General features: G+C 45.1%; 2 protein-coding genes across 3 annotated transcripts in view; one reads left to right on the forward strand and one right to left on the reverse strand.

Moving 5' to 3' along the window:
- The window catches only part of LOC140207795 (immunoglobulin alpha-2 heavy chain-like), a 13,526-nt gene extending 7,389 nt beyond the window's left edge, over positions 1-6,137 (forward strand). Inside the window, exons 4-6 of the mRNA XM_072276361.1 lie at positions 1,135-1,254; positions 1,356-1,414; positions 5,727-6,137. Of these exons, the coding sequence (XP_072132462.1) occupies positions 1,135-1,254; positions 1,356-1,414; positions 5,727-5,759 (212 nt within the window). The 3' untranslated portion in view covers positions 5,760-6,137. The remainder of the gene's footprint in view (positions 1-1,134; positions 1,255-1,355; positions 1,415-5,726) is intronic.
- Positions 6,138-31,709: 25,572 nt separating this feature from the next.
- Positions 31,710-37,226, reverse strand: LOC140207802 (immunoglobulin kappa light chain-like). Of its 2 annotated transcripts, XM_072276374.1 has the most exons (6): positions 37,021-37,226; positions 36,043-36,372; positions 35,639-35,959; positions 34,155-34,244; positions 32,268-32,317; positions 31,710-32,022 (listed from the first exon to the last, which is right to left on the reverse strand). In XM_072276374.1, exons 1-6 carry the CDS (start codon positions 37,166-37,168, stop codon positions 31,960-31,962), a joined length of 1,002 nt encoding a protein of 333 aa, XP_072132475.1. In that variant the 5' UTR covers positions 37,169-37,226; the 3' UTR covers positions 31,710-31,959. The 2 variants fall into 2 exon arrangements, with proteins under 2 accessions (XP_072132475.1, XP_072132469.1); XM_072276368.1 differs by lacking the exons at positions 31,710-32,022; positions 32,268-32,317 and having other exon boundaries at positions 33,848-34,244.
- Between the last annotated feature and the right edge of the window lie 34,863 nt (positions 37,227-72,089).

Here is a 72,089-nt window from a genome sequence, read left to right on the forward strand (position 1 = left end):
CTTGAAAGAAGTGTTGTAGTAAGGTCCGTTAAAGTTATCGGTATCAACCTGGAGTAGTCTGGAGCAGAGGTGGACGAACATGTAAATGCTCCCGGGAGCTCAAGTACCAGTATGGGTTAGTTGGGCCGGATGGCCAGTCCTGTGACGACCAGGGAGCCATTTAGATAGATCTAAGGTCACAATTTTCAGAAGGAATAAGAGATTAGAGCATAAGACCACAAGCTCATCGAGTCTTCTCCTCTATTCCATCGTCGTCTTTTCACTATTCCCCTCAGCCCTGTTCTCCTCCCTTTCCCCGACACCTCTGACGCCCTTGCAAATCGAGATACCATCAACCTCCGCCTTTTAGGACCGAGATTAGGAAAAACTTCTTCACACAGAGAGTGGTGAATCTGTGGAATTCTCTGCCACAGGAAACAGTTGAGGCCAGTTCATTGGCTATATTTAAGAGGGAGTTAGATATGGCCCTTGTGGCTACGGGGGTCAGGGGGTATGGAAGGAAGGCTGGGGCGGGGTTCTGAGTTGGATGATCAGCCATGTTCATAATAAATGGCGGTGCAGGCTCGAAGGGCCGAATGGCCTACTCCTGCACCTATTTTCTATGTTTCTAAGTATACCAGTTGTAAGCTCATCTAGCTGCATCATGGGCAACAGTGGCCTCATATCCAGGACACCATCAAAAGGTCATGCTGCAAAATGGGGCATCTATCAGTATGGACCCCATCACCCAGGACATGCCCTTTCTGCATTTCTGTTCTCAGGATGGAACTATAAGTGTTTGAAAACACACACTCAAAGTTTTAGGATCAGTTTCTTCTCCTCCACCATCAGACATCTGAATGGTCAATTAACCCATGAACGCTACCTCACCATTTCCCTCTCATTTTGCACTACTTACTTAATTTGCAGACAGGCAGACACATACATATACTTCTTATTGTAATTTATAGTTTGATTATTGCAATTTACTGCCACAGCAAAACAGCAAGTCTCAGGACAAATGCCTGGTTCTGATTTTAATTATTCCTTGATTTTATGTTCAATCTGTTGAGTATTTAGGACCCATAGGCAACAAATGCGATTGGAACTAATAGTAAATTACTTTCAATTGAAAATTGTTTCTACATCCTTCAGACAGCCTGCAGGTCGAACTCTGTCATATGCTTACAATTGGCCTGGCGGCGACACTCGTGTTCCTTGCTGTAGGGGCGTCCATTGTGGCCATTAGGAAGTGTCGGAAGGAACGCGAACCAGGTAATGTGCTGGCCTTAACATTATCATGACCTGAACTTCTCGCCAAAAGGTGAATAATCCCTTTGAAGAAAAGCTCACTTCTAAACATCTCTTTCAATCAGTAAAAGGAGAAACGGCAAGCAAAATCACCAACACCCGACGAAAGGATCGAGAACGTGATGTAAGTACACTCAATTTCAAGTACACCTGTAAAACCTGCTCATTAATGCGATATCCTGGCGTTTTCAGGCATACCAGTCTCCAGAGCTTACAAAGATTGGTGCAAAAAAATGCAAACAAACAAGCAAACAGGCAAAATCCAGAGAGTGGCAGTGATGTGGTCATAACCAAATTGTTAATGAGAGAGGTTAGAGGAGAATGGACAGACTTGTTCAAGCTGACAGGAAGGTGAAAGTAACTTAAATAATCACATGTTATGATTTTGGTGTCAGAAGACCATCTCTGAGAGGATAAAGCGTCCAAACTTGAAGTGAATGGGCTGCAACAGCAGAATACCACAGCGAGTTCCACTTCTGTACCCAGTAATGCCATTTACTAGCAGGTAATTGCTTTGCGCTTAGAATAGTACAACACGGGGACACGTCCTTCAGTCTACGATGTGCTATTGAGCTAATTGAGTTAGTAATCAAATACCCAACTACACTAATCACTCCCGCTTGAAGAATGTCCATATTCTTCAATTTCTAGCAAATCTATGTGCCTATCGGAAAGCCTCTAGAACGGCTCTATCGCATTTGCCTCCACCAACACCTTCGGCAGCGAATTCCGGGCTTCTACCATTCTCTGTGTTAAAAAGGGACCCGCACATCTCCTTTGAATTTACCCCAGTTCAACTTAAGCACATGCCACGTTTCAACAATGTGGAAAAACGATACTGGCTGCCTTTCCTATCTGTGCCTCTCATAGTATGTAAATCGCTGTCAAATAGCCCCTCAGTCACCGATTTTCCAGAATAAACAACTCAAGTTTGCTTACGTTCAAGTTTAAGTTCAGTTTATTGTCATGTATATCGCCAAGCGGAACAACGGTCCTCCGGACCAAGTTGCACAACGCAGTACATATAACTTACACACCACACATTAAGTAATATAATCATAATAACCACAAATAAATTAACAAATAATACGATGCATACGGCAGAAGTCAAAGGTAAACAGTACAACGCTATTGGCACTTCATACGTGCTGAGACGTGGGTGGTGGCAGGGAGCTTCGTGGTCTTATGGCCTATAGGAGGAAGTTGTTTCCCACCCTAAAAGTTCTTGTTTTAATGCTCCGGTACCACCTGTCTGATGGTAGGGGATAAGAAAGATTGTTGGAGGAAGGGGAGGGATTATTGACAATGCGAAGAATTCGTACGTAAGGCAAAACTCTCCTTATATCAGATGCTCTACTTTCCAGATAGCATCCCAGAATACTTCTCTGCATTTTTTCCAAAGCCTCAACATCTTTCCTATAATGGAACTGACCAAAATTGAATGCAATACTTCAGATGCAGTCTAACTGCGGGATCTATTAGGCTCCAACATTACTTCCAGAGTCTGGAACACATTTCCTTGACAGATCAAGGAAAGAATGCCATGTGCCTTCTGACCACGCCAACAAGCTCTGTCGTTACATTCAGAGAGATACGGACTCAACTCCAATATCCATCTGTACGTCACGAGTGTTAAGGAGCTTGTCATTAATAGTGTACTATCCCTTTATAATGCAATAATTATCATTTGATGGGATCAAACACCCTCTTATTTGTCCGTATCTGCAACTGGTCTGTATCCTTTGACCGCCTTCTACACTGTCCACAACTTTGGTATCATCTGCAAACTTACTACCCCACCCATTTACATTTTCATCAAGGTAATTTATATACATCTCATCTAGCGGAGGTCCCAGTACAGATCCCTGCGAGGCACACCCCTCCAGCTAGAATAAGTCCCTCGACTGGTACCCTCTGTCTTCTATGGGCAAGCCTGTTCTGAATCTAAAGGGCCAATTCACCATAAAACTCACGCATTTTAATCTTCGATTGAGACTCCTATATGAGACCTTGTCAAACGCCTTTTTTAATCCACGTGGACAACATCCATAGCTCTGCCTGCAAGAAATCACCATCGTCACTTCGTCAAAAGTCTTAATCAAGTTAGGAAGAATCGACGTGCCCCGCACAAAGACAGGTTTTCCAGACACTCATAAATGCGATCGTTAAGAATTATTTCCAGTAACTTCCCTACTGCTGATGCGAGACTCACCGGTCTATGCTTTTCAAGATTATCCCTATTTCCTTTCAACGTTAGCTACGTACTAATTCTCCGAGACCTCTCCTGTGGCTGGAGAGGACGCTAAGATATTGGTCAAGCCTCCAGCAATCTCATCTTTTGCCCCTCTTAATAACCCGGCGTATATCGTAACAAGATACCCACTTAATGTTCTTTAAAAGGCACAGGAATACCTCATTCTTTATTTCATAATGCACAAGCAAATTCGTAGCCTCCACACTGATCTCGGCACTTGTCATATCTTTCTCCTTGATATTAAGCACCGAACCACATCCTTCACATCCATTCACGTTACCTCATTTATCATTCAGTTGTTGAACCCGCTCCTAGCTATCATATTGCTCTTGATGTGTGAATAGAACCACCCGCCCCCCCCCACCCGCGGAATTCTCTTTAATCCGTCTTGCCAATAACTTTTCATGGTCTTCACTGAATTTAATGGTATTTATAATATTCTCATCTACGACTATCTTAAAACCTCTGGAGTTTTGATAACTGTTCCCTCAATGTTCTCCCAGTGAAAAGTCAGTCGCTTGCCCAGGCTCATTATCAACCTCCAGTTCAATGTTGCCCCATCTTCTTGTTGGAACATCTGCACATTGATACAGAAACTATTTTGGATTCACCAAGCAAATGTTGCACACTATAATTCCCTCGCTTTAAAGAGATCCCACTTGATTAGATTAGATTATTAGATTATGAGGACACGCAGTCCTCTTTTATTTTTATTTAGTAATGCACGCATTAAGAAATGATACCATATTCCTCCGGTGTGATATCACAGAAACACAGGACAGACCAAGACTGAAAAACTAGCAAAAAAACGCATAATTATAAGATATAGTTACAACAGTGCAACAATACCATAACTTGATGAAGAACAGCCAATGACACAGTAAAAAAGTTCAAAGTCTCTCGAAGACCCCACATCTCACGCAGACGGGAGAAGGATGAAAACTCTCGCTGCCATACCCGACCACAGTCCGTCTCCGAGTCGTCCGAAAACCTCGAGCTCTGATCAACCCTCCGACATGAGTACCGAGCACCATCTCTATCCGAAAGCTTCGAACTCAGCCTCGGTCGCCGGCAGCAGGCAATCCCGGGGATTTTGGGGCCTTCCATCCGGAGATTCTCGATCGCAGAGTAACAACGGCAGCGAAACCAGGCATTTCAGAAATTTCTCCGTATTTGGGAAGTTGAAGTTCCCCACAACAACCCGGTTGTTTTAAGAGCTTTGTGTAGGATTCATTGTCCGAAAACAAATTACAGGTACGACAATAGGCAGAACCTAACAACAAACAATAGACGTCCATGTGACCCGCAGCTGGCCCCTCCCGGTGGGCGGGAGGACTTTAACCGAGGAGCACTCAGGTTGCCAGACCCACAGCAGCGAACGTAGCCACTGTTGGCGTAATTCCGCAACAGCGGAGTGCAGAGAACTTGGGAAGTCGTGGAGTTGCGGATGAAAAGAAAGAATACAACAGGGAATGGAATTAGACAGGAAATTTCAGGAGATTTCAGTTGCAGGGAAACAGGTTAAAGAAAAGAGGATTACAGATCTGCGAGGAGATAGAGGTTGGAGTGTGCTGCATTGATAAAGGAGTTTAGGATTTGGACGAATTAGGCAGATAGCGAAAGTTTTAGAAGGTTACACAGATAAGGGTTTCGAGGCTGGAGGGGTCACACAGAGGGGTATACGGTCTGGAGGGGTTATGCAAATAGACTGCCGTGCAGGTGCCTAAACAGTTACACAGAGAGCATTGCAGAGACTGAAGGGAGTTACATAGATAGGGAAGGGCATTGGTGCTGGTGGCGTCAGATGGGGAGGGAGCCAAGGACGATGTAAGGCCGAAAGATACCGTATTTAAGGAACAACCAGACTTCCACGGGCTGCAGGATATTATGGATATGTTAGGTCCAAGGCTGGACAAGATTACACAGAGCAGGGACCGAAGAATAATATGGAAATCGGAAGGACATAACAGGGGCAGGTTCAGCGACCAAAAGAGAGGCCTGCGTTTTGTTGTTGGCTGAAATCAGGCATATTAAAGGTGAATGAAACACTTTTTTCCATGATATCACATCCCTTTGATCTGGAATTAACGCGTGATTTAGTTGCCCCATACACGCAACCTGGCGAAAAATGGTGCAGGGTGGGGATTGATGCGGTAACCAATCTCATGCCATTCCCTTACAGATCTACGCTCAGCTGGCGATTGATGCTAACTGATCTAGAAAGGCAGATTGAATATTATGCTCCATGAACAACGACAGATTTAGACCTTGTTTCGTATGTGCGGAGCAAGAAAGTAACGGAGTAGTAAAGAGTCGTGTGAGTAATGGCACAAGCTGAGCAACTTGCAGAGCGAGAGCGACAAACCGGACTCGCCGAGACGAAAACCCGCAAACTCGAAAGAAAGCCGGCACCCAGGTGGCCCAATTGATTAACGGCGCCATCGATCGGCCGCATGAGCACTTGTCATATTCCAAGATCTCTCCATCCAAATCCTAACTCTGAGCTCCCTCAGTTTCAGACCAATAAGTAATAATGAACAACGGTTAATATGTAGTCCCATCCCTGATTATGTACAGCTTGCTGCAATTAAAACTAACCCTTGTCATAACTACTGCTTCAATGAATTATAATTTGGCACGAAATGTTAATTTTTTTCTTGGTCATCTAACGTCCAAATTGTAGTAAGCCGGTTGTATGCAATTGTCCAAAAGTTGATTGCATAATCACCGCTGGATCCATGGATCCTGAATTCTCTCTCCAGATTATGAAACGTTCCCAGTGATGGTACAGAAAGACATTCTCACTGACAGGAGGTCAAGAAGATTATCAAGTTAAATACGTGGCTCAGGGATTGAGAAGTAGGTTTGAATTCATGAGCAATCGGCACCAGTATTGGGGACGGAGAGAGCTGTACCAATGGGACAGACACCACCTGTTCCGTGATAGGATCTGGATCCGAGTGAATCGCATAACTAGGGCTATATATACGCCTTTTACCTAAATAACAGGGGGTGGGTTCAACAGATTGGAGAAGTAAATGAGAAAAGTGCGGAAAATATTGAAACAAAGCAAATAAAAGGGAAAGTTTTGGAGTGAAGGGAACAGAAATGCAAAAGTGTAAATGATTAGAAGATTTTAAAAGCACAATGAGTATAACTGCACATGACTTGGATGTCCACAGTATTCGAAACAAGATCAGTAAGCTTGTGGCCCAAATCAGTAGAAAGGGGTACTATTCAGTGGCCTACATAGAAATGTGGATGCAGGGTGGAGAGGATTAGGAATCAAATATCCAAGGATATCAGGCAAGACGGAAGGGCAGGCAGGAAGGTAAGTGCTCTTAATTAAAGATTAGATCATGGCGATAGTGAGAGAGGATATACGATCTAAGTAGTAGAATGCTGAAATCATCTGGGTAGAGTTTTAGAATAGTAAAGTGTCACGTACTCCGTGACTGGTTAAAGAACCAGCATGGATAGAAAACACTTTGGAGTCCGATATTGCTATTAACTAATAGTATTTATTACTAACTACACTATACAGTAATATAAATGCAGATAAATCAAGCAGGTTAGCAATGATTGTATATAAGTAATTGCGGAAATATATGAAAACCAAGCTTCTTCAAGTCCGAGGGTAAATAGATACAGTCTTACGATGATCAGTAAACCTCAGTTCAGTTCGTGGTATTGAGTTGAGTAGTGATCGAGAGAGAGAGAGATTTGAATCTTCAGGTGAGCTGACGCCGTCGATCTCCCGTTGTCCTCTCAAATCCTTTAAAAGTCACCGACTGTGACCACAAGAAAGGGGACGTTTCTTCTTTGGTGGAGCTATAAACCCAGGCGATGGTTTACACACACAAACCACTCCCCACCGGTCACTTCCTTTGCACACTGCAAGAGCCACTGATCGATCCGCCTGATCGGTCCTCCAAAAATCCACTTTTTCTGTGGGCACAACAAAGCTCATCCCGTGTCCAAAACCATATGTCTCAGGTCTATCATCTGACCTTCTATTTGTCTCCCCGTACTGAGTACCAACTGTCATTCAAACAGCTCCTCCCTTCCCTGTCTGTGTAAGAATGTATAAGCAGGTGATGTCCTTGGAGGAAGTATAAACAACCTGTGAGCGGTCTCGTCTTTCCCTCTTTCTTTTAAACAAGGTGGTTGTGTAAAATAAACCTCTTGCTCTTTCTCTTCAAAAGCCGACTTCATAGAGGTAATCGAGCACAGTTTATAGGGGTAATTGAGGACCCCGTCACAAAAGGGGGAAGATCACTGGAGGATACTGTCTATTGGCCACCGCAAAATAACATTACAGTTGCACGGACAATAAACAGTGAAATATTTGAGGCATGTAAGAATGGATCTGAAGCACCTGGAAAGACGCTGCATGCTTCAGCAAAGGCAGGTCTTGTTTGTTAAACTTACTGGAGTTTCTAAGGTTATACAAGCGCAATGGATAATGGGGAACACCTGGACGCTATTTATTTGAATTTCCAGAAGGCATTCAATAACCGACAACATAAAAAAACTTATCCATAAGATAAAGATGCATAGAGTTGGGAGTAATGTATTAGCAAGGATAGAGGATCTGTTAACCAATAGAAAGCAGAGATTTGGGATACATGAGTGTTTCTTTGATTGGCAATTAGTGGTGAGTGGTGTGCTGCAGGGGTCGGTGCTGAGCCCGTAACTGTTCACGGTATTCATTAAAGATCTGGAAGAGGGGACTAGGAGTAGTGTTTCTAAGTTTGCTGATGACACCAAAAACAAGTTATGCAGAGCAAAGGGAAAGTCTGCAGAGAAATATAGATAGGTTAAGTGAGTGGGCAAGGGTGTGACAGTTGGAGTACAATATTGGTAAATGCAAGGTTATATACTTTGGAAGGAAAAAATATAGATCAAATTATTATTTGAACGGTTAAAAGATTGCTGTCATGGTCCAGTCCGTAAAATCCGCATTCTTGTGCATGGTCTGGTCCATCGATCCGTATTCCAGGTTTTCCGGATTCCCCTCGTCCTGTTGTGTGCCTTGATTGAGGCACATGATTCTCATTTTGAGCTGACTACATAATCCGCACCTCGGTTCAACTTCAGTTGCTGGACTGTTCCCATCCCTTCCCCTTCCTTCTGAAACCTCCGCCTGAAGCCTCGCATGCTACCTTCGCCTGAAGCCTCGCCCCAGCCCCACGTTCTGTTCCCAAGGAGGTGCCCCGACTCTGTGTTCCAAGTTCCTGTTCCCCCTCGACCAAGGCTCTGCGTTCCTGTTCTCACTCGACCAAGGCTCTGCGTTCCTGTTCTCCCTCGACCAAGACTCTGTGTTCTGCGTTCCTGTCTCCCAAGACCAAGGTTCTGTGTTCTACGTCCATCTCTCACAAGACCAACGCTCTGTGTTCTGTGTTCGTGTCTCCCAAGCCCAAGGCTCTGTCTTCTGCGTTCCTGTCTTCCAAGACTATGTCTGAGCTTCGGGTCCTCATGCAGTTCCGGTCCTGCTTCCTGCCGCCACGACCAGTCCTGTTGCCTTGCCACGTCTTGTCCTCGCCTGGATCCGGAGACCGAGCCCGATTCAAGACCCAGGTTCCAAGTTCCTAGTTCTGCGTCCAGGTCTTTCTTTCCAAGTCTAGTCCTAGCCCACGCCCTGTATCGTAGCTTCGTCCAGGGACTGTGTTTTGTCCAGCGTCGTTTCTTCCCCACTTCCTTTGCTTGCTTGGCACAGCTGATCTTAGTACTTCGGTATCTGTGTCTTGCATTTGAGTCCGCTCCCAGCGCCCCCTTTATAAAAATTGCAGCGTGGTGCTGTGCAGAAGGACTTGGGAGTGTTTGTGCATGAATCGCAAAAGGCTGCTTTGCAGGTGGATCAAATTACCAAGAAGGCAAATGGGCTGTAGGTCATTGCTAAAGCTACTGGATTTAAGAACAGGGAGGCTATGCTGCAACTGTATAGGGTACTGGTGAGGCCGCATTTGGAGTACTGCGTGTAGTTCTGGTCTCCTTACTTGAGGAAGGATATATAGGTTCTGGAGGCCGTGCAGAAGAGGTTCACCAGGTTGATTCCAGAAATGAGGGGGTTAGACTATGAGAACAGATTGAATAGCGTAGGAATGTACACACTGGAATTCAGAATTATGAGAGGAAATCTCATAGAAATATATAAATGTTATGGGGTGGTGGTGGGGGGCGGGTGGGGGACGCTGGGAGCGGACCCAAATGCAAGACACAGACACTGAAGTACCAGGAACAGGTCAAGGTTTATCAAGAAAGCAAGGGGAGTCAGGGAGAACCGACTCGGGAAAGATACACAAGCCCCGGACGAGACAAGGGCACCGGGCCTGGGCCAGGTCTCCGAGCCAAAGACTGGATAGCGACTCAGAACCTGCGTCTTGAGTCGGGCTCGGACCCCGGATCGAGGCGAGGACAATATGTGGCTACAGGACTGAACAAGAAACTCCTGGACTGGGCGAGCGACTCCTGGACTAGACGAGAGACGCTTGGACTGGACGACGGAACTCCAGAACAGTCCGAGGAATCTTCAGTGCAGGACGAGGTATTCCTGGGCGGCGAGGTACTCCTGCGCTAGGCGAGGTACTCCTGGGCAGGGCGAGGTACTACTGGGCTGGGCGAGGTACTCCTGGGCAGGGCGTGGTGCTCCTGGGCTGGGTGAGGTACACCTGGGGTGGGCGATGTATTTCTGGACTGGGCGAGGTACTGCTGGGCAGGGCGAGGTACTCCTGGGCTGGGTGATTTACCCCTGAGCTGGGCGAGGTACTCCTGGGCTGGGCTAGGTACTGCTGGGCTGGGTTATTTACCCCTGGGCTGGGCTAGGTACTGCTGGGCTGGGTTATTTACCCCTGGGCTGGGCTAGGTACTGCTGGGCTGGGCGACGTACTCCAGCACAGGACGTGGCTCTTGGACTAGGTTTGGCTCGGTTCTTCGAATCGGCTTGATTAGGCTCTTGGGTACGTAGCCGGGACCCTCCTAGGTTGCAGGGCCGGAATGCTATCTAGGAAGCAACGCCGGGACACTTTCTTGGACGCAGGACCGGGATGCTTTTAGGTCGCAGGGTCGGGATGCTTTCTAGGTCGCAGGGCCGGGATGCTTTCTAGGTCGCAGGGTCGGGACACTTTCTTGGACGCAGGGCCGGGTTGACTGCCGAGAATCCTTGCTGAGGTGACTGCGGAGGAAACCGCCGAGGAAACTGTCAGGGATTCGGATGGGGAGGGGAAGTGATCAATCCAGCATGGAATCCTTGGTTTGAGAGGTATTTATCTGCAAGCTGCGAAACTCGATTAAGGATCCCAACGGAACCGGGGGAAAACAGGGAAAACCCGGAATACGGATCGATGGACCGGACCGTGAACCTGAATGCGGACTTCACGGACCGGACTATGACAGAAACCATTCCCCCCGCTCCACCCCACCCCCCAGCCCATGGGAGCCTCTTGGTGAGCCAAGAGGCTTTCCCAGACTATGGACGACTCGGACGAGTGGGGTGGGGGGCATTCAACAGGAGGAAACCCAGGATGGCGAGAGTTAAACGACAGTGTGTGTGTCGCTGGGTCCATATTTGAATGGACTATTCTGTCATAAGGGTGGTGGTGGGGGGGAGGCGCTGGGAACAGACCCAAATGCAAGACACAGACACTGTAGTACAAGGAACGGAACAAGGATTATCAAGAAAGCAATGGGGGTAAGGAGTCAGGAAGAAACGGCGCTGGACCCGGACACAGGCCCTGGACGAGACAAGGGCGCCAGGCCTGGATAGGACTGAGGCGATAAAAGCGGAAGCGGGACAAGTAACTTGGAGCTAAGAGCCTGGGCTAGGACTTCAAGCCACAGTCTGTACAGGGACCCGGAAACTGGGTCTTGACTCGGGCTCGGACTCCGGATCTAGACGAAGACAAGACGTGGCTAGAGTACAGGACTGGAAGAGGCTACAAGACTGGACGTGGAACTCCTGCACAGGATGAGGCATACGGTTAGGACGAGAACACAAAGCCTTGACTTGGACAGGACGAGATTCTTGGACTAGACGAGCTTCTAGGACTTGGCTTGGACTAGACCAGGTAATTGGACGTGTCTTGGACTAGGCGAGGGACTCCTGGACTGGATGAGGGATTCTTGGACTGGACGAGAGACTCCTGAACTGGATGAGGGAACTCCAGCAGCGGATGAGGGAACTCCAACCCAGGACGGGGGAACTCCAGCACAGGACGAGGAATCTCCAGCACAGGACAAGGAATTTCCAGAAAAGGAGGAGGAATCTCCGGCACCAGGCAGGGAGAGGTACTTCTGGGCTGGGCGAGGTAACCTTGGGCAGGGCGAGGTACTCCTGGGCAGGGCGAGGAACTCCTGAGCAAGGCGAGGAACTCCAGCACAGGACGTGGATCTTGGAATCAGCTTGATTCGGCTCTTCTGTATGGAGCCGGGACCACCTTGGAGCGCAGGGCCGGGAGCCTCCTAGGACGCAGGGCCGGGACCCTCCTAGGATGCAGGGCGGGGATGCCCTCTAGGACGCACGCAGGACCGGGCCCTCTCTTGGACGCAGGGCCGGGATGACTGCCGAGGATACTTGCCGAGGTGACGGTCGAGGTGAATGCCAAGGCAATTACCGAGAAACCACCGAGGGAACCGTCGATGAAACTGTCAGTGATTCAGATGGAGAGGGGAAGAGAACAGTTCAGCAGGGAATCCTAGGTTTGAGAGATATTTATGTGCAAACCCCAAAACTAGAATCAAGTGCATCGATTAAGGAGCCCAACGGAACCGGGGAAAACACAGAAATCCGGAGTACGGATTGATGGACTTGACAGGGAACTGGAATGCGGACTTCCCGGACCGGACCCTGGAAACAAAATTATGAATTGGATAGATAAGATAGAGGCAGGAAAGTTGTTTACTCTATTAAGTTGGACTAGAACCAGAGGACATTGCCTCAAGATTCGGGGGAGAAAATCCAGGACAGATATGAACAGGAACTGCTTTTCTCAGAGTGGTGAATCTGTGGAATTCACTGTCTAATGAAGCAGTGAAGGCTACCTCAGTAAATATATTTAAGACAAGGTTGGATAGATTTTTGCATAGGAGGGGAATTGAGGGTTATAGTGAAAAAGGCAGGTCGGTGGAGATGAGTCCATGGTCAGATCTATCATGATCGTATTGAATGGCGCAGTAAGATCGACAGGCCAGATGGTCTACTCCTGCTCCTAATCCTTTTTTTTTAATGTTCTTTAATATGACACCTAAATTCCTGAAGGCTCTATGCAGAAGATCGTCACACGTCCTATCCATGTCATTGGTACCAGTATGGATCACGACCCCTGGCTGTTCACCACCCAACTCAGGAACACCCAGGTCTCGATCCGAGATATCTCGGGCCCTAGCAGTCGGAGGCAACATACCATCCAGCATTCACACTAGCCTCTCGTTTACACTTATAGATATGCAAGTTATGGTGCCCTCTTTTACATTATTGGCGAGCTAACCTCATATCCTTAATATTCCAGATTGACGAACATTGAGCCAAAGACAATAAGTAGGCGTCGCACACGATTCAAGCTAAGAACCTTTCGGCGGAAGTGAGTGAGTTACCTCTCACTTTCGCACAAAATGCTTTTATTGTGCGATTTCAGTGGGGAGGGCAGACGGTGGCGTTGACAAGTGCTCTGTAGTTGTACTGGTCCATGTCTGTCTCAAGAGGGAGGTGAAGAGCTAGATGCGATTTCCGGTTGCGATATTGGGAGCTAGAGGCACCGGATGTCAGCAGCGAACAAAGAACTTTCCAATTATAAATGTGAAGAGGTAGTTAACAGACTGTACTGAATACAGATTATGGAATCTGAATAGCATGCAACAAAATTCTTGCAGAACTAACTCGGCTTGCTTTTTTTTCCCTGCAGGACAATTGGACCAGAAACTTTTTCATACTGTGCAAGAGCGAGGACTTTGCAGTAAGCCTTCTGCAACAATCATTTAGATTGCGGCTGGTTTTGGAGGCGGACATGATATGGGAAGACACGTAGGGCTGAAAGAAATTACAGATAAAGGGAGGGCCGAGATGGAGACGATTTACGTGATAGGAGTCTCTAGAAACGGTGTCAGGAGCGAGGCTGGTCAGATTTCAGGGACGGACCATATTGAAACTAAACGATTTTGTAACAAGTAATTCAAGGGGAAATTTTAGAGCAATGCGCTGAAATATTAAACCGAGAGGTTCTACTGTCGGACAAGAACGAGAACCGGAGAAAGGCGAACAAATTTTGAATAACGGCGCTCGCTTCAGTGTTTGCATTACTTCCTTCTCCTTGCTAATATCATTAAGAAGACAATGGGGGGGGGGGGTAAGCCAGCACTCGTCTGGCGGAGAGGGCGAGTGGAAGTATTCATTCGGTGGCGTTAGAGTCCATGATATAATTAGTTGAAGTAGACGCATCCATCTGAAACCATAACTTACCTCAGATGGCGTGTGATTTGCCGATGCTTCCAACATTTTCTGTTTTATTTTTGATTTTCCAAAAATTGCATTTTAAATATTTTTTTAATCTATAGTTCCATTGTTGCATTGAGGTTACGGATTGAGCATGCGATGCAGGGATTATTTCGCAATTGAGACCAATTGAGACAAACCAGGTAGAACTATCAATTCAACTTGGCGAACCAACCCTGGAAAACGTGGACCACTTTCCGTATCTTGGAAATCACCTCTCCTGCAATGTCGACCTTAATGACGTTAACCAACATCGTATTAAATGCGCTGGAACAGCTTTTCGACGTCTCTGAACAAGACTCTTTCATGATCGTGACATCCAAACCGACAGCAAAATTTTAGTGTACAAAGCAATGGTAATCCCAACGCTCCTGTATGCATAAGAAGCCTGAACAACATACCGACGACATCTAAAGGCACTTGGAATGTTCCATCAACGCTGTTAAAGAAACATCTTAAATATCAGCTGGGAAGATTGAAGAACCAACGTCAGTGTGCTAAGTGAAGCAAAAACAACAAACATTGAAGCCTTCGTCATCGAGAACAAACTAAGATGGAGCAGTCATGTTGTTCGGAAGAAAGACGGACGTCTGCCGAAACAAATCTTCTACTCCCAGCTTAAAGAAGGCAAACATAAAAGAGACGGACAACAGAAGAGATTCAAAGACATCTTAAAAGCCAACATGAAGAAATGTAACAACGACATCAACAATTGGGAAACCAATGCCAAGGATAGAAAACTCTGGCAAGCCATCATTCGAGAAGGAACAGCAACTTTCGAAGCCAACAGATGTGCAGAATTAGAAGAAAAAAGAAGAAAATGGAAAGAGAGGCAGCAACAACCAAAGCCCGATCTGCCATCTGGAACTACCTGTCCGGAACGCCCACGAACTCTCAAATACAAGATTGGATTCTTAAGCCACGTGACAGCCCGTAAGTCGATCAACAGAACGAAGACCGTCATCCTCGACCTCGAGGGATAGTCACGACGTCGACGATGTTGCATATTACAAATCAGACGTTGTCCTCAATCGGGCCCCACACCTCTGATCTAAAGCACTTTTCTGAGGAAGAATAATTGAGAGATTCGACAGTAGTAAAGTCATAAGAAACCTGTTTCCTAATCGCATGTATCTCTAGGATGGTGTGGAGGAATTAATGAATAGGTATAGTTCAATGCACGGCCCAATATGCTAGTTTCAAACTTAATCGAAGGATTCTTTACTTTATCTACAGTTAAAAGCTAGAGCGTCGCGCAGACGCTACAGACACGTCACAAATGCTTTCTGATGATGAAAGGTTGTTAATAAAACATATTGGAAGACAAGTTTCAGCGTTTGACCATTTTACGAAATTTGATCTTCCAATGACCGTTTGATTTTATATCTTGTCACACCATACAACAGCATAACTGGATTATCGGAGAAATAATTGACTCCTTGGTTGTGGATAACATTAGACCTCCATTTTGAATCTCGTCTCTATAGACTCCATTGGCATTGTTTCAGACAGAACAAAAAAAAAAGGACAATTTAAATTGATTTATAAACTGTCAATTTAAACGATGAAATTTTGTTTGTCATCGAGAGGCAAAGGAAACAAATTCTCTTGGAAGCGACATAGATGTATAAGGTTGTGAATGAAGAACTATCAGCGCGTGAGATTGCCGCAGATATACTATTGGTGAAATTGAGAAGAAAGGAAGTGTTAAATTCCTGAGACTACGTAATTAAAGGTTTCAAAGGAGTCAGATATACATTTAATGTCAGAGAAATGTATACAATATACATCGTAAAATTATTTTTCTTCTAGGGTAGTTATGGATGTCGTAGACGTACTGATGTTGTCACCATCTTCAAAGTCCTAGACATTCCCTTAGATTCAAAGACTATAAATATATTCCCATCATTGAAAGAAGGGGAGCAAGAGAAATTACCATACAATGTCTAGTTAGCAGAACATTATGGCAAAGACGTGGAAACAGGAAAAAGATAATGACTGGATTTGATTGAGTTATGGATTTGTCAGAGTGAAATATATTTGGCAAATCTACATTTTGATTTTGTAATTCACAGAAGAGGTGAAGGCGAAACAGTTAACGTATTTACTTTATGAAAACAGTTGATAAGATGTCACACAGTATTATTAAAGTTAATATGATATATCTGGCATTAATTGAAGGTTGATTAGCGGAAATAGATCATTTTAACATAATGCCATAAGCGAATTTCCAAGTAACAAAGAAAACGAAATGTAGCGCGGAAAAGTGCAAGAACACGCACATAAGTCAACAAGCAGTAAAGGAATTTTAAATGAACAAGGACTGAAATATATTGGTTTCAAGGGGGACAATGAGTTATTGGTACACAAATCGCTGAAAGTTAATGTGCAGGTAGAAGGAACAATTAGGCGGCAAACAACCTGCCGGCTTTTAGTATCAGGAATAGATTACAAAGTTAAAGTTAGGAAGAAGGCAATGTCTGTGGTCCTTAGAAGAATTGGATGTAAACTCACATGACCTGCAAATTGCATTCTTGGCTGACAGGGTTGATGCAGGGTTATTGATTCTCTTGGATGAAGGTACCTAGGATGGCGGCGACACTTTCAAAATAGGGTTGCCCTTTTAGAATTGAGATGAGAGGTAATTGTTCAACCAGAATTTAATCTCCAGAATGTTCTACACGGATGGCATTCAAATCTTGGCATCTGCTCAAATGTAAACCGAGCTGGATCGATTTTTTGATAATAAATGGAAAGCTAGGTCTTGGATTAGTGTCGGAAAATTGCACCAAGGTACCAAGCCAACCAGGTCCATATTTAATGGGAATAAGGGTGTAGAACATAGTGTTCCTGTTAGAAAGGAAATGCTCTGCAGGGTGAGAAAGAAAAAGTACAGGGGCCACAGGGTTGAGAGAAACAAATGAATGTCACTTGACACCACCTGTTTCTAGCCTTCGGTTCAAGCAGCCTGGTCCTCACAACACTTTCCACGCGCGCTCATCTATCACATTGCGCCCTTTGCAGCTTGACGCAATCATTGACCTTGAAAGCGTAAACAGGAAACCTGTAGCGTGAATTGGCACGGCGCGGTACTTTCCACAGATGTATCTTTAAATGCTAGACAGAATGATGGCATCCGACCTGTCTTTCGCTTCCCTTCCATGCTCTCCGATATCTGCGCAATCACTGGATAAACATTTAGCAGTGACTGCGACATTGAGCATTTCAACGGTCTGTGTCCTGATCGATCTCCTTCCTGGCTAGTCTTCACTGCTTCGAATTTGATTGGGAAGCAATTCTTGCGTCAGATCATTGAAGTGATTCCTTTAGGACAGGGGTTCCCAATTTTTTTTTTATGCAATGGACCCCTACCATTAACCAACGGGTCCGTAGACCCCATGTTGGAAACCCTCTGCCTTAGGAGCAGATTTGTTGATGTGGAATTGTTCCGGGATAAGCAAAGTGCACCTTTGTAGCAGCATTATCAGAGCTTCGCGTCAGATCTCAAAATGACTCTCGCGATGCATATAAAGTATCCCATATTGACTTCTGCAACGAAGACAGAGGATTTACTCATCCTCCGTAGCTCAGAGATATCCATCAATGAGGATCACTGAAATATTATTGGAGATTATTGCATTTTCGCCCCCATCCAAAGACTTTATCTGTCTAATGTTTAATTCCATTCTTTACTTTTTTCTTTCTCTTTCTTTTTCTCTCTATCCTCCATGCTCGATTTTAATCCTTTGGATGTAGGCCCCAATGGTAATTAGGAATCCTAATAATTTGATGAACGGACAAGACATTTTACGCAGATTCCGGTCTATATATATATAACACAAATAATTTGGTACAGTTTTACGCAGAGAACACCCTGACGAATTTCTTTCTTTCGTAGTTGTTAGCCCTTAAGAGCTCCGAAAGAAACCATTTTCTTCTGTGTCCTGCATATTTCCTTACGCCGCAGGCATTCTCTTCCCTTGCGTTTGTTCTCACCGTACTTTTGATGGATACTTACTTCACAAAGTGTACGAGGCCTCCACATCAAAACACAATGGTATCTAATGTTTCGCCAGAAAAGGAGGAAGGAAAACGATAAGCCGATGGGCTGTTAGGTGCTGAGAAGACAGACGAAACATTGAATAGTAGTCAAGGAAAAAAATGCTGCTGGTCGAGTATTCCTCTGAATAGAGACGGAACGTATGACACTGCAGCACAGTACAGACTCCTCGACCTACGATGTTGCGCCGGCAATTTAACCTATTCTAACCCTTCCCGCTTACAGAGCCTTCCATTTTTTCAATCATCCATGAGCCTATTTAAGAATATCTTTACGGTCCCTAAAGTGTCTGCCTCTGTCACCAACTCTGGCAGCGCGTTCTACACACCCTTCACTCTGTGTAAAAATACCTACCTCTGACATATCTTTGAAGTTTTTCGCAATGACCTTGAATGACCCCTAGATATGTTGCAAGTGTTTCATTCCAGTGCATGTTGGAGTCTTTCGAATTAATCTGTGTTTGGTATCTGTCTGTGGAGAGCGCGGTGGGTAAAGAAGGGCACCATAAACTTCTCCGTGCCTGACACGGGGATGGTTTCATTGTATTTTTCAGTGCGGTGGTCTTTTGTCCTCCACAACATTAATCTGCCTGTATATAGTATTAATCTAGTTATCACTGCCTGACACTACCTCACGGTTTGCCCTCTTTCCGTACCAGAAACTGTTAATCTATAAAATAAATTTATTTTAAATATGTTTATAATCGTGATTTACAGCATTTACAGTTGCACGACACGTATTACTGATCTAGAAACTGATCCTGATTCTAATTATCCACCCATCCTTCCTTTTCTCCCCCTTCCTCTCTCTTTTTATACGTAGACGGATCTTTAACTCTTTCATAAATATTTATAAATCAACTTCTGGATCTGGTGACACTATGATCTGCTCCCAAACTCCTACCGTGCGCACCCCCTTTGTAAATATACCGTCAGAGTCGGAAATTCTGAGATAGAGATGTTCGAACATATAAAAACGAACGATTTTTTTCTTTTGTAGATGCCCCATCCACGCATGTTTACCTTTTACCGTATCACGTCGGCTTTCCTGCGGCGATTATCTTTCTCCTCACGGATATATTCGCCGTGGGAACCGGCAGTCGGGTTCCAAATTCGTTCTAACTGCCCATGATTGTTTTTATTGTCGTTGTTGTCTGGTTCTAACGCTATCGTTCACTTAAATCTCTTTCCATCTCAGTCAACAACAGCGGCCGGATGAACTTTACAGAAGTGAGACCACGCGCGGCAGGAAATGAAGTAGGAACAAATTCTTTTTGGTTTGATTTATTTCGAAAATAAAGAACAGCACAGTACAACAGAGAAACAGACACTCCCCACCATAATGTTCTGCTGAGCTAATGGAATGAACGCTGATAAATCTACGAAAGTAATTCATTCAGGCTGTACAAGTGTACATTCCTCATCCGTGTGACTGTCTAAGTTTAGTTTAAGAAGCTTTAAAACATTCTAAATGAGACGGCGCAAATCTTTCGTTTGCACCTCGACATTATGCGACAGCTGCTAATTAAAGTAATGGAGCACGCAACAGGCTTTCGGCCCAGCTCGTACATGCTGTCTGTGATGCATTATTGGGCTAGTCTCCATTGCCTACTTTTTCCCAATTTCCTTCTAAACCTTTCTTATCCATGTACCTATCCAAATGTTTTCTGAATGTTGTAACTGTATCCGCCTCTTCCTCATTTTCTGGTAAGTCTATATAAGTCTTTTTCTATATAGAATACTGACCGTCATGTATTGAGTAAATGACCCTCAATTCATCCTCAACTCTTTCCTCTTTCACTTTGACCCCGTGGTCTCGCTTACTTTCCCTTACCTTGGGATAAGTCATGCCATTCCAACTTGTCAGTCACGGTTTTATAAACATCCGCAGAGTGGCCCCCGAACCTCCATCGTTTTCGGGAAAGCATTTCCAGTATTCTCGGTCTCTTCTTTTAACTTCAACCCGTCAGTCCCCAGTTATATTCTGATGAATCTCTTATTCACTCCCTCCACTGAAGAAGCAGGTTATTTCTATGGAATGGCAATCAGAAATGAACCAATATTCCAGATGCGTCCCCTCACCATAATTTTCTCCTTGGCCCGTCTGAGAAAGGCAAGCATGTATTTTTTCACCATCTGCAGAACTCTCTCTGATTCGGGCTGTCAAAGTTTGATAACTTCTATAGATGCAAGCTGGACAATATTCTGACTGGTTCCATCATTGTGTAGCATGGAAACACGAATGCCTTTGAACAGAAAAGCCAAGAAAACATAGTGGGAACATCCGAGTACATTACATGTAACGCCCTCCCCACCACTGCATACGGGAGGACGGTCGCAGGAAAACACTGTCCATCATGGTTAACCCTACTATCCACGCCATGATTTCTTCTGGCTTTGGAATGAGGTATTGAAATCTCGGGTCTCACACCTTCAGGTTCATGGCAAACTCCTACGGCTCAACCATTAGGCTCCTGAATCCACAGATTAAAAAGATTCCCCCACCTATGGACTCACCCTCAGGGATACTACAACTCATTTTTTCAATATTATTTACATAGCTACTTACTGTTGTTTTTCTATGGCACAGCTGGTTTTCTTTTGCACATTGGTTATTTGTCCGTATTTGTTTGCGTGCAGTTTTAGATTAATTCTCCTGTGTTTCTATTACGTACCGTGAATACCCGGATGAAAATGATCCTCACGGCAGTTTATAGTAATACGTCTGTGCTTTGAGAATTAATTTACTTTGAACTTTGCATTTAAAATTGTGTTAACCCATATATAGAATTATAGTATTTTGCTATGCGGATATGACATATAGCAGGTCTGCAGTGGGAAGGGCTGTCAGTGACAGTTCCAGTCATAAGGCGATAGTCTTCTGAGGACTTCCGGAAGTCATGTCCAAGGAATCCGTTACAGCATCAGTTACAATGTACAATAAAACAGATTGGAGAATGAGAACGCTGTGTATTTTCGATTCCATGCATTGCGGTCAAGAAATGCAGAAGAGGCCTGACCCAAAGCAAAGCCACGGAGTCGATTTAGCCGTGAATAATAAATTTAATAAAAGATCACAAAATAACAAGCCACGAGGAACCACAACACCAGAGTGAACGGAAACAAAGCAAAACTGGGAACAAGGTATACATTAGCCAAGGAGAGTAAAAGTTAGGAGCAACTGGTTCGATGTTTCGATGAGCGAACAAGGACTGTGGATGAAACTGAGCCTAAATAGGCTGCATGTGAGGAGTCTGGAAGGAGTGGCAGGTGAATCCAAGTAGCTGAGCGGAAACTGGGAGGCGTTTGCATGTGAACGCAGAAAGGTGTCAATCTCCAGGTACATAATATCCTGTAAACCCGCTTTCCCAGTTCATGGTTTACACTGTTTATCCAGATTTAATCCTTTGGCATAAAGTTCCAGGAATGACAATATGGACTGACGTATGTATTTTCTGGTATTGCATAAATAATTCTGTAAGGCTGCATAGCTTCAATGCGCTTTCACGTGACCAGCAACAATGAATGTAGAATTGAGTCAGGTTTCAAGAACAAACAAACATTTATTACACTCTGCTCAAGAATAGCGAAAAGTATTCAAACGACTAACTTACCAGGAAGTTAACTGTTATACGGCAACTCTGGAACAATTCCTAAAGTGGTAAATTCGAACACAGTGTTAAAGTGGTAAATTAAAACACAGTCTTAAAATGGTAAATTCGAAAGTCAAATGATTTACGCAGTCAATTAGGAGAGACTTCTCTAAAAGCAGATTTCTGCGAAGACGTGACATGACTGCTGATTCTGTTTAAAGGATTAATGACGATGGAAATAAAACCACTTACAGGAGCTGACCTTTTCCTGGCGAATGAACACCGCAGAAACCTTCCTGATATTACTGGGGTTATCTCAGATGCAAGGCATTATTTCGGAACGAAGATTCAATAAGGTCGATCCTGTATTAAACCGCCGAACGACAACGACTTTACTCAATCCTTCTGGTTCCGGTACTTTAGTAAGGCCTTCACTCTCCAATACTAGACTTACAATAGAAAGTAAAACACCACTTTAAAACGAAACTGCGTCATGAGAGGAATACACAGTATAACGGAGTAAATAACGAATAAACAACGAACTAAACTGCGTAACTGCAGGCGTTTCCCATTATATACCTGTTCAGAACATGTTATCACGTGACATCATTCTGGTGGGAAAACTACATCATCCCACCATCACAAGACCATTACATCCTGCTCACAAGATACTCAATCACACCATGGTGATAAGACAGTCACAAGATACCCACGAGGTATGTAACACCTCCCTGCAAAAAGGGTAAATTTTGCTCTTTAATGATTAAATTAAATTGGATATGCATCAGTTTTAGTCACAGCATTCATCTTCCTGTAATCAGTACAAAACCGAATACTACTATCTGACTTAGGCACCATAACACACAGTGAACTCCAATTCAAATTGGAAGGACTAATAATATTATTCTTTAACATATACTTGATTTCTTGTTAAGCAAGCTCACATTTTTCCATGTTCATCCGATATGGATGTTGCTTCACGGGTTTGGCATAGTCAACATCTACATCATGTGAATCTACACTGGTTGTTCAAGGAACGTCTGGAAATAAATCCCTATATTTAAAAATTAACTGATTCATCTGCTGCCTCTGCTCTGCCTGTCAATAAGCTAATTTGTCATCAATATTTTCCAGATTTGTTGAGTTTGCTAACCTGGTGGCAATAATGTTCGGTTTAAAATGAGTTTCGGATTTATCATCCATTAAGTTGCTAGTGGGATCAGGCTCATTATTATTGACAACGACAATCGTAGTAGAAGACAGTTTCTCACAATATGGTTTTATCATATTTATATGACAAGGCTCTATTGGCCTTCTTCGATCTGGTGCTTTTATCAGATAATCCACATCATAAATTTAGATATAACCTCATAAGGACCATGAAATTTAGCATTTAAAGGGTTCGATTGCACCGGGAAAAGAACCAACACCTTATCTCCAGGCTTACATGACCTCATTTTAACGTTCTTATCATACCAAGTTTTCATTTTCTCCTGATCCGATTTAAATTTTCCTTAGCTAAGCTACAAGCTTTATGCAATCTTTCCTTAAATGTTAAAACGTAATCCAGTAAACCAGAATGTACCTCTTTATTAATCCACTGTTCTTTTAGCAAGGCCAAAGGTCCTCCAACTCTATGAGCAAACACAAGTTCAAAAGGACTAAAATCTAGGGATTCCTGTACTGATCCCTGTACTGCAAATAAAAGTAAATGACCGCCCTCTTCCCAATCATTCTCATTTTCCACACAATACATCCTAATCATAGTTTTGAGGGTAGAGTGGAACCTCTCCAAGGCTCCTTGCGATTCTGGATGGTATGCAGACGAGGTAATCTGTTTGGCTCCCAGTTTATAAGCCATCTGCTGGAACAATCCTGACATAAAATTACTAACTTGATGAAATTGTATTTCCTTAGACAAGCCAAAGTAAGTAATGAATTTTGTAAGAGCCTTTAATACAGTTTTAGCCGTTATATTCCTAAGTGGTATTGCTTCTGGAAACCTAGACGCTGTGTACATGATAGTCAGCAAATATTTATGGCCAGTTTTAGTTTTTGGCAATGGGCCGACACAATCTGTAATAATTTAGGAAAACGGTTCACCAAATGCGGGAATGGGTTGCAGTGGGGCCACTGGAGTAACTTGATTAGGTTTACCCACTAGCTGGCAAGTATGACAGGTTGTGCAAAATGTCGCCACATCTTTTCTTAAACCAGGCCAATAAAAATGTTTAAAAACCTTGTTCACGGTTTTCTTCACACCTCGATGAAAACCTAAGGGCATACTATGAGCCATAGTTAAAATCGCATTCCGATAAACTTTAGGAACTACGACCTGGTGAAAAATCTTCCGTTCTTCACTTGTAGGAATTGCAAGTGATCTCCACTTCCTCATTAATACTCCCTTCTCAAAATAATATCTTGCGGGTACCTTCTCAGTTTCACTATCTGGAAGAGCTTGTTCCTTTAATTTGATAATCTCAGGGTCTCCACTTTGGTCTGCTGTCATCTCCTTCTGAGACATGGACAATTCTTCATGGCCAGACTTGCTGCAAGAATCTTGATCAAACGATGAGATAAGGAAGTTTCTGATACATATTCAAAATTTGAAACCCGAGTTGAGCAGTCATGGGTAACAGACCCATTCTGCACATCAATCTTTTTAGCCTTAGCTCTGGTTACAACACAGGAGTAATCCGTGCTAGAATGCACCTTTGATTCCAAAGAAATGAGCTTTATTTCAAATGCACTTCAGGACAAACTTGTCCATCTTCTAAGTCATTTCCTAACAATAAAGAAACATCACTCACAGGTAAACTGGGTTGTAGTCCTACTTTAACAAGTCCTGTAACTAACCCTGACCTTAAATTTACTTTATGCAAATATACAGGCATAAGGGCACTCCCAACACCTCGTGGAGAATTTTCCTCATAGTGTCAGACTCGTCACTAAACTTTAGAACACTGTCTAACATAAATGACTGAGAGGCTTCAGTATCCCTAACGATTTTTATTGGCACTGGAGTGGACCCCTCTTTCAAGGACACAAATCCTTCGGTTATAAAATGGTCATATCCCCTCTTAACTTGGTCAGTCTCTGACAAAGCTTGATTTGTATTTATCGAACCCTGTTGATTTACAGATGTTTAAACATGTTGCACACAAGTATCTGGGACTACTTCCTTCTCCCTCAATCGGAAACAGTTAGGTATCACGTGACCAGGTTTCTTACAATAATTACAATAGGACAAAATTGTCTTTCCTTACCATGTTTTCCCTTCAGCATTAACTTCCTCACCAACTACTGATTTCATTAACCGTTTGCCTTGACTCTGTGTGCTAATTTTCCTTTTAAATTTCCCAGAGGAAACTTACGCTTATGGATTAAGGCATACTCATCTGTTACTTTAGCAGACTCCTGCAATGTAGCAGTGTCACGCTCATTTTAATATGTCCTTAAGAAACCATAGAAAAAACTACAGTACAGGAACAGGCCTTTTGGCCCTTCTTGGATGTGCCGAACTATTTTCTGCCTAGTCCCACTGCCCTGCACACGGACCCATATACCTTCCATCCATGTATCTGTCCGATGTTTTCTAAATGTTAAAGAAGAAACCGCATTTACCATCTCGTCTGGCAGCTCATTCCACACTCCCACCACTCTCTGTGTGAAGAAGCCCCCACCCTAATGTTCCCTTTAAACTTTTCCCCCTTCACCCTTAACCCATGTCCCCTGTTTTTTTTCTCCCCTTGCCTCAGTGGTAAAAGTCTGCTTGCATTCCCTCTATCTATACCCATCATAATTTTATATACCTCTATCAAATCTCCCCTCATTCATCTACGCTCCAGGGAATAAAGTCCTAACCTATTCAACCTTTCTCTGTAACTGAGTTTCTCAAGTCCCGGCAACTTCCATGTAAACCTTCCCTGCACTCTTTCAACCTTAATATCCTTCCTGTAACTCGGTGACCAAAACTGAACACAATACTCCAGATTCGGCCTCACCAATGTCTTATGCAACCTCATCATAACATTCCAGCTCTTATACTCAATAATTTGATTAATAAAGGTCAATGTACCAAATGCTCACTTTAGGACCCCTCTACCTGTGACACCACTTTTAGGGAATTTTCTATCCGTATTCCCAGATCCCTCTGCTCTACTGCACTCCTCAGTGCCTTACCATTTACTCTGTATGTTCTACCTTGGTTTGTCCTTCCAAAGTGCAATACCTCACACTTGTCTGTATTAATCTCCATCTGCCATTTTTCTGCCCATTTTTTCAACTGGTCCATATCCCTCTGCAAGCTTTGAAAACCTTCCTTACTGTCCACTACAGCTGCAATCTTTGTATCATCAGCAAATTTGCTGATTTACTTAAACAGGGATTAATCTTTTAAATTCCTCCAATAAAATCAACTCTTTTAATTTATTATACTCCCCATTCACATGTTTGGAAGAAACCTATCGCTCAAAACACACAGATTTATCATAGGCAAATTCCACGTCAATTTTTCAACGGATTTCTTCAAATTCTGAATCTTTCTCTGTAACCCTAAGGAACCAGTTGATACGCTTTCAGTATATGCTGCTTCACAATATCATAATCAAGTTCTTGCTCAGCAGTTAAAGCTGTATAAACCTGTTAAGCCCTACCTTGAATTACACTTTGTAACATCACTGGCCATTTCTCTTTCGGCCACTCAGAAATCAGAGACAGAGCTTCAAAATGTTGGAAATATTTGTCCACTTCTGTTTCATTAGATAGAGGAGCCAATATAACTTCCGGACTATCAACATGGTGTTTCCTAGAACCTGAGGGCTGATTCTCCATTTTTAATTTCTCCATCGCTAGCTCAAATTCCCTCTTATTATCTGCTTCTCTAGCTGCGCATTCCTTCTGTTTATCTTCTTCTCTCGCTTCGAATTCCTTTACCCTATTGGCTTACCTTTCGGCCATCTCGCCCTTAAATAATTCCAACTTTATCTGTTCAATATGTATATCCATCTCTAGATTACTCATTGGAAGCATATCTGACACTTCTTCATCTAAAATACCGACTCTTTATTGTGCGCCGAGTTTTTCCTCTCAACTACTGGCTTTGTTGTGACTTTCGTAATGCCTTTGAGGTCCAACCTTTAGCAATCTCGGATACATCACCCCTTTTCTCCTTCGCTACTAACCCCGTGTCTGGCGATGCCATAAAGTCGTCAATATTCATTGCTGCCGAATTCCACCCACAGACCAATCAAAAAAAGTATCGGGTATTTCCCTTTTCCAAATCAGATTGATAATTAAACAGGCACTTAAGCTCAAAATAAGAACCATCCTGGAACAGCCCCCAATATTGTCACGTGACCAGCAATAATGACTATAGAATTGAGTCAGGTTTTAAAAACAAACACAACGTTTATTAAACTCTGCTCAACAGTAGCGAAAAATATTCAAACCACTAACTTAACCGTAAATTAACTGCTATACGGCAACTCTGGAGCAGTTCTTAAAGTGGTAAATTGGAACACAGTCCTAAAGTGGTAAATTCAAGCTTAGTCTTAAAATGGTAAATTCGAAAGTCCAAGTGATTTACACAGTCAATTAGGAGAGACTTCTCGGAAAACAGTTTTCTTAGAGGACGTGACGTTACTGCTAATTCTGTCCAAAGGATTCACGATGAAAGAAACAAAACGGCTGAAGGGAACTGACCGTTTTCTGGCGAATGGGCACTGCAAAAATCTTCCTGATATTACAGGAGTTATCTCAGATGCAGGTCATTATTTCTGAACGTAGATTCAATAAGATCGATCCTGTATTAAACCGCCGAACGACAACAACTTTACTCAATCCTTCAGGTTCCCGTACTTTAGTAAGGTCTTCACTGTCCAATACTAGACTTACTATAGAAAGTAAAACCCTACTTTAAAACGAAACAGCGTCATCAGACGAATACGCAACATAACGGAGTAACTGACGAATTAAAAAAACGAACTAATCTGCGTAAGTACAGGAGTTTCCCGTTATAAACCTGTTGAGAACATGTCATCACGTGACATCACACTGGCAGAAAAATTACATCACCCCACCATCACAAGACCATTACATCATGCTCACAAAATACTCAATTACATCGTGGTCATAAGACAGTCACAAGATACCCACGAGGTATGTAACAGGGCAAGGTCAATAAAATTGATATGCTTCCTTCTCATTGCTACCATCAAGGTGTCATGATTCGGTCCGTGAAATCCGCATTCCCGTTCACGGTCCGGTTCATCGATCCTTATTCCGGGTTTTCCTGTTTTCCCTTGTTCCATTCAGACCCTAATGTTGACACCTGATTCCCGTTTTAGGCTGGCACATAAACACCACTGCAAACCAAGGATTTCCTGCTGGGCTGTACCCTTCCCCTCCCCATCCGAATCCCCGACAGTTACCTCCGCAGTTTACCTCGGCAGTCACCTCGGCAAGTATCTTCGGCAGTCATCCAAGGCCTGCGTCCTAGAAAGGGTCCCGGCCCTGCGCTCCAAAAATGAGTTGCGGCTCCATACCCAAGGGCCTTACCAAGCCGAGTTAAAGGGCTGAGCCTAGCCTTGTCGAAGAGCCAAGTCCTGCCCAGGAGTACCTCGCCCAGCCTCGTGCTAGAGATCCCTCGTCCTGTGCTAGAGATCCCTCGTCCTGCGCTGGAGTTCCCTTGTCTAGTCCAGGAGACCCCCGCCTGGTCCAAGCTAGATCCAATAATTTCGTCAACTCCAAGCCACTTCCTAGAACCTCGTCCAGTCCAAGCCACTGCAGGAATCTAGTCCAGTCCATGCCACGCCAAGATCCTCGTCCAGTCCAAACCACATCCAAAAACCTCGTCTGGTCCAAGCCACGTGCAAGTACTTCGTTTAGTCGAAGCCACATCCAAGTACCTCGTCTAGTCCAACCCACGTCGAAGTACCTCTTCTAGTCCAAGACAAGTCCTAGACCTCCTCTTGTCTAAGCCTAGTTCAAGAATATCGTCCTGTCCAAGTCAAGGCTTTATGCTCTCGTCCTGTCTATGTGCCTCGAACTGTGCAGGAGTTGGCTCTTCGTCTAGGCTAGGCTCGGCCTTTTGACTCGGCTTGGTTAAGCCCTTGGGTACGGAACCGGGACTCCTTGGAGAACAGGGCCGGGACCCTTTCTAGGACGTAGGGCCGTGACCCATTCTAGGACGTACAGCTGGGTTGACTGCTGAGGATACTTGCCGAGGTGACTGCCGAGGTAAACCGCCGAGGGAAATTGGCGAGGTAATTGTCGGGGATTAGGATAGGGAGGGGAACTGAACAGTCCAGCAGAGAGCACTTGCTTTGCAGAGGTATTTATGTGCCATCCCAAAACGTGAATCAGGTGCCTCAATTAAGGCACCCAATGGAACAAGGAACACAGGAAAACCCGGAATAAGTATCGATAATCCGGACCGTAAACCGGAATGAGGATTTCACGGACCGGACCATGACACAAGGAGGAGTTACAGGAGGCTGAAGACAGGCACAACTTTTCAGGACAGACTCTTCCCCTCTACCATCAGATTTCTGAATGAACAATGAACCCATCACACTACCTCAGTATTTTTCCTCTATTTATGCACGAATGATTTAATTTAATTCTTATATCTGCTTTTTTATTTTTATTTATTTTTTTATTAATATGTATTGCAATTTTCTGCTGCCGCAAGTGAACAGATTTCTCGAAATATGCAAGTGATATTAAACCTTATTCTGATTCTGAATCTTGAGACTCGGCCAATTCAGACACTTAGTAGGTTGCTTGTAACACCTCTGATATGCAGAGGTCAGTGGAGCCCACAACGAAGACCGTGGAACGGTTACTGGTATTGGGGGAGGTAAGGGGAGATGGGCGAAAGGACGGAGTGTCTTTGAACCCACCACTATCAATAGATTCATGGCATTGGTCTCCAATTTTGCTGGGAACTTCCTCTGATTAAGAAGGCACTGAATCAAATACTTACACCATGAAAACACATTCGCAAGAAACCCAGTTTTATTGCCGTCAGCAGACACACTGCTTTAGATCTAAAAATATTTGCTACTCTTATGGTAAGGGTGGGATGACTTAGTTGAAATCGTACACATGTATGCAGCCAAATGAAAAGTCGGTCCTTCCGGAGAAGGCGTATAGCACAGTATATGCACCTCCTACATAACACATAAATTAATGTTACCACAAATAAAAATAAATTCCAGAAGACTGACATTTAATCAATCTTCACTTCATCAGCCTAAATGTTTTGGGATTTTGTTTCCCTTCAGTCGAGGCTCAGTGTGGTTCTGATGAAGCAAAGGTATAATCTATGAACCAGAAGATGGAGTTATGGGAAATTCATATTGGTTGAGCCTTTTCCTCCAGGTGGAAATAAGATAAATAATACATCTTAGAACCTTATCAAATCTCTTTTCATGCTTCTAAAACCGTGGCTGGTCCTTTCCACATACACCCACCTCAGTCCCACTCCCTGACATACTCCCCGTAACCTTTGATGCCACGGCCGATCAAGGACATGTGAATCTCAGCCTTAAATACACCCAACGACATGGCCATAGCCGCCCGTGGTAATAAATTCTGAAAATTCACCGCCCTATCGCTAAATAAATTCTCTGCATCTCTTTTAAATGGACGCTCCCCTATCCTGAGGCTGTGTCCTCTTGTCCTAAGCTCCCACACCAAGGCAAACATCCTTTCCAAATCCACCATGTCTAGGCCTTTGAACATTGAAAAAACATTTCCTGAAATCCCCTCCACTCATCCTTCTAAATCCAGCGAGTACAGCTCCAGAGCCATCAAACGTTCCACATATGATAACCCTTCCGTTCACAGAATCATACTTATGCGCCTCCTCTGAACCCTCCCCAATGCCAGCACATCTTTTCTTCGATAAGAAGCCCAAAACAGTTCACAATGCTCAAGATGAGACCTCACCAGTGCCTAATAAGGACTCAGTATTACATATCTGCAGCGTTATTTCCAAAATGTTAAAGGGAACCGGAAGCTCGTACTGAAACTTTACACCAAATTTGAGTAATGTTTCTTGTAAAGCATCTCAGGTAGATTTGGGTCAGATTACATTTAGTGATTTCTGAGCAATTGCGACCTCGTATCTAGGAAAGAATGTGCTGACGTTGGAGAGCATCCAGAGAAGGTTGACGAGAATGACACCGGGAATGAAATGGTGAACGGATGAGTACCATTTTTTGGTTGTAGTTTAGCAGATTGGGGGGCGGGAGGTGGGGCGTGGGGAATTTCAGTAGAACATACTGAACAATTGAAGGTACAGATAGAGCGGACTTGGAGATGATGTGTCATACAGTGGGAAAGCCTAAGACCAACGGCACAGCCTCAGAATAGAGGGTCGTCCCATTAGAATAGAGATGAGGAGAATTTCTTTATCGAGAGGGTGATGAATCTATAGAATTGATTGCCACGGACAATTGTGGAGGCCAAGCTTTAGGCATATTTAAAGCAGAGTTTGATTGGTCGTTGATTAATAAGGATGTCAAAGGTTTCGGGAAGAATGCCGTGAAAAGGATAATAAATTCGTCATGATGGAATAGCGGAACGAGCTCGATGGGCCGAATGGCGTAATTCCGTTCGTATATCATGGGGTCTTATGGTTTTTGGTATAAAACCACGATGGTTTCCCTCTCAGGCCAAAGACCTCTTGGTCAGATGCGGACGTTTAACTTCGCCAAGTGCATCTTTGTTGTCCAAACAGCGGTCTCGACAGCTCAAAATTCAGGAGTCAAGATTTTTTTTTTGTCGTTCTTCAGCTACATCAAAAATAATGATTATTACTCCGGATTCGACGCAGCATAAAGCACAATGGAAACACAAAGAAGTGCAATGAATATAAAGGCAATCTTATAAGACACAATGCACAATAGCTGATCTGCAGAGTAAGTTGTAACCACAGGCAGAATAAACCAGAAAGTGACTACTTATAAATGCAATACAGTTTTTATTATGTTACAATATATTTAATTTATACAAAGGACAATACAAAATGATAACACAGAGGAAAGTTTTAAGATGAGACTTACGGAAACTATGCAAAAAACCTCTGTTCTTCACTTAAAGTTTAGAATATGCCAGAATCACGACATCAATATTAGTCCAACATTATATTCACATATCAGATGAGCCGCAGAAATCTTGTCAATCCAACAGCGTCAGATGATTCGTTCCGTGGGTTTCAGTGTGACCCCAGATTCGGTCCATTTCTTCGTAACCCTCCAACCAGATTCTCATCTGCGGGGTAAGGATGACGCAGCGAACTCGAGAGAGGCGTAAAGGATCGGTGCCTGGGACTGGAATGTATAGCAAACATTGGCAATCAAAGATATTGCCCAGCATGATCTACCATTTTTCAACAGTCACGACTGTGCCAACCTTCCTCTGCGAGATAACCCCTTAAATAACTGCAGCAGATTAGTAAAGTACGGCTTACGTTTCATAATTCCCTGCGGACTCCGCTCAAACTCATCATTCTTTGTAATCAATCACAAACATCACATTTGTGAATCTTACAACGGGTTACAGTCACCATACGTACCTGAGCCGCACTGCCGTGTATTTGGTGCGTCGCTAATTGACCACGGGTCCCTGTATATTGAAAGAACATGAATTGGAACTATTATTCGGCATGGCCAACTAATAATTAGTTTCAGAAATGTCTTATATGCCAGCAATCCAAATATGACAGTGGCCTCCAATATACCAGCTGTTGGACTCTGCTAATAGTTTCTAATTATTTCAAATTCACCAATGGTTTTCATATGTGTCGCGACATTCTTGTTCATTTCCAAGTCTGAAAATGACACCCAACATGAGAATATTTCCCAAATACACAAACAGCGCTGTCATGGAATTCCATGTACCAAGCAAGTGCTGCACCTTGCCCGAGGTTGATGTACAAGCTAGTGGAAGGAACGAGCGCTTTACACCCCCTCCACGTTAGGGGGTGGATGTACCTCCACCCATTCCACCCATAGTAAAAATAGAACGACGGGAATAAAGACTTTCACAATATAATATAAGCACTTTCATTTGGCATAATATCTTTGTCTGAAACCGATCCCGAAATTTTAGAAGGAAAAATAGGAACTGAAATGATAAATGTTAGAAAACACTTTGTACACTTGACGTATTTAGATTAACACTACCTCGGACAGAAGGAGGAAGAGGAATAACAGAGATTAAAAATCTACATAATAGTTAGACAAAACTGTTAAACATTTATTTTCGACAAAGAAAACAGTATTCAGTATCCACGCTCTGCAGCATTCGTAAGGAGTATTGGGTGCATTACCAAACTTCAATGGAGGCATAATTCAGAAAAATGAAAGAATTATCATCACAAAAGAAAAGGGTAACAAATGGAAGAGCATAATTCTCCATGGAAGACTTTCCATGATCCGAGCAGACCAGATGTTGACAAGGAAAGGTCGAATGCCTAGCTCAGAGTTGAAGAACTCTTCCTTGGGCAAAGACAGGACCAGGTGGGTAACACAAAAGCATCAGAAATATATAACAAAAGACAAACAAATACAAGACGATAAATTCAGAAAATGCCCGGAAACACCAGAAACAATCCAGCACATTCTAGCAGTTTATCTTAATCTGATTACTTACCCAAGCACAATCAATTGTCATTCAACAAAATCTTGTTCTAAAATCCAAACTCATAAAATACACTGTACCTTATTCTAAATATAAGCCTAATTCAGTTTTAGTGTCAGTGTCCGACAAATTATATTATGACCGAAATATTACTACTGATACACCTATCCGCAGTAGCTGCCTGGATATAATATTACAGGAAAAAAAAACAAGAAAGAACAACTTACTTAATAGACATAGCCATTCCATACAGCCGTAATATAGAGAAATCATTAAGTGAACAACACCAGATATATGCGGAATTAAAAGAGAAAATTGGAAGTTTATAGAACATGAACAGGGTATGTCATGTCCTAAAAGTGATATCTACAACGAATATCTCCTCAAGGTCTCTAGAAGGTAGGATTAAACTTTTAGGCCTACACAGCAATATTTCTGTAAATCTTCAGAGAACGACAATGCTAAGCACCTCTAGAATAGTACAAAGTTCCCAGAAATTGAGGCTATGCTTGGCTATTTCCGTACCTCAGGTTTTACCAGATTGATTCAGGAAATAAAATAAAAAAAGCAGCAATAATATTAATATAAGCAACATACACAGAGACACCACTGATGGCGGGAAAAAGGTTTTCAGGGATTGAGACATCGGATCTCTATCCTCTTCGATTTCAGTCCAATTCGCCGCACTTCCCGCAATAACTCCTTCCCGTGTCCCTCCTTCTAAACCCATTGGCAGCAGTGATCACACAGTGCCTTGAAACAGGGACCGCGGTAACTGTTAATAGATATATGGATATGATTGGGAAAAGCCAACCCTCACCTGATCTCCGCTCTTTAGAGATCCGAATAATGATTAGGATAACCAGGAAGGCAAGGACCCCAAGGAGGATCGCAGTGGGAAGACACCAGCCTAGAGAAAGAGAAATGTTGCTTGGTGAATTCATGGTTTCCGAGAACATATTATTAGCGATTTCATTTGGTTTCATGTGAATAACTTTACATCAGTTGATGCACTTTTAATTATTTATATATCAATCTTTATTTCTATAACTTTTGAAATTTTTTACTTCTGCTGCATGTCGTGCCCTGAGTAGCAAATAAAAGAAATTCCTAATACGTATAAATGTATATAGGGAACAAGTTTGACCTTTGATCCTCAAACTGTATTGTACAACCAGAAGCCCACAGCAATGTCAGATGAAGAAGGACGCAGAGAATGCAATAGCGCATGAGGTTATACGGCTCTTCAGACTGTTTCTTCGCTTTTCCTCGCAGCCATCTTGCCGCTTACAATCATTTCCCCAGCTCACCATCCCAACTTGGAAAAACAGCGCCTTTCTTTCATCGTTGCCGTGTCTGATTCCCGGCAGCCTATCCCAACCGCACTGTGAGATCATCACGGACATCACAGAGTTAAGAAGGAGGTTCACCCCCAGCTGCTCAAAGGGCTATTAGGGTTGAATAGCCAATGGTGGAGATAAGCACATTCTTAAAAAAATAATACATACAAATTAATGCTGACTGTAAAACTCAAACACGAGGAATTCTGCAGATGCTGGAAATTCAAGCAAGACGCATCAAAATTGCTGGTGAACGCAGCAGGCCAGACAGCATCTCTAGGAAGAGGAACAGTTGACGTTTCAGGCCGAGACCTTTCGTCAGGACTAACTGAAGGAAGAGCTAGTAAGAGATTTGAAAGTGGGAGGGGGAGGGGAAGATTCAAAATAATAGGAGAAGACAGGACGGGGAGGGATGGAGCCAAGAGCTGGACAGGTGATTGGCATAAGGGATATGAGAGGATCATGGGACAGGAGGCCCAGGGAGAAGCAAATGGGGGAGGGGAGAAACCCAGAGAATGGACAAGGGGTATAGTCAGAGGAACAGAGGGAGAAAATGGAGAGTGAGAGAAAGAATGTGTGTATATAAATAAATAAATAAATAAATAACCGTTGGGTAGGAGGGGGAGGTGGGGCATTAGTGCAAGTTAGAGAAGTCAGTGTTCATGCCATCAAGTTGGAGGCTACCCAGACGGAGTATAATGTGTTATTCCTCCAACCTGAGTGTGGCTTCATCTTTACAGTAGAGGAGGCCGTGGATAGACATGTCAGAATGGGAATGGGATGTGGAATTAAAATGTGTGGCCACTGACTGTGTCGTTATTGAACCAGCGAGTTATTCCCGCAGACATAAGACCGTAAGTCCATAAGACAAAGGAGCAGAATTGGGCCGTTCGGCCCATAGAATCTATTTCGGCATTCCATCACAGCTTAGTAACAATACTTGATGTACAAAACATCGCCTCACCTTGATCTGGTTCAATGGTGATATTGAACACGCTGTTGATTATGGTCTTTCCCGCACCCCCCAGTTGTGCGATACAGGTGCAGACTCCGCCGCTCCTCCATGTTTCCACTGGAATCAGCACCTGACTTCTAACACTATAGCTCTTGTCTGGGTCAAGAGTGCCAGTATCGCTCCATCCTTCCATGGTCCGTCCCGATATGTTCCAGTAAATGACAATCTGGTTGGAAGAAAGGCCGCCGACCAGACATACCAACGGAACCGACCCGTTTGTCTCAGACGGTAGGACAAATACCAGCATGTAGGTCCGGTTGGTGGAACTGTCTGGACAGAGATTGAGACACCGTTAATTGCAGCTTCACATGAAGTACATGGAGGACTATAATCCCAGTGTCGAGTTCTCTTACCTCCAACCAGTAGTGTGGATCCTTTCACAAACGTTGAATAACTATCCGTTGCAAAACAGTGGTAGGAACCCGCATCCTCCACCCGGATGTCCCGGATTTCCAGCACTGATGTGTGATCGCCCGGACCTTTTTTGTAAGCAGTCCTACAGCCGGTCTTTCGGCAGTCCGTGGATTTGATCGTTACCAGGGGTTCGCCCGCACGCTGTTTGTACCAGAACACATTGCTTGCGACCTCCACTCTGTCCGTGAGTTCGCAGGAGAGTTCAACCGTCTTACCAACATGTGCAGTCACTACAGACGGACTCTCAGAAAACGGCCTGAGTTCTGCAACTGGAATTACTATCAGTTAATTAAAATTATCTACTACGGAATCAAACTAAAACTCATCGCCCATAGTTGATAGTTTTACTTTGTACTTATTGGATAAGGTATCTCAAAAACACCTAACGGTCGACCAGAAGGAAAAGAGATGTTACCTTGTCAAATTCGGAAGACTTTTTCTTTATTCAGTTACCGGATCATTAGCCGGCAAAATTAGTTTGTCCATCTATCCACAGGTGAACTTAAATTGAGAAGTTTGGTGGCCATTTCAGACAGCTCTCGCCAAACATTTTCCGTTGGGTTTCGCGTTACATACGGGCACAGAGGATTAGTGCGATAGGCTTCACCAATAGAAAAGGAGCGAGACTTACCGAGAAAATATTTATAATTTATTTAGGTAGTTTTAGAATCAGCATTAATGAGATTCTAGCTTTGTAACCCAGATTTATATGCTTCACTGAAATTTATTTCCCCACTCTCGTGGGAGATTGGATGCAGAGAGCGGGGCCAGGGTCGTGTGCGTAACCTAATCCAGATCATTGATCTGGTTTTATAACCGAACAATATTTCCACTGGGAAATACAAACATGCAAGGGCCCATTTCTCCAAACATTTCGGGCGATCTTGTTTGGAAGTTAGCAAGGCTGACTCACTCACCGCAAACACGAAACATCTGAATGGTAACGAACAGGGTCAAAAGTTCCATCAACATCTGGACTCGAGCCGGTAGTCGGCGGCGCTGTGATCGACTCCGAGGAGTTGGATTAATTTCAGCCGCGGCTCTGTGCAGCCTCTCAGCTGCCATAGACACTGCTCGGTGCCGAAGTTCCGGGGCGGGGCCTCTTCATCCAGCCTGCTGCTTGTGCATATTGCACCAGGTTACCCCGTCTGTTCGTCACAAGTGCTGTTTAGAGAGTTTGCCAAACAGAGCATGCTTTGACCATGGTTTCCGGGGTGCAGACATGTGTATCGCTGACAAAAGCCGCATTCATTTCCTCTAGATTAAATCCTGCAGAAGCTGCGATGAGTCGACTGTGTGTACTTACTGCAGCCCCTCTTGTAAGGGTACCAGAGACATTAGGACGAGAGACATTGGCTGAAAACAGATGTACAAAATAGGGTAATTCACGATTTGGAGGAGAACCTGTAGCGGTGTATTCCCGTCCCTGTTACACTTGGACTGCTTGCCCAGCGTTCGGGAACAGCTGTTGGAGTTGTCTGGGAGGGTAACTGCAGTCAATTTTGATAGGAGTACTTTAAAATGAACGATACGGAGCTTTCCCTGTCGGAACTACACCAATAGAGACCGGCAGAGAGAATTCTATTGCATTCGTGACCTGTGTTAAGGTGGAAATTGATGGCGTTGTCAAAATGTATTACTCGGTCTGGGATTCCAACCTCTGACCTGCTCTTGTAGTCACTATATTCATATAGCGAACGGCGTTTATAATTAATGGCGATTCCTATCGCGTTGTTGAAATGCTGAGGCTTTGCAAGGCATTGGCCAGACAGCAATTGGATGATTGTGAGTAGCTTTGGGCCCGTTATCACAGGGAGGACGAGATTCCATTGGAGACGGTATAAAGGAGGTTCACCAGACTGACCTTGGGAATGAAAGAGTTAGCATATGAAGAGCGTTTGATGGCTCTGCGCTTGTACTTGCAGGTGTTTAGAAAACGGTACTGGTGTTGCTGGTGGTGGGTGGAGTAGGTTGGCATCTCAACAACAGTAACAGAATATTGAAAGGCCGATTCAGAGTGGAGGTGGAGGCGATGTTTCCAATTGTGGGAGAGTCTATGAACAGAGGGTGCAGCATTAAAATAGTATGACGTCCTTTCAGAACAGTGATAAGGAGGAATTTTTTAGCAAGAGGGTGGCGAATCTGTGAAACACATAGTCACAGACGACCGGGGAGGCCATGTATTGAATGTATTTAAAGCGGAGATTGATAGGTTCTTCATTAGTAAGAGCATCAAAGGTATTAGAAGTAAGGCAGGTTGACGGCGAAACAAATCAGACAGGATAGAATAGTGGCGCAGGCTCGATGCGCTCAATAGCCGAATTTTGCTCCTCGGTCACATGGTTACAGGATTACGCAGGATTCGTTGAAGTGACATTAAATATCGATGCAGATCCTGTTGGAGGTGACCAGTGCCCCAAGAGTATGTTCATCCGGTGTTATATTTCTATTTATTTATTTAGGTTTGAATGTTCACATGCGATTCTCGGGTTCACAGAACGTAACACAGGGTGCAGTATATGAGGTTAATTTCCACAGATATGCTCGTTGTGGGCTGCAGTGCGTTTAATGTGACATATAACATTAATGCTAAGACGCTGACCTTTGGGCTGCATCGACAAAACTGCGGAAACAGGAAACCCACACAGAAGTTCGGTCATGTTTTCCACTTTAACGGTTCACTGTTGCTGCAACTAGTTACCAGTATTCGAAGCGTTTGAAAATGAAATACTGTAGATACATTGTGTGCACGTGGCCAAGTGGTTAAGACATTGGACCAGCTACCTGAAGGTCGTGAATTCGAGCACCAGCCGAGGGAACGTGTTATGTCCTTGAGCAAGACACCTACTCATAAGTTGCTCTGCGACGATATTGGTGCCAAGCTGTATGGGTCCTAATGCCCTTCCCTTGGACAACATGGTGTCGTGGAGAGTGGAAATTTGTAGCATGGGCTACTGCTGGCCTTCCATACAACCTTGGCCAGGCCTGCACCCTGGAGAGAGAAGACTTTCCAGGCGCAGATCCATGGCCTCGCAAGACTAAAGGATGCCTTAAGTAACATCGTGGTTGAGTCTGCCCGCAATTTCCACAGCAGCAGTGCACTGGACGTCTATGATAACAGCACGTCCTGCTGCCTTTGTATAACGGCTGATACTTTTCCTTGTTACTGAACGTCAATTCCCTCTCGAGCACCGATTTGGTTGTGGCACAACTCGGCTGTTTCGGTCCAAACCCGCAGTTGTGCTTTGAATTTCAAATTAAATCTTTTTAACTCTTTGCCCCTCATCTCCAAGTTTTCAGTTCTGATGAAGGGCCTTTGCCCGAAACCATAACTGTTGATCTTTGTACAAAGACTAGAAAATAGAACATAAAAGGGCCAGCACAGTTCAGGCCTTTCGGCCCACAATGTTGTACCAACCTTTAAAACCTGCCTCTCATATAACACCCCACATTAAATTCCTCCATATCCATATCGAGTAGTCCCTTAAATTTCACTAGTTTATCTGCCTCCATCACTGACTCAGGCAGTGCATTCCACGCACCAACCACGCTCTGAGTAAAACACCTTCCTCTAATATCCCCCTTGAACTTCCCACCCCTTACCTGAAAGCCATGTCCTCTTGTATTGAGCAGTGGTGCCCTGGGGAAGAGGCGCTGGCTGGCCACTCTATCTATTCCTCTTAGTATCTTGTACACCTCTATCATGTCTCCTCTTATTCTCCTTCTCTGCAGAGAATAAAGCCCTAGCTCTCTTAATCTCTGATGATAACGCATACTCTCTGAACCAGGCATCATCCTGGTCAATCTCCTCTGTAAACTTTCCAATGTTTCCACATCCTTCCAAAAGTGACGCGACCAGAACTGGATACACTACTCCAAGTGTGGCCCAGTCAGAGTTCTACAGAGCTGCATCATTACTCCACGACACTTATACTATATTCCTCGACTTATGAAAGCTAACAGTCCATAAGTTTTCTTAACTACCCTATCTACCTGTGAGGCTACTTTCAGGGATCTGTGAACATGTACCCCCACACCCCTCTGCTGCTCCACACTACCAAGTATCCCGCCATTTACTTTGTACTCTGCCTTGGAAGTTGTCCTTCCGTAGTGTACCACCTCACACTTCTCCGGGCTGAGCTCCATCTTCCACTTCTCAGCCCACTTCTGCATCCTATCAATGTCTTTCTGCAATCTTCGATAATCGTCTACACTATCCACAACACCACCAACCTTTGTGTCGTCTGCAAACTTGCCAACCACTCTACTACCACCACATCCAGGTCGTTAATTAACATCACGAAATGTGTACGACCCAGAACTGAGCCTTGTGGGATACTACTAGTCACAACCCTCCAATCCGAATGTACCCCCTCCATCGCGACACTCTGCTTTCTGCAGGCAAGCCAATTCTGAATCCATCTGGCCAAACTTCCCTGGATCCCATGCCTTCTGACTTTCTGAATAAGCCTACCGTGTGGAACCTTGTCATATGCCATACTACAATTCATTTAGATCACATCCACTGCACTGCCCTCATCTATATGCCTGGTCACCTCCTCAAAGAACTCTATCAGGCTTGTTAGTCATGACCTGTCCTTCACAAAGCCATGTTGACTGTCCCTGATCAGACCATGAATCTCTAAATGTCCACAGATCCTATCTCTAAGAATCTTTTCCAACAGCTTTCCCACCACAGACGTAAGGCTGAATGGTCTACAATTACCCGGACTATCGCTACTAACTTTTTCGAACAAGGGGACAACATTCGCCTCCCTCCAATCCTCCGGTACCATTCCCGTGGGCAACGAGGACACAAAGATCCTAGCCAGAGGATCAGCAATCTTTTCCCTTGCCCCGTGGAGCAGCTTGTGGAATATTCCATCAGGCCCCTGGTACGTATCCGTCCTAACGTATTTGAACAACTCCAACACCTCCTCTCCCTTAATATCAACATGTTGCCGAACATCAACTCACTCATATTGTCCTCACTGTCATCAAGTTCCCTCTCATTTGTGAAAACCGAAGGGACGTATTCATTGAGGACCACGCTCACTTCCACAGTCTCCAGGCACATCTTCCCACCTTTATCTCGAATCGATACTATCTTTACTCCTGTCATCCTTTTGTTTTTCAAATTATTGAAGAATGCCTTGTGGTTTTCCTTTACCCTTCTCGCCAGGGCCTTCTCCGTGCCCCTTTCTTGCTCTCCTCAGCCCCTTCTTAAGCTCCCTTCTGGCTACCCTATATTACTCAATAGACCCATCTGATCCTTGCTTCCTAAAACTCATGTATGCTGCCTTCTTCCACCTGACTAGATTCTCCAACTTACTTGTCACCCATGGTTCCTTCAGCCTACCATTCTTTATCTTCCTCACCGGGACAAATGTATCCATAACACCCTGCAAGATATCCCTTAACATCGATCACATTTCCATAGTACCTTTCCCTGCAAAAACATCATTCCAATTCACACCCTCAAGTTCTCGCCTTATAGCCTCAAAACTGCCCTTCACCAATTAAAAAATTTCCTACCCTCTCTGATCGTATCCTTTTCCATGATAACGTTAAAAACGGTGGTCACTGTCCCCCGGATTCTCACCCACTGAGAAATCTGTGACTTGACCCAATTTTTTACCTCATACAAGATCTAGTTTGGCATTCCCCCTCGCTGGTCTGTCAACAGACTGTGACAGGAATCCGTCCTGGACACACTTAACAAACGCTGCTCCGTCTAAACCATTGGAACTAATCAGGTGCCAATCAATATTAGGGAAGTTAAAGTCACCCATGGTAACAACCCTGTTATTTTGCACCTTTCCAAAATATGCCTCCCTTCCTGTTCCGGACTTCTACCCATGCTAACTCAAAAGAGGATCCTGCCACATGACCTACCCTTTCTGTAGCTGTAATAGTACCCCTGATCAGTAATGCAACCTCGTCCCTTTTTCTCCCACTCTCTCTCCCTTTTAAAGCACTGAAATCCAGGAACATTGAGAATTAATTCTTGCCCTGGTGCCAGCCAAGTCTCTGAAATTGTCACTGCATTATAATTCCATGCATGTATCCAAGCTCTCAGTTCATCACCTTTGTTCCTGATGCTTCTTGCAGTGAAGTACACGCACGTTAACCCTTCTACCTTATTATCTTTACACCTTTTATTCTGTTTCCTTTCCTCAAAGCCTCTTTATATGTTAGATCTGGCTTTACTTCATGCACCATACTTGCAGTTCTCGCAAGACCTTTATCCTCCTCCACCTCACTATGTGCTCTAACACTCTGGTTCCCCTCCCCGCTGCAAATCTAGTTTAAAACCCCCGGAACAGCACTGGCAAATCTGCCGGAGTTCTGAGTTTTTCAGCATCTGGTGATTCTCTTGTGCGATTCTTCTTCCTGTTAACCCTTACTGCATCATAGGCCACTGACAGCATCTTTACAGAATCTTCTGCCGTGTGACAGTCTATCAAATTGTCCCCAGGTGGAGCTCATCTTCGAAGAACTTTGCCCATACATGGTTATGGCCTTTTGAACTTCTGTTGGCGTATCTGTAGCTATGTGGTTTTATGGGATGGGGGTGTTAGTCCCATGTCCAAGCCTCAGTGTTTCTCTACCGGTCGTGAGGCCACCCCTGTTGAAGTTTAGCTGGTGCTTCTGCTTTCAAGTAACTCATAAGAACATAGGAGCAGGAGTAGGCCATCTGGCACGTTAAGCCTGCTCGCCATTCAATAAGAACATGGCAACTTGGCCATAAACTCATCTCCATCTACCTGCCTTTTGACAACAACCCTTAATTCCCTTACGATGCAAAATACATCCGACCTTCTCTTAAATATATTTGCTGAGGCAGCCTCCATTGCTTCATTGGGTAGAGAATTCCACAGCTTTTCTGCACCGCCTCCAAAGCCAGTATATCTTTCCTCACCAGTACCTTGTACAGTTGCAGCATTCTCTTCCTGCTCTGAAATGCAATCCCTCCATCAATGAAGTCCAACGGTCCATTTGCCTTCTTAATAGCATGCTGCACCTGCAAACCAACCTTTTATGATTCATGTACACACTCCTGTCCCTTTTTGCACAATGAAAGTTTTAACCCTTTAAATAATAATCTGCTCTTTCGTTTTCCTTTCCAAGTTGATGACCTCGCATTTATCAAAATTGTACTCCATCTTCCGCCTTGCACACTCACTTAACAAATCTATACCTTTCTACATACTCTCTGTATCTCCGCACAATTTGTTTTTTCCACTCAATTAGTAGAATCAGCAAACTTAGATACACTGCACTCGGTCCCCTCTTCCAGATCCTTAATGTCTATCATGAACATTTGAGAGCCCAGCACCAACCCCTGCGGCACACCGCTCACCACTGATTGTTAACAACAGAAACACCCATGTTACCTGCTCTCTGCTTTCTATTAGTTAATCAATCCTCTGTCTATAGTAATATTTCATCCTAGACTCAATGCATCCTTATCTTATAGATTGTCTTTTTTGAGGCACCTTATCGATCGCCTTCTGGAATCCAAATAATTAACGTCCATCTGTTCCCCTCTATCCACTGCGCACGTTACATCCTTAAAGAACCCCAGTACATTTGTCAAACAGGACCTGCCTTTGCTGAATCCATGCTGCGTCTGCCTGATTGATCCATTCGTTTCCATATCGTCTTTATGGATAGTGTCAACCATTTCCCCAACTACAGATGTTAAACTAACTGGCCTATAGGCACCTGTCTTTTCCCTACATCCTTTTTTGAACAGTGGCGTGACGTACGCCGACTTCCAAGCCGCCGGGATATGCCCAGGGTCCAGGGAATTTTGCTAAATTATCATTAAAGTCTCTACTGTAACTTCTGATATTTCTTGCAGTACCCTGGGAATCATTCCATCAGGACCAGGAGACTTGTCTATTTTTAGGCCCCCAACTTTGCTCAACACTACCGTTTTAGTGATAGCTATCGTATTGAGGTTCCCCCTCCCATCGCATCCATAACATCTCTTTTTGGCATGTTAGACATATTCTGTACCGTGAATACAAAGACACCATAGTCCTTTATAGCTTATGCGATACTTTTCTCAGTACAGGACCCAATATCAATTCCCCTTTCTCGTCCTCCAAGGGACCTACGTTCACTTTAGCTATCCTTTCCGCTTTATATAATTATACCAAATTTACTATACGTTTTTATATTTCCTGCTAGTTTATATTCATAATCTAGCTTCCCTTTCTCGCTTCGTTGTTCTTTGTTGTTTTTTAAAGAGTCCCCAATCTTCCGTTTCCCACTAGTCTTGGCGACTTTTTACGCACAACCTTTTAATTTGTTGCCTTCTTTTACTTCCTCACTTATCCAAGGCTGGCTTTCCCCGCCCTTACTTTCTTTGCTTTTAACTGGAATATACGTTTGTTGAACACCTCTGCGTTGAACTCGCTCTCACTTCTCTCCATGCCACCCATCGATATCTATTTCCGTTTCTTTCCTTGTCGTGTGACCACCTAGTTTTGTATTGAATCCGGTGCTATTGTTCACCGCCGCGTGCGAGTTGCGCATTGTTCTCGATCTGAAAGTTTTAAATATTTCCCTTTTTCCACGTTGAATGTATTTGTCACGGTCATGATCGGCTATTCCCTGGTTTCGTTTAAATTTCCTTTGTGTCACGATCGGGACCGTTGACTCCTTGTTTCCCTTTAATTCATTGTTTCCCGTGTTTCTTGGGCTCTGTAATTAAAGGCACTTGATTCTCAGCTGAACGAGCAGTATTTAGTTTCCGGCTTACAGCTACTCGGCGCGAGATCGTCAGTTTACGTCATCGAAGCAAGTGCGAGCAAGTCACCTTACCGGAGCGAGCCAAGTCACATCGCCGGAGCAAGTCAAGTCTTCTCCCCGAAACGAGTGCCAGTAAGTCGCCTCGGCTCGCCGGAGTCAGCCCGTAAAGTTACCTCGCTTGAGCGAGCAGCTAAGCTACCTCGCCGGAGCGGGTCCGTCAAGTCCACCCGCCGGAGTGAGACAAGAGCCGGTGTCTGTAGTTTCTGGGCCGCATCAAGAGCTCGAAGTTACTTGGATCCATTTCCTGTCATATTAAAGAATTGTCTATCGTTGTGTGGTTTTGTCGCCTCGTGTCCTCGCTTCCGCAGGGTAGCTCCGGCCTTTTGCCGCTATTTTGAGTTGGGAGCTGTCTCTTCGTCTCCTCGCCTCCGCAGTGTAGGTCCAGCCGTTTACTGTTACCCTGAGTTGGGAAGTGTCTCTTCGTGTCCTCGCCACCGCATGGTAGGTCCGGCCGTTTGCCGCTACTATAAATTGGGAATGTCTCTTGGTGTCCTCGGCTCCCCAGTGTAGGTCAGGTAGTTTGCGACTAGCCTGAGTTGGGTACGGTCTTTTCGTGCTCTGTGTTTTGTATCCTGTGTCTAATAAGAGTCCCGGTTCTGTGTCCTGTCTCCAAGGAAGAGTACTGGCTCTGTTTCCAGCGTCCAAGAGGAATCCCGGCACTGTGTCCTGTGTCCCAAAAGAGTCACGTCTCTGTGTCCTGCGTCCAAGGAAGAGTCCCGGCCCTGTGTGCTGCGACCAAGGAGAGTCCCGGCCCTGTGCCCTGCGTCCAAGGGAGAGTCCCGGCCGTGTGTCCTCCGTCCAAGGGAGAGTCCCGGCCGTGTGTCCTCCGTCCAAGGGAGAGTCCCGGCCATGTGTCCTCCGTCCAAGGGAGAGTCCCGGCCATGTGTCCTCCGTCCAAGGGAGAGTCCCGGCCCGGTGTCCTCCGTCCAAGGGAGAGTCCCGGCCCGGTGTCCTCCGTCCAAGGGAGAGTCCCGGCCCGGTGTCCTCCGTCCAAGGGAGAGTCCCGGCCCGGTGTCCTCCGTCCAAGGGAGAGTCCCGGCCCGGTGTCCTCCGTCCAAGGGAGAGTCCCGGCCCGGTGTCCTCCGTCCAAGGGAGAGTCCCGGCCCGGTGTCCTCCGTCCAGGGGAGAGTCCCGGCCCGGTGTCCTCCGTCCAAGGGAGAGTCCCGGCCCGGTGTCCTCCGTCCAGGGGAGAGTCCCGGCCCGGTGTCCTCCGTCCAAGGGAGAGTCCCGGCCCGGTGTCCTCCGTCCAGGGGAGAGTCCCGGCCCGGTGTCCTCCGTCCAGGGGAGAGTCCCGGCCCGGTGTCCTCCGTCCAGGGGAGAGTCCCGGCCCGGTGTCCTCCGTCCAAGGGAGAGTCCCGGCCCGGTGTCCTCCGTCCAGGGGAGAGTCCCGGCCCGGTGTCCTCCGTCCAGGGGAGAGTCCCGGCCCGGTGTCCTCCGTCCAGGGGAGAGTCCCGGCCCTGTGTCCTCCGTCCAAGGGAGAGTCCCGGCCCGGTGTCCTCCGTCCAAGGGGGAGTCCCGGCCCTGTGTCCTCCGTCCAAGGGGGAGTCCCGGCCCTGTGTCCTCCGTCCAAGGGGGAGTCCCGGCCCTGTGTCCTCCGTCCAAGGGGGAGTCCCGGCCCTGTGTCCTCCGTCCAAGGGGGAGTCCCGGCCCTGTGTCCTCCGTCCAAGGGGGAGTCCCGGCCCGGTGTCCTCCGTCCAAGGGAGAGTCCCGGCCCGGTGTCCTCCGTCCAAGGGAGAGTCCCGGCCCTGTGTCCTGCGTCCTGCGCCCGGAATAGTCCCGGCCCGGTGTCCTCCGTCTAAGGGAGAGTCCCGGCCCGGTGTCCTCCGTCCTGCGCCCGGAATAGTCCCGGCCCGGTGTCCTCCGTCCTGCGCCCGGAATAGTCCCGGCCCGGTGTCCTCCGTCCTGCGCCCGGAATAGTCCCGGCCCGGTGTCCTCCGTCCAAGGGAGAGTCCCGGCCCGGTGTCCTCCGTCCAAGGGAGAGTCCCGGCCCGGTGTCCTCCGTCCAGCGCCCGGAATAGTCCCGGCCCTGTGTCCTGCGTCCTGCGCCCGGAATAGTCCCGGCCCTGTGTCCTCCGTCCAAGGGAGAGTCCCGGCCCAGTGTCCTCCGTCCAAAGGAGAGTCCCGGCCCAGTGTCCTCCGTCCAAGGGAGAGTCCCGGCCCTATGTCCTCCGTCGAAGGGAGAGTCCCGGCCCGGTGTCCTCCGTCCTGCGCCCGGAATAGTCCCGGCACAGTGTCCTCCGTCCAAGGGAGAGTCCCGGCCCAGTGTCCTCCGTCCAAGGGAGAGTCCCGGCCCAGTGTCCTCTGTCCAAGGGAGAGTCCCGGCCCAGTGTCCTCCGTCCAAGGGAGAGTCCCGGCCCTGTGTCCTCCGTCCAAGGGAGAGTCCCGGCCCTGTGTCCTGCGTCCTGCGCCCGGAATAGTCCCGGCCCTGTGTCCTCCGTCCAAGGGGGAGTCCCGGCCCAGTGTCCTCCGTCCAAGGGGGAGTCCCGGCCCTGTGTCCTCCGTCCAAGGGGGAGTCCCGGCCCTGTGTCCTCCGTCCAAGGGAGAGTCCCGGCCCGGTGTCCTCCGTCCAAGGGAGAGTCCCGGCCCGGTGTCCTCCGTCCTGCGCCCGGAATAGTCCCGGCCCAGTGTCCTCCGTCCAAGGGAGAGTCCCGGCCCTGTGTCCTCCGTCCAAGGGAGAGTCCCGGCCCTGTGTCCTGCGTCCTGCGCCCGGAATAGTCCCGGCCCTGTGTCCTCCGTCCAAGGGGGAGTCCCGGGCCGGTGTCCTCCGTCCAAGGGGGAGTCCCGGCCCGGTGTCCTCCGTCCAAGGGAGAGTCCCGGCCCGGTGTCCTCCGTCCTGCGCCCGGAATAGTCCCGGCCCAGTGTCCTCCGTCCAAGGGAGAGTCCCGGCCCTGTGTCCTCCGTCCAAGGAAGAGTCCCGGCCCTGTGTCCTCCGTCCAAGGGAGAGTCCCGGCCCTGTGTCCTGCGTCCTGCGCCCGGAATAGTCCCGGCCCAGTGTCCTCCGTCCAAGGGGGAGTCCCGGCCCAGTGTCCTCCGTCCAAGGGGGAGTCCCGGCCCAGTGTCCTCCGTCCAAGGGGGAGTCCCGGCCCTGTGTTCTCCGTCCAAGGGGGAGTCCCGGCCCTGTGTCCTCCGTCCAAGGGGGAGTCCCGGCCCTGTGTCCTCCGTCCAAGGGAGAGTCCCGGCCCTGTGTCTGAGACCGACTTCCCTTGCAATGGTTCATAAACGCTATTTTTGTTGCGCTACAAAACGTATTTTTGTCCAGCAGTTGTGTCCACCCATACTCTGCACTTGTGGCCGTATTAGGGGGTTATCCTTATGATCGCTCCTCCAATAAGTCTTGCAGTCAGCCACTATTCTCATGCTTATCGAAAACACACGATAATCAGCAGATGTTGGAAATCCGGAGCAACACATACATAATGCTGGACGAACTCATTAAGTCAGGCAGCGTTTATGGGGATGTCCTGATGAAGGGGCTGGGACTGTTCAGTCCCCTGCATAGATACAGTCTGATCTGCTAAATTCCTTCAGCACTTTGTGTGTGCGCGTTTGATAAAGTTGGTTTCCTCTTTGGAATTTTTTTGTTATTCGGTATCATCTCCAAGTTCTAGTACCGCCTTGATAAAACTCTTTCGGCGGTACCTTTTCGAAAGCCTGTAATATTGTGCAGATCAGAACCAGAGGGCTTCATGGAAATACATGTAACTTTCTTAATCTTCAGTGAATTGTTTTCCTTTTGTGGATAGTTGGATGAGAGCTGTGGGTCGGCTAAGAGGGAGAAACCTTGGGACCGTAACATTATTAGCAATTCATTCTTTGATCCGTACGTTGATAATTACACCGGGGTTTACCCCCTTCAGTCTGCACCTCACTAAATGCTGTCATGGTCCGTTCCGTGATGTCCGGATTCCAGTTCACGGTCCGCTCCTTCGATCCATATTCCTTGTTTTCCGGCTTTCCATTGTTTTGTTGGGTGTTCTAATTAAGGCACATGATTCTCGTTTGGGCAGACGCATAAATACCTCCGAGATCAGGGCTTGGCTGCTGTATTGTTCCTGTCCAAACCTCCTGTCTGAATCCCTTCTCTGCCCCATCCTCCTGAAGCCTTGCCCTGCAACCAGTGTCTGAAGCCTTGCCTCGCCTGAAACATTGCCTCACCTTGCCTCGACTGAAGCCTTGCCTCGCTTGAAGCCTTACCTCGCCTGTAACCCTCACCTGCAATCTTCGCCAGCACCGCTGTCAGGTTCTACAGCCGGAGCAAAATAAGGAACTGTCTATCGTTGTTTTGTACTGTCTCTGTGTCCACACCTTCACTAGGTAGGAACGGCCGTTTGCCCCTACCTACTGTTGAGGACCGTCTCTGTGTCCATGCCTTTGCTAGGTAGGTCTGGCCGTTTGCGGCGACCATGTGTTGGGAACTGTCTCTTATTGCCCTCGCCTCCGCTGGGTAGGTCCAGCAGTTTGCCGCTACCTTGAGTGAAAACCGTCTCTTCGTGTTCTCTGGATGAGTGCCGGCCCTACGTCCTATTTCAAAGGAAGGGTCCCGGCTCTGTGTTCCATGTTCCTGTCTCCCTCGACCAAGGCTCTTCTTTCCTGTTTCCCTCGATCAAGTCAAGGCGTCGTGTTCTCGCACTGTCCATGTGCCTCGCCCAGCCTGGTGCTGGGGTTCCCTCATCCTGTCCGGGAGTACTTCGTCCTGTCCCAGTGCAGACTTTATGTTCTCGTCCTGTCCACGTGACTGGTCCTGCGCAGGAGTTCCACGTCCTGTTCTGTAGCCATGTCTTGTCCTCGCCTAGTTCCGTAGTCCGAACCCGAGTCAAGATCCAGGTTCTGGGTCCTAGTCCAGTCTCCGGCTCGGAGACTGAACCCTAGCCTCGTCATGTTTTCGCTTCGAGGAACCCAAGCCTCGTCATTTCCTCGCCTCGAGGAACTCAAGCCTCGTAATGTCTTCGCCTCGAGGAACCTAAGCCACGAAGAACCCAAACCTCGAGGAACCTAAGCTATGCCCAGCCCGGTAGCCACGTGATGTGCTCGCCTCGTTCCGCGGTCCGAGCCCGAGTCAAGTCCCAGGTTCAGAGTCCTTAACCAGTCTCTGGCTCGGAGTCCAAGCCCAGGGTCCCAGTTCCCAGTTCCCAGTCCTGGTCCCGCTTGCCTAGCCAATGCCCTAGCCCAAGTCTGTGTTCTTGTCCCAGCTCCTCGATGGCATCCAGTCACGTCTCTAACTCTAGTCCTGTCCTGTTCCTAGTACTTCAATGCCTGTGTCTTACATTTCGGTCCGCCACCAGCGCCCTCGTTCTGACAAATACAGTGTATTAATTTGCAATTACATTTGTCACGCTGGCTTTCATACACTCAATATTTATTTTTATTTTACATTTTAAAGTGTCCACTAAGTGCATGTTGGTGTTTTTGAATTTTGCAGCACTTCAGGTTTCGACCTGTTGTGCGTTCATAAACGCTCTTCTCCATACTACTGTTGTAACGTGTGGCTATTTGTTGAAATATTGTCGCCTTCCTGCCAGCTTGAACCAGTGTGTCTATTTTCCTCTAATCTCTCTCAGAATCAAGGAGTTGGCGTCCACAAAATTGCCGCGCACACGATGTTTTTATTTGTTTTCCTTTCCAGACTCCGTAAGCTCCAGAGACTTGTTTATGAAAATCCTTGGAGATCAGTAGTTACCGAAATATGTTATTAAATTGGAAAGAGTGCAGAAAAGATTTAGAAGGATGTTAGGTCTTGCGGGACTTACACGGATACGTTAGACAGGCCAGGATACGTTCCTTAAAACGTGGGAGACTGAGAAGTGATCTGATAGTAGGTGTAAAATCACGAAGTGCAAATATATAGTGAAAATCTTTATTCAGAGTTAGCTTATCAATAAATGGAGGGCTTAGGTGTCAGGTGATGGGGAAATAGGAAAGAACTTTATGGGCAACATTTTACACAAAGGGTGGTATCTACGTGGAATTGGTTGCGAGGGGTACAATGAAAACTTTAAAAGGACATTTAAAGGTACGTACATAGGTATTGTTGATAGGGATATAATTCAAGTAAGGCAAGTGGAACATATTTGTTTGGACCTCCTTGTTCAGTATGGACCAGTTGGACTGAAAGACCTGTTTGCGTGCTGTGTGATGCTGTGATTCTATGACTCTGCTTATTTGATGCCTATTTATATAGCTCACAGTCATTTTTCATATACCTATGAGAGATGGTTTGGGCTTGATGACAATTTCTATGCATCCATTCTGAAAATGTGGGCAACGATGCGAAGAGACGATCATGTACTTTCATAGCGCCTTTCATGTCCTGAATGCTGCCCAGAGACTTTGCTTTTCTCTTGCGTGTTCTAAGACGTGCGAGTCAATGGCAAGATCATGATTGGGTGACTGTTAGGAGAAATGTAAAGGTGAATAGGCAGTTAGCATAGAGCACCCCTGTGGCAATTCCCCTTAATAATAAGTATAGCGCTTTGGATGCTGTTGTGGGGGATGACCTCCCCGGAGAATGCCACGGAGACCGGGTTATTGGCTCTGAGCATGGGTCCATGGTTCAGAAGGGAAAGAAGAAGAACAGGGGAGCGGTGTGCAAGGACGAGGCTGAAAACGAACACAAGTGCAGGACACAGGCGCAGAGATAGAGCTGTGAGGCGTTCGTCCCGCTCCGAACGGGGAACCGGTATCCAGGAGAGTCTTTAAAGGGAGACAAGGTTTATGTAGTGTATCTAGGAAAAGATGCGGAGTTTAGAACTGGCAGTCCCAGGGAATCAGGAAACGAGGTTTACTCACACTAGAGTCGATTAACGAACTGGCCAAGCATGGCTGTACCGCCTGAGACTTATCCATTTTTCGCTAATGTGAACCAGGCGTGCTGTAGTTAGTGGAACTAGGAATGATTGGAATCAGACGAGACGATTAAGGCCCAATTAAGACAAGGAATTTTCAGACGGAACCATGACAAGCGGTAGAGATAGAGGATCCAATGGTCAGGCGAACAGACAGGAGTTTCAGTGGACGTGAACAGGACACGCGAATGGTATGTTGCCTCTCAGATGCCACAGTCAGGGACGTCTCTAATCACGTCAAAATATTTTTGGAGAGCGGGGGAGAGCAGCAGATGTCTTGGTACATATTGGTGCAAATGAGATCTGAAGGAAAAGCGGAGAGGTCCTGAAAAGAGAATTTAGAGAACTAGACGGAAGCTGAGAAGCAGGACCTCAAGCATAATAATGTTTTGAATTGCTGCCTGTGCCATGCGCTAGTGAAGGTAGAAACAGGATGCTTTGGTAATTAATGTGTGGATGAGAAGCTGGTGCATGGGGCATATCTTCAGGAACATTGGGATCTCCTCTGGGGGAGGTATGACCTGTTCAAAATAATATTGTTAGCTGTCTTAAAGACTATCGCCCGGTAGCACTCTCATCTACAGTGATCAAATGATGAAATATCATGAGTACACTGAACTCGTGCCTTAGCAAGTTTCTGGACCAATTTCAATTTGCCTAACGCCACAATAAGTCAACGGCAGATGCAATCTCAGTGGCTCCTCACACGGTTTAGACCGCCTGGACAACACAGACACCTACGTCATTCTGCTGTTCATCGACTATAGCTCAGCATTTAATACCATCATTCCCAGAATCCTGAACGAGAAGTTGCAGGACCTGGGCTTCTGTACCTCCCTCTGCATTTGGCTCCTAGATTTCCTTACCGGAAGGCAGCAATCTGTGCCGTTTGCTGATATCAGCTCCTCCTCGCTGACGATCATATAAACATAGAAACTTAGAATAGTACAGCACATTACAGGCCCTTCGGCCTAAAATGTTGTGTCGACCGTCAAACCTTGCCTCCCATATAGCCCCCCCCCACATTAAATTCATCCATATACCTGTCTAGTAGTCTCTTAAACTTCACTAGTGTATCTGCCTCCACCACTGACTCAGGCAGTGCATTCGACGCACCAACCACTCTCTGAGTAAAAAAAACCTTGCTCTAATATCCCCCTTGAACTTCCCACCCCTTACCTTAAAGCCATAACCTGTTGTATTGAGCACTGGTGTCCTGGGGAAGGGGCGCTGGCTATCCACTCTACCTATTCCTGTTATTATCTTGTACACCTCTATCATGTCTCCTCTCATCCTCTCTCTCTCCAAATAGTAACACCCTAGCTCCCTTAATCTCTGATCATAATGCATACACTCTAAGCCAGGCAGCATCCTGGTAAATCTCTTCTGTACCATTTCCAATGCTTCCACATCCTTCCTATAGTGAGGCGACCAGAACTGGACACAGTACTCCAAGTGTGGCCTAACCAGAGGTTTATAGAGCTGCATCATTACATCGCGACTCTTAAACTCTATCCCTCGACTTATGAAAGCTAACACCCTATACGCTTTCTTAATTACCCTATCTACTTGTGAGGCAACTTTCAGGGATCTGCGGACATATACCCCCAGATCCCTCTTCTCCTCCACACTACCAAGTAACCTGCCATTTACTTTGTACTCTGCCTTGGAGTTTGTACTTCCAAAGTGTACCACCTCACACTTCTCCAGGTTGAACTCCATCTGTCACTTCTCTGCTCACTTCTACATCCTATCAATGTTTCCCTGCAATCTTCGACAATCCTCTACACTATCTGCACACCACCAACCTTTGTATCGTCTGCAAACTTGCGAACCCACCCTTTTACCCGCACATTCAGGTCGTTAATAAAAATCACGAAAAGTAGAGGTCCCAGAACCGATCCTTGTGGGACACCACTAGTCCCAATCCTCCAATCTGAATGGTATCCCTCCACCACGACCCTCTGCTTTCTGCAGGCAAGCCAATTCTGAATGCAACTGGACAAACGTTCCTGGATCCCATGCCTTCTGACTTTCTGAATAGGCCTACAGTGTGGAACCTTGTCAAATGCCTTACTAAAATCCATATAGATCACATCCACTGCACTACCCTCATCTATATGCCTGGTCACCTCCTCAAAGAACTCTATCAGGGTTGTTAGACACGATCTGCCCTTCACAAAGCCATGCTGACTGTTCCTGATCAGACCATGATTCTCTAAATACCTATAGATCCTATCTCTAAGAATCTTTTCCAACAGTTTTCCCACCACAGACGTAAGGCTCACTGGTCTATAATTACCCGGACTATCTCTACTACCTTTTTTGAACAAGGGGACAACATTCGCCTCTCTCCAATCCTCCGGCACCATTCCTGTGGAAAACACGGACATAGAGATCCTAGCCAGAGGCTCAGCAATCTCTTCACTCGGCTCGTGGAGCAGCCTCTGGAATATTCCGTCAGACCCCGGGGACTTATCCGTCCTAATGTATTTTAACAACTCCAACACCTCCCCTCGCTTAATATCAACATGCTCCAGAACATCAACGTCTCTCATATTGTCCTCTCCATCATCAAGTTCCCTCTCCACAGGAATGGTGCCGGAAGATTGGAGAGAGGCAAATGTTGTCCCCTTGTTCAAAAAAGGTAGTAGGGATAGTCCGGGTAATTATAGACCAGTGAACGTTACGTCTGTGGTGGGAAAGCTGTTGGGAAAGATTCTTAGAGATAGGATGTATAGGCATTTAGAGAATTATGGTCTGATCAGGGACAGTCAGCATGGCTTTCTGAAGGGCAGATCGTGTCTAACAAGCCTGATACAGTGCTTTGAGGAGGTGACCAGGCATATAGATGAGGGTACTGCAGTGGATGTGATCTATATGGATTTTAGTAAGGCATTTGCAAGGTTCCACATGGTAGGCTTATTCAGAAACTTAGAAGGCATGGGATCCAGGGAAGTTTGGCCAGATGGATTCAGAATTGGCTTGCCTGCAGAAGGCAGAGGGTGGTGGTGGAGGGAGTACATTGAGATTGGAGGATTGTGACTAGTGGTGTCCCACAAGGATCTGTTCTGGGACCTCTACTTTTCGTGATTTTTATTAATGACCTGGATGTGGGGGTTAGAAGGGTGGGTTGGCAAGTTTGCAGACTACACAAAGTTTGGTGGTGTTGTAGATAGTGTAGAGGATTGTCAAAGATTGCAGAGAGACATTGATAGGATGCATAAGTGGGCTGAGAAGTGGCAGATGGATTTCAACCCGGAGAAGTGTGAAGTTGTATACTTTGGAAGGACAAACTCCAAGGCAGAGTACAAAGTAAATGGCAGGATACTTGGTAGTGTGGAAGAGCAGAGGGATCTCGGGGTACATGTCCACAGTTCCCTGAAAGTTGCCTCACAGGTGGATAGGATAGTTAAGAAAGCTTATGGGCTGTTAGCTTTCATAAGTCGAGGGATGGAGTTTAAGAGTCGCGATATAATGATGCAACTCTATAAAACTCTGGTTAGGCCACACTTGGAGTATTGTGTCCAGTTCTGGTCACCTCACTATAGGAAGGATGTGGAAGCATTGGAAAGGGTACAGAGGAGATTTACCAGGATGCTGCCTAGTTTAGAAAGTATGCATTATGATCAGAGATTAAGGGAGCTAGCGCTTTACTCTTTGGAGAGGAGGAGGATGAGAGGAGACAGGATAGAGGTGTACAGGATAATAAGAGGAATAGATACAGTGGATAGCCAGCGCCTCTTCCCCAGGGCACCACTGCTCAATACAAGAGGACATGGCTTTAAAGTAAGGGGGATATTAGAGGAAGGTTTTTTTACTCAGAGAGTGGTTGATGCGTGGAATGTACTGTCTGAGTCAATGGTCGAGGCAGATACACTAGTGAAGTTTAAGAGACTACTAGCCAGGTATATGGAGGAATGTAAGGTGGAGGCTTATATGGGAGGCAGGGTTTGAGGGTCGGCACAACATTGTGGGCCGAAGGGCGTGTACTGTGCTGTACTATTTTATGTTCTATGTTCTATATGTTCGCGATACAGAGTATTATGTAATTATATACGAAATATGTACTCCTGATCCTCCATACCTTTTTACCAGTGAGATGACATCGGGGGTAGGGTTATGGGTGTCAGTGTTGAGATATGGAAGTTTGGATTTGAGAGCTGAAAAACAGTTTGTTAATAAACTCGGTCATTACACTTCCCATTCAAACCCACCCCCACCATCAGATTAATCTAACCAGTTAATCCAACCCAGATGGATGTTCACGGGTTTAATAGCCAGGTATCAATTTGTGTCTATAGGTTGGGCTGATGCAGCTGCGGACCTCGTCATCTCCCACCTGGGACCAGCGGTGCCGAGACACCCTTTATACAGATACAGTCACGCAAGTTGCTGCTGTGATTTGTTACCTTTATGATGCAGTGCAGTTGGTGCGGTCACTAGATTCCGAGGAGGAGGAGGCTACCCTAGCAGCAGCAGGAGGAACAGGAGCTTAGACGTGATAGAGCGGGAAAAAAAACTAAAGGAAGAGGTGTGGTGTTACGACTCAGGAAAAATATCACGGCAGTGCTCAGTCAGCAAAGAATGGAGAGCTTGTCTAATGAGGGTTTATGGGTAGAACCGAGCAATAAGAAAGGTATAATCACTTTAATGGGTTTTATATTATAGACCACCCAAATGTCCGGGGGGTTAAAAAGAGAAAAATTGCAGAGCGAACGCAGACTGTTGTCAGAAATATAAGGTTGTGATAGTAACTTTCCACATATTGACTAGGATTCTCATACAAAAAAAGGGCTGTATGGGGAAAAATTTGCCGAATGTGTTCAGGAAAGTTCCCTTAATTAGTACTTAGAAGTCCCAGAGACAGACAGAGTGAGGTACTAGATCCCCTGCTAGGGGATATGAGAGAAATTTGTATCGGATTTCACTCCGTATCTACTGATCATAATGCCATTATTTTCAAGGTATTTATGGAAAACAATAGGTCTGGTGGTCGGGTAGTGATTCTAAATAGGAGAAAAGTAAATTTTAATGGAAATGTGTTCAGGAAAGCTTCCTTAATTAGTACATAGAAGTCCCGGAGACAGACAGATTGAGTTAGTAGATCCCCTACGAGGAGATGTGAGAGAAATTTGTATCGGATTAAACTCTGTATCTACTGATCATAATGCCATTAGTTTCAAGGTAATTATGGAAAACAATAGGTCTGGTGGTCGGGTAGTGATTCTAAATTGGAGAAAAGTAAATTTTAATGGAATACGAAAGGATCTGACAAGTGTAGAGCGGAAAGGGTTGTTTTCTGACTGAGGTGTTCTTGGTAAATAGGAGGCGTTCAAAAGTGAGATTTTGAGAGTGGAGAGATTGCATGCTCCTGTCAGAATAAAAGGCAAGCGTGGAAGGTTTAGGAAATCTTGATCTTTGGGAGATATTGAGGTCACGGCGAAGAAATGCAGGAGGTGAAAGAAGTTATTTGCAGGCAGGAATAATTGAGGTACTTAGGACAATATGAAATGCAAGAGAACACTCAAGAAGGAAATCAAGAGGGCTGAAAAAAGACAGGAGATTGGTCTAGCAGACAAGGTGAAGGAAAATTCCATGAGTTTCTACAGATATATTAAAAGCAAAATCACAGTAAAGCACAACATCGCTCCTCTGGGAGATCAGAGTGGTAACCTACTTGTGGAGCCGAAAAAATGTGGGAGTTTTGTATCTATATTTACTTAGGAGATGGACACAGAGTCTGTAGAATAGGGCAAATCGGCAGCGATGTTATGACCTCTATACAGATTACAAAGGATATGATATTTGCTGAACAAATTAGGGTGGATAAATCCCAGGGGCTTACAAGGCATTCGCTCTGGCTCCGTGAGAGGCTGGTGCAGAAACTGCAGGGCCCTTAGCAGAGCTATTTAAAACATCCTTAGCCACAGGTGAAGTTTCGGAAATTTCGGTGTTGTTCAAGAAATATTCTAGGCCGGTGAGTCTGACACTCGTAGTGGGAAAATTATTGGAAAGCATTCTTTTGAACCGAATATATATGGCGCAGAGCACCCATTATGATAGTCAGTATGGCTTTGTGCGCGGTGCGTCATGTCTAACCAATCTTATAGAATTTCTCGAGGAAGTTTCCAAGAAAATATATGAAGGGAATGCAGTGGCTGTTGTACACATGAACCTCAGGAAACTTTGGACAAGATCCAAGTGAGCGGTATTGACAGGTTCGTGGAGGGTAACAATATAAGGGGATTGGAACAGTGCATTGGCGGAGTAGGTGGAGTTTCCTACTTGCACTTCGACAGTTTTGCACTGCGAGATTGTACGTGTCAGAAACCGTATCTACATAAAGCATAGTGGTTTAAATAATCCCACAGTCGAAAAATAGTGATTCCTTCCCAGTATATAGACGTGACAGCGGTCACTCAAACAAGTGGAGGGAAACAGATGACACAGTCTGTTTATTTGACTACTCTGTTCTATTCATTAGAAGAGAGCCCACATACAAATACGTTTATTGATCTTTCAGTCTTGTTGGAATGTCCGAAACTGTGACAGGCGATATGGGAATGAAAACTCATTTTTTTGTTAGCTTGCATTTCCCGTCTGAGACATATTCATAGTGCTCTCTATTACCGCCACATCGTCACTCACGGAACCTCCAGGCGCTCCCTTTGCTGCTCCCAAGCCCTTTACCCACTGTCAGCTAGGCCTGTTCCCATATCCTGACAAATACAATTTAACTTATACAACTGACAAACCACTTGGTTTCAGAATTTTCTTGGTATTATTGGCAATGGAGGTGTACAATATTCTGACATACTAAAGTATCATGAGCATTCTACGCATAATTTTGTTTATATACTGCCAAAATTCGATTTCACCGATGGAGTAACTCATTGCCTGAAAATAAACAAGTCAGCTCCACACATTATCCGGAAGCGTATGCAAATTCAGCTGAATAAAACTTCTGATAAACTGTGATTACTCCCATCACATTCTTTTCCAGCCAACCTAAATCCCTGTGCTCCTTCAGTTAATTTATGCGTGTTTCTGGCCTTAACGTTACGCGTCACTAGAATTTTAGTCTTTACACCTCTTTGGGCCGTGAACTTTTTGGCTGCCCGTTTGCCCCACGAAAGCCAGTAATGTGGAAGTTTCATAATATAGGTTTAACTTCCCAGCGAATTTGAAATTTCAGAGCTGATATTAATGTGGAGATTTAGGTGATCACACATGCGGTTCTGATATTGGCTAGAAAGAAGGCGGAAACTATTGCTAGTTGATGGTGACGGTTGAGTTCAGTTATGGGAAAGTTCAGAATGTGAGAGGTAACCAGACTGCTCAGCAGCGGCCTCAGGCAGAACATTTCCTCAAATTGTGGTGAAATCTGCAACCCTTCCTTAGAAGCATCTCGGGACCAGCGATCAGCCGTCACCAGGTTCGGATATGGCCCGAGTGCAGAGCAAGAGACACTGGAGCGGGTCGATAGTTCACAGACTTTAATGCGATCAGAGTTAGAGAAAAAAAAACAATAAACGCGAGGCAAAACAGGGCCGTCAACTAAAATTCTCAAATGGGAAATGAAGCCTACACTGCGGCTAAAAGGAATAACTACATATAAAATTAATACTGCTAGTCTTCAGAGTCAGTTAACTCGACAGTCCAGTTTCTTAGGCAGGGCCGGATGCAAGCAGGCAGCGAAGCGTTGCTGTGCTGGGTTCAAGTCTCGACATGCAGCAGGACGGAAAGAATGGAGTCAAATACTATCACAATGAGATAATAATTAGCGGACAAGTGCATATCCACGAGCGCAATTGCCGTATCTGCTGCACTACCGAATCCGTGGTTATGACATCAGGTCTGTATGTCAACGTACAGATTGTTTAAGTACCTCAAAGTAAAGAGATTTAGGATCAAATTGCAAAATTCCAAGTAATTTCATTATCAAAGCACACATATGTTACCATATACAACACTTGCAGGCATAGTCAGTAAATCCACGAACCACATCAGAATCAATTAAAGACCGCACCCAATACAATGGAAATACACCCTGCGCGCAGAAGACGACAAACTGTGTAAAAGCAAAATAAAAGTAGAAACATAATAATAAATAAATAACCAATACATAGAAGTCTGTGTAAGGGAGCATTTTGGTTCCAGTGATCATACCACCATTAGTTTCAATTTGATCATGGACAAGGATAGATCTGGTGCTAGGGTTGAGGTTCTGAACTGGAAGAAGGCCAAATTTGAAGAAATGAGAAAGGATCTAAAAAGCGTGGATTGGGACAGGTTGTTCTCTGGCAAAGATGTGACTGGTAGGTGGGAAGCCTTCAAAGGGGAAATTTTGAGAGTGCAGAGTTTGTATGTTCCTGTCAGGATTAAAGGCAAATTGAATAGGAATAAGGAACCTTGGTTCTCAAGGGATATTGCAACTCTGATAAAGAAGAAGAGGGAGTTGTATGAAATGTATAGGAAACAGGGGGTAAATCAGGTGCTTGAGGAGTATAAGAAGTGCAAGAAAATACTTAAGAAAGAAATCAGGAGGGCTAAAAGAAGACATGAGGTTGCCTTGGCGATCAAAGTGAAGGATAATCCAAAGAGATTTTACAAGTATATTAAGAGCAAAAGGATTGTAAGGGATAAAATTGATCCTCTTGAAGATCAGAGTAGTCGGCTTTGTGCGGAACCAAAGAAAATGGGGGAGATCTTAAATAGTTTTTTTTGCATCTGTATTTACTAAGGAAGCTGGCATGAAATCTATGGAATTGAGAGAATCAAGTAGTGAGACCATGGAAACTGTACAGATTGAAAAGGAGGAGGTGCTTGCTGCCTTGAGGAAAATTAAAGTGGATAAATCCCCGGGACCTGACAGAATGTTCCCTCGGACCCTGAAGGAGGCTAGTGTTGAAATTGCGGGGGCCCTGGCAGAAATATTTAAAATATCGCGGTCTACGGGTGAAGTGTCGAAGGATTGGAGAGTGCCTCATGTTGTCCGTTGTTTAAAAAAGGATCGAAAAGTAATCCTGGAAATTATAGGCCGGTGAGTTTAACAACAGTAATAGGTAAGTTATTGGAGGAAGTACTAAGAGACAGAATCTACAAGCATTTGGATAGACAGGGGCTTATTAGCAAGAGTCAACATGGCTTTGTACGTGGTAGGTCATGTTTGAACAATCTGTTGGAGTTTTTCGAGGAGCTTACCAGGAAAGTGGATGAAGGGAAGGCAGTGGATATTGTCTACATGGACTTCAGTAAGGCCTTTGACAAGGTCCCGCATGGGAGGTTAGTTAGGAAAATTCAGTCGCTAGGTATACATGGAGAGGTGGTAAATTGGATTAGACATTAGATCGATGGAAGAAGCCAGAGAGTGGTGGTAGAGAATTGCTTCTCTGAGTGGTGGCCTCTGACTAGTGGTGTGCCACAGGGATCAGTGCTGGGTCCATTGTTATTTGTCATCTATATCAATGATCTGGATGATAATGTGGTAAATTGGATCAGCAAGTTTGCTGATGATACAAAGATTGGAGGTGTAGTAGACAGTGAGGAAGGTTTTCAGAGCCTGCAGAGGGACTTGGACCAGCTGGAAAAATGGGCTGAAAAATGGCAGATGGAGTTTAATACTGAGAAGTGTGAGGTATTGCACGTTGGAAGGACAAACCAACGTAGAACATACAGGGTTAATAGTAAGGCACTGAGGAGTTCAGTGGATCAGAGGGATCTGGGAATACAGATACAAAATTCCCTAAAAGTGTCGTCACAGGTAGATAGGGTCGTAAAGAGAGCTTTTGGTACATTGGCCTTTATTAATCGAAGTATTGAGTATAAGAGCTGGAATGTTATGATGAGGTTGTATAAGGCATTAGTGAGGCCGAATCTGGAGTATTGTGTTCAGTTTTGGTCACCAAATTACAGGAAGGATATAAATATGGTTGAAAGAGTGCAGAGAAGGTTTACAAGGATGTTGCCGGGACTTGAGAAACTCCGTTACAGAGAAAGGTTGAATAGGTTGGGACTTTATTCCCTGGAGCGTAGAAGAATGAGGGGAGATTTGATAGAGGTATATAAAATTATGATGGGTATAGATAGAGTGAATGCAAGCAGGCTTTTTCCGCTGAGGCAAGGGGAGAAAAAAAACAGGGGACATGGGTTAAGGGTGAGGGGGGAAAAGTTTAAAGGGAACATTAGGGGGAGCTTCTTCACACAGAGAGTGGTGGGAGTATGGAATGAGCTGCCAGACGAGGTGGTAAATGCCGGTTCTTTTTTAACATTTAAGAATAAATTGGACAGATAGATGGATGGGAGGTTTATGGAGGGATATGGTCCGTGTGCAGGTCAGTGGGACTAGGCAGAAAATGGTTCGTCACAGCCAAGAAGGGCCAAAGGGCCTGTTTCTGTGCTGTAGTTTCTATGGTTCTATGGTTTTCTATGGTTCTAGAGAACATGAGCAAACAGAGCATAGTCTGGGTGGTGGGTGTGATGGACTTGACAGTACCATCTACTTTCTGTAGGATTATCCGTCGAAGAGCATTGGCGCGTTTCCATGCCAGGCCGTGAGGCAAACAATCAATACACCCTCCGCTACACATCTATGGACGTTTCTGCAAGTTTTAGATGTCATGCCGATACTTCGTAAGCCTCGAAAGAAGTAGAGACGGGGCCGTGCTTTCGTTGTACTGCACTTTCGTGCAGAGCCCAGAGCAGATACTCCGAAAAAGAAACACAGAGTATTTAAAAATTGCTGAACCTTTCCACCCCTAATCCTCAAAGTAGGACTGGCTCTTGGACCTCCAGTTTCCTCTTCCTAAAGTCAATACTCAGTGTCCACTTTATGAGGTACAGGTGATCGTTAATGGAATACCTAATCAACAAGTTATGTGGCACAACTGAATCCATCGAAGAAATCAGACATGACGAAGAGGTTTGTTTATTGTTGAGACCGAGCATCAAAATGAGGATCTAAGTGGCAGTAATCCTGATATGGTGGTTTGGGTATCTCGGAAACTGCGTATCTGCTGGATTTTTCTGGCACAAAATTTTCTGAAGTATACAGAGAATGGTGCGAAAAAAACATAAGAAATACCAGTGAACGACAGGTCTGTGGGCAAAAACACTTTGTTAATGAGCTAGATCAGAGGAGCATGACGATACTGATGCTAGCTGACAGGAAAGCGACAGCAACTGACATAACCATGCTTTACAATATTGATGTACAGAATAATGAACAGATGTCTCAATGAAACTGTGATGGATTCGTAACCACCAAGCTTTAAAACATTGCCGGATTATCTTCAGGCTTTATGGTGAATGCAAAAGCCATCATTTTAGCTATAATGTAAATAAATCACGTTGAAACTATCTTCCCGTTCTTTTAATTGAGATAGATTCACTTATTTCTTCCACGCAAGTACATCTATATTTCGTTCACTTTGAACATGTCTCTCCTTAACGTTTTGTTTGTGAAACACAAGTTTCAGTTTAGTCCCATACACACACAATTAAATCCCGAAATTGCGTTTAGGTATAAGAAGCTGTGGTATTGCTCTTGGAATCGATCTTTATACTCTGCACACTCCGGAGCAATATTCCTTTGTGCAACTCAGGACTGATTTGCATGATAGGAATCACGTGACAAATGAAAGGTACCGTGGAAATGTACTTGTTGTGATCCCTCGCATCATCTTTCGGGGAGGGATGGCGCAACAACATCTCCGTGAGTGTACTTTCACTGGCTGCTTCTCCTGTTTTATGTTTGCAGTGGAAAGATTGTAAAGCAGTTAAATGCATGGAAGAATTAAAACGCACCAGATTGACACCTTTCTTGGATGTCCAGTGCTAATTTTATTTTCCGAACCTGTTCTGCTTCAGCAGATTTATTTCTCGTAACAACAAATTAAGCTGCAATACATCTTTTTCTTCGGCTTCAGCCCATCACCCGCGCTGGAGTACAGAACGCCGACAGATCCTTCATCTCCCACGGATAGGGTATTTGGATCTTCTCTAGCGTTCCTGTAGCTTTGGGGATTACTAGTTGGGGTTGCGAGCCACATGCATAACCCTGCTGTTTTCGCAGCCCGGCTTGGGACCAACCCTGACGGAGTTACAACGGGACTATTCAGGCTAAAAATATTGTTACTGCATCGCAAGTCATCCTGGGCGTAAACGTTTAAAATGCCAGTAGAAAGGTGATTTTCTCAAAGTAAGATCTGCCGTGTGGAAGCAGTGGAAAGCAGCCATACACGGGATGTAATCGACAAACCAGGTTCAATGGCGAAGATACGCGAGATTCCATTCCCTGTAGCCCTGATCACCACTTCAGCCCTGGAAGCAAATTCATAGTAAGGAAGGACATGATATGGCGTTCGCGAAATTGACATGTATGAAACAGAGTAATAATGGCAGAAAAGTTTACGGAATCTCATAAACAATCCTTTTACTTCCCCAAGAGTAGTCGTGGGATTGATGTCCAATCTATTTGGAGACATAAGGTGAATATTGAATGCAGGGTTTCCACCGTTAAGTGCGACATCAGTCACACGCTCCTCAAACGTCCTTTCGGAATTTCCGTCGGATTGCTTATATCCCATGCATTACCATTTTTTTCTGATGTGTATAAATTCATAATGGAGTTCGGAGGCCTGTCGTAACTTCCAGAATTCATATGGAAATGTTAACGGTGTTCCTCGGTCAGTACCGTGCAGACAAGAGAGACTATTTATTTCATAGACTTCGTGACGTAGCAGCAGAAGGAAGCCGTTCGACCCTACAGGTCTCACAAGCGAAGAGCAGAAGCGGGTCAAAACTTCTAGAATCTACTTCCCTTCAATCACACTCCGCCTGTCCAGTACCTTAACTCGTTTTTACTGATAATTTTACCCCCTTATGAAGCCACAACTGATAATGGAACATTTTCCATTCTCGAGATAGGCTAAATTGCGTTAAAACGTGATAAAACAAACACATGACCCTGCATAAATGAAAAGAAAACAACGGTCACTGAGCAATGGATCACAGATTCAAATCACTGGGACTGAGTGTCCGACTCCATAGACCATTTTGCATTTCACAACGCAGAGTTCTGAACAGCGTGGTATCACCAGAAGCACAAGAATTCTGAAGATGCTGGAGATCCAGAGCAAAAACACACACGCACACGCATTCGCACACAAACAGTGCTGGAGGACTTTAGCAGGTCAGGCAATAACAATGAAAAAAATAGAGTCAACGTTTTGGGTCGAGTCCCTTCATCAGGATAGGTGATGCGACTTTGCCCCAAACGAGGATTCAACTCCTTTCAATCGATGCCGCTTGATATGCTGAGTTCCTCCAGCAGTTTTTGTGTATTACCGCAGTTTCAAATTAACTGGGAGAATATATTAAACGGATTAAGAAGAATAGCTAAACGCAAGGAGCAAAGAGTAAAAATCACTGTGAAACTACATTATTATTTTGGTCCTGAAGAAGGGTCTCGGCCCGAAACGTCCACTGTTTATTCATTTCCATAGATATTGCTGGCCTACTGGGTTCCTCCAGCATCTTGTTTGTGTTGCTTTCGATTCCCAGCATCTGCCGAATTTATTGTGTTTATAACTTTGGTGCTGTATAATCGCAGATTTGTCCGCAGCTCTTTATATTCCATTTAAATATAAGGCACATTCTCAGGGGTTATGTATCCTGCTTCGGGTTTAATTCGAAGAACGAAGTCTGAGAATCGGAGCGGTAGTGCGGAGGAAGCCATTTTTGAATTTTTCGGTTTTTTTTTCCATCGGCGTTCAGAGAGGCGGGACTGCGCAGGCGTGTGACGCCGGGCAGTGAAGCGCGGAAGATTTAAAAGGAACAGAGCCTTATATAGCGGGCAGCGGAGTTTGCGGGCGGCGGAGTGAGCCGGGAGCAGAGTGAAGGCTTAAGGGCTTCGGCTCAACGGGCTAGGCGAGGAAGTTTTGGTATTCATTTTTTGTTGTTATTTGAGGAGAGGGGCAGTATGAGTGTGAGGGCAGTTTGTTGCTCTTGGTGCCGAATGCAGGAGGTCGTGGAGTCTCCAAGCCTCCCGGACGTCCACATCTGCGCCAGGTGCGCCGAGATGCAGCTCCTAACGGACCGCGTTAGGGAACTGGAGCTGCAGCTCGATGACCTTTGCCTCGTCAGGGAGAGTGAGGAGTTGATAGAGAAGAGTTACAGGCAGGCGGTCACTCCGGGGCCACGGGAGGCAGACAAGTAGGTCACGGTTAAGAGGGGGAAGAGGAAGAGACAGGTAATGGAGAGTACCCCAGTGGCTGTGCCCCTTGACAATAGGTACTCCTGTTTGAGTACCACTGAGGGATGGGGGGACAGTGGCCGTGCCTCTGGCACAGAGTCCGGCCCTGTAGCTCAGAAGGGTAGGGGAAGAAAGAGGAGGGCAGTCGTAATAGGGGACTCGATAGTAAGGGGGTCAGATAGGCGATTCTGTGGACGCAGTCCAGGGACTCGGATGGTAGTTTGCCTCCCTGATGCCAGGGTCCGTGATATTTCTGATCGCGTCCAAGATATCCTGAAATGGGAGGGTGAGGAGCCAAAGGTCGTGGTACAGATAGGTACCAATGACATAGGGCGGAAAAAGGAAGGGGTCCTGAAAGCAGAATATAGGGAGTTAGGAAGGGAGTTGAGAGAAAGGACTGCAAAGGTAGTAATCTCGGGATTACTGCCTGTGCTACGCGACAGTGAGAGTAGGAATGCAATGAGGTGGAGAATAAACGCATGGCTGAGGGATTGGAGCAGGGGGCAGGGATTCAAGTTTTTGAATCATTAGGACCTCTTTTGGCGCAGGCGTGACCTGTACAAAAAGGACGAATTACACTTGAATCCTAGGGGGACCAATATCCTGGCGGGGAGATTTGCGAGGGCTACTGAGGTGACTTTAAACTAGAATGGTTGGGCGGTGGGAATCAAATTAAAGAGACTAGGAGAGAGGAGGTAAGTTCACAACAGGGGGATGGGAACAACTGCAGAGGGACAGAGGAGTGTAAAATGAGGGTAGAAACAAAAAGTAAAAATAGCAGACCAGCAAATCCAGGGCAAAAATCAAAAAGGGCCACTTTTCAACATAATTGTATAGGGGCCAAGAGTGTTGTAAAAGCAAGCCTGAAGGCTTTGTGTGTCAATGCAAGGAGCATTCGTAATAAAGTGGGTGAATTAAAAGTGCAGATAATTATTAATGAATATGATATAGTTGGGATCACAGAGATACGGCTCCATGGTGACCAAGGCTGGGAGCTCAACAGTCAAGGATATTCAATATTCTGGAGGGATGGACATGAAAGAAAAGGAGGTGTGGTAGCATTGCTAGTTAGAGAAGAGATTAACGCAATGGGAAGGAAGGACATTAGCCGGGAGGATGTGGAATCGATATGGGTAGAGCTGCATAACAGAAAGGGGCAGAAAACGCTGGTGAGAGTTGTGTACAGGCCACCTAACAGTAGTAGTGCGGTTGGGGATGGCATTAAACAGGAAATTTGAAATGCGTGTAATAAAGGAACAGCAGTTTTAATGGGTGACTTCAATCTACATATAGATTGGGTGACCAAATTGGTAAGGTGCTGAGGAAGACGATTTCTTGGAATGTATACGGGATTGTGTTTTGAACCAACATGTCGAGGAACCAACTAGAGAGCAGGCCATTCTAGATTGGGTATTGAGCAATGAGGAAGTGCTAATTTGCAAGCTTATTGTGAGAGGCCCCTTTGGGTAAGAGTGACTATAATATGGTGGAATTCTTCATTAAGATGGAGAGTGATATGGTTAATTCAGAAACAAAGGTTCTGAACTTAAAGAAGGGTAACTTTGAAGGTATGAGACGTGAATTAGCTAAGATAGACTGGCAAATGATACTTAAAGGGTTGACGGTGGATATGCAATGGGAAGCATTTAAAGATCGCATGGATGAACTACAACAATTGTTCATCCCATGTTGGCAAAAAAATAAATCAGGGAAGGTAGTGCTTCCGTGGCTGACAAGGGAAATTAGGGATAGTATCAATTCCAAAAGAAGAAACATACAAATTCGCCAGAAAAAGCGGTTCACCTGAGGACTGGGAGAAATTCAGAGTCCAGCAGAGGAGGACAAAAGTCTTAATTAGGAACGAGAAAAGAGATTATGAGACAAAACTGGCAGGGAACATAAAAACTGACTGTAAAAGCTTTTATAAATAGGTGAAAAGAAAAAGATTGGTTAAGATAAATGTAGGTCCCTTACAGACCGAAACAGGTGAATTGATTATGGGGAACAAGGACATGGCAGACCAATTGAATAACTACTTTGGTTCTGTCTTCACTAAGGAGGACATAAATAATCTTCTGAAAATAGTAGGGGACAGAGGGTCGAGTGAGATGGAGGAAATGAGGCAAGTACATGTTAATAGGGAAGAAGTGTTAAGTAAATTGAAATTAAGTAATATTAAAGACAGATAAATCCCTAGGGCCAGATGGTCTGCATCCCAGAGTGCTTAAGGAATTAGCCCAAGAAATAGTGGATGCATTAGTAATAATTTTTCAAAACTGTTTAGATTCTGGACTAGTTCCTGAGGATTGGAGGGTGGCTAATATAACCCCGCTTTTTGAAAAACGAGGGAGAGAGAAACTGGGGAATTATAGACCGGTTAGCCTAACATCGGTGGTAGGGAAAATGCTAGAGTCAGTTATCAAAGATGTGATAACAGCACATTTGGAAAGCGGTGAAATCATCGGACAAATTCAGCATGGATTAGTGAAAGGAAAATCATGTCTGACGAATCTCACAGAATTTTTTGAGGATGTAACTAGTAGAGTGCATAGGGGAGAACCAGTGGATGTGGTGTATTTGGATTTTCAAAAGGCTTTTGATAAGGTCCCACACAGGTGATTAGTGTGCAAACTTAAAGTACACGGTATTAGGGTATGGTATTGATGTGGATAGAGAATTGGTTGGCAGGCAGGAGCAAAGAGTGGGAACAAACGGGAGTTTTTCAGAATGGCAGGCAGTGAATAGTGGGGTTCCGCAAGGCTCAGTGCTGGGACCCCAGTTGTTTACAATGTATATTAATGACTAGGACGAGGGAATTAAATGCAGCATCTCCAAGTTTACGGACGACACGAAGCTAGGTGGCAGTGTTAGCTGTGAGGAGGGTGCTAAGAGGATGCAGGGTGACTTGGATAGTTTAGGTGAGTGGGCAAATTCATGGCAGATGCAATTTAATGTGAATAAATGTGAGGTTATCCACTTTGGTGGCAAAAACAGGAAAACAGATTATTATCTGAATGGTGGCCGATTAGGAAAAGGGGAGGTGCAACGAGACCTGGGCGTCATTATACACCAGTCACTGAAAGTGGACATGTAGGTACAGCAGGTGGTGAAAAAGGCGAATGGTATGCTGGCATTCATAGCAAAATGATTCGAGTACAGGAGCAGGGAGGTACTACTGCAGTTGTACAAGGCCTTGGTGAGACCACACCTGGAGTATTGTGTGCAGTTTTGTTTCCCTAATCTGAGAAAAGACATTCTTGCCATAGAGGAAGTATAAATAAGGTTCACCAGATTGATTCCTGGGATGGCAGGACTTTCATATGATGAAAGACTGGATCGGTTAAGCTTATACTCGTTGAAATGTAGAAGATTGAGGGGGGATCTGATTGAAACGTATAAAATCCTAAAGAGATTGGACAGGCTAGATGCAAGAAGATTGTTCCCGATGTTGGAGAAGTCCAGAACGGGGGGGGTCACAGTTTGAGGATAACGGGGAAGCCTTTTAGGACCGAGATTCGGAAAAAACCTCTACACACAGAGAGTGGTGAATCTGTGGAAATCTCTGCCACGGGAAACTGTTGAGGCCAGTTCATTGGCTATATTTAAGACGGAGTTAGATATGGCCCTTGTGGCTAAAGGGATCAGGGGGTATGGAGAGAAGGCAGGTACAGGGTTCTGAGTTGGCTGATCAGCCATGATCATACTGAATGGCGGTGCAAGTTCGAAGGGCCGAATACCCTACTCCTGCACCTGTTTTCTATGTTTCTATGTTTGTATAATAAATCCAAAGTTGCAGACGATAGAAAACCGGGGTGGAACGTGATTGGGACATTGAACTATCCATAAAAAATTATCTCAGTCCGTAATAAATGGAAACTTAGATATCATATGAACAACTATAAGATTGTTGACTGTATAATTCAGAGGCAGAACTGGACTTTCGGGTAGATTTGGTCTCTTTCGTGGTCCTGCGTGTTTGTTCACCTGCATTTGTTAAAACTTTTCGTATATAGTGTCGTTAACCCTTCTGCTTATTGTTTCATCTGGTCAGGTTTATTTTGATTGGAAAGGGTTTGAAGCGTACTGATATTATTTAATGCGTATTCCTCACTAGTACTTACGGTTGGGTACTAATTATTCGAGAAAGATTCATCTCGCGCTGGTGCTCGGACAAGCGATGAATGTTCTGTTGGAATTACTATGAAATAAAATCTTGTTTCTATATCTACATGAGAGTCTATCGTTCCTCGGCTCCTGGGTTCAGTTGTTCGTCACCGCAAACAGTGGCAGTACGATCCTGAGCCACAAATGTATCCAACGGAGTTTAAACAGCCACTTGGACAACGGTTCTCTGGAGGCGAGGGTTCCTTATATTCTCAATGCTCGCGTCCAGGTTCTATTGCGAGTTCCCCTGTGCGTCCCACTGACCTATAGGTTTCCGAGGAATATTCCATGTTCCCGAGTTATACGCCATGTTATCGATGTTACCAGCCCTGCCCCGAGAGCATCAGGTCTGTTTCGAGTTCACCAGTTCAGTCCTGAGAAATCAGGTCTGTCTCGAGTTTACTAGTCCTGTCTGCAGAGAATCAGGTCTGTCTGGAGTTTACCAGTCCTGTCTCCAGAGTTTAAGTCTACCTCGAGTTTACCAGCACTTTGTGAAGAGCATCATGTTTTCTCGAATTCACAGTCCCTGCCTTGAGTAACTGAGGGCTCCTTGGGACTTCAGTTGCCATCCTTTAGGGAATGATGTACTGCCATGAGCTATACGGGACAGTGAACCTGTCCTTGTTAATTGTTGTTTTATCTAGAGTCAGTCAGCCATTTTACTTTCTGTTTAATCTTGTCAAGTTTGTTTTGACTGAAACGGGTTTTCTGCGGACTACAGTTTTATTTTTGAAATAGACACCCCAATCCCACTTCTTGTGATATCCTGGTGTTGCGGGAAAGATTCCACTCGCTGTTGCTCAGTCAAGCCACTGATGTTCTTGTTGGAATTCATATTTAAAACTCTCTCGATATGTGACTCTGTGGTTCGTATTTACCTGGGTTTAGTCGTTTGTCAGCGCACATCGTGACAGTCTCATAGTTGGGACTCCTTTTTTGTCGGGGTTCGGGGGGTGGGATTAACGAGTGGATTTGATTGAATCGGTATACAGTTCTGGAACTCTCTTACTGAAAGGTTCTTGGTGCTGAAACTCTTTCTAAGGTGCAGCGTGCAGTTTTCTTTTTCGAGGATTGAATTATTCCATCAACATGACCAAATACTCGCAAAATAAAAACGGAATTATGTCCGGAGTTTTCAGGGTATCTTTCAAGTGACACATTGCTTCACAGTTCTCTGTAAAAGGATAATAATAGACGGGGAGGCGGGGTGGTTGGGTATTGAGATCTCCAGGTGCTTGAAGTCCGCTAGTGAACATGAGGTGGCGGTAGAGAACCGTCGAGGACCGGAGTCGGTCCTAACCTGCCAACATTTCCAAGGCGCTTAACAGAATTTGAGCAGCTTAATAATATATTAAGCAGAGCATCATGTGCCTATCCGGAAGATCTTTTTTGCTAAAGTTTTTGTGCGATCGCTGTTAACACTGGTCACAAAGATCACCTTTCGTTAAGGGCTGAGTACAATTGACTGATTTAGGAATTAAATTCTTCAACCTTGCAGGAATACACTCAGTTGCCACTTATTATGTACACCGATATACCCGATCATTAGTGTAAATATCTAATCAGTCAATCAAGTGGCAACAATTCAATGTATAAAATACGCATAGATGGTCAAGTGGTTCATTTGTTGTTTGGAGCACACAACTGTATGGAGCAGAAAACTGCTCTAAGTGAATTTGACTGGAATGATTGTTGGTGTCAGATGGAGCGGTTCGAGTATCTTGGAAACCACTGCTCTCCTGGAATTTTCACGCACAACTGTCATTACAGTTTACAGATAATGATGCGAAAAACGAACAATTAAACAATTAAAGACAAACATCCAGTCAGCAGCAGTTCTTTGGGCTAAAACACCTTGTAGATGAGAGAGGTTAGAGGAGAATAGTCGGAATAGTTCAAG

The sequence above is a fragment of the Mobula birostris genome, chromosome 2 (genome assembly GCF_030028105.1).
Source record: "Mobula birostris isolate sMobBir1 chromosome 2, sMobBir1.hap1, whole genome shotgun sequence".
Lineage (NCBI taxonomy): Eukaryota > Metazoa > Chordata > Chondrichthyes > Myliobatiformes > Myliobatidae > Mobula > Mobula birostris.

Excerpts from the sequence above, each read along its gene's own strand:
- LOC140207802 (XM_072276368.1), bottom strand. The coding sequence starts at position 37,168 with ATGGCAGCTGAGAGGCTGCACAGAGCCGCGGCTGAAATTAATCCAACT. Across the intron at positions 35,960-36,042 it reads ATCCACACTACTGGTTGGAG|ACAGTTCCACCAACCGGACC; the intron begins GTAAGAGAACTC and ends ATCTCTGTCCAG. Across the intron at positions 34,245-35,638 it reads CACCATTGAACCAGATCAAG|GCTGGTGTCTTCCCACTGCG; the intron begins GTGAGGCGATGT and ends CTCTTTCTCTAG.